Genomic DNA, 72,089 nt, shown 5'->3' on the forward strand with positions numbered 1-72,089 from the left:
TCCATTGTAGCCATTTTTGCTGAAAACCATTAGATAGCGGCAAGTCCCAGTCAGTGGTTTAGTCAATTACATCTCTCATTAAAATTCTATCTTGTAGAATGACAGGGGCGATAAAACCTATAAATGGGTCGAACAAGCTATTTATTAATGATAACATACCTCTACGTGTTATAGGTTTCTCTTCTTTGATAGTTTTTAGCTAAACGAGTCATGTTGCAAGTCCCAACTCATTCTAAGACTGTGTTGAATAGGTAGCTCATCTTCGTTTAGAACTAAGGTTTTGAGCTCTTTAGCCAACTCATCTGGATTGAAGGCGTTCAATACTTTTTCACTGTTAGATGCAATTTTATGAAGAATCAATTTTCCGTTTTCAAGTAACGATTGCCCAGTCCTCTTAATGACACTGATAGCTTCTTCCTCATTTGTAAAATTAGCATAAACATTTCTATTAACGTATTCTTTGACATCGTTTTTTGTTTGTTCATTTTCAACACATTTCCTTAGCCCGTAGGTGGCAATTGCTGGTGACGGTGTGTTCCCAAAAACGTGGACACACATTCTGTATTCTATAAGCTGCTGTCCAGGAATGTTGTTCTTGTACCAAAAGAATCGTAAATAGTTACGGTGTGCACTGTTTACCTTGAATCAGTAAACCTTTGCTTTATGTCGGCGATTACAGCTATTCTTTCTTTTCTGAATCTAAACAATACTCCATTTAAACTTTTTGTAAAAATCCGGTCGAGAGAGTATAACATTATTTAAGGATATGCCATCCTGATTAGCCGAGGAATCGAAAACAACTCTTTATTTTATCGGTTTTCTTAGGATGGTACATTCCAAATAAAGACAGATACCAACATTCTTCGCCTTGTTTCAAAATTGGACCCTCTTCGGCATGACCATTTCGAAACATTTCGTCGATGAATTCTACGAAATGCTGACTCTAACTCGTACTTTTTTGAAGAGACTGATCAAGCATTCTAGTCCTTCTCAATGCTTGAGATCTGTTATCCGGTAAAACGAGGTCTTTGCTGTCGGAACGGTAGAGGAGCACTCCAATTGCCCGTATAACTATTGACAAATTCCTTGTCCATATAAAAATTTACTGTCTCCAAGGAGGTTTCAAAAATCCTTACGTAAAAATTAAATTTAAGCCGCGTTCCAGAGAGGGACATAAAAGGCTTCTCTTTTAGTGAAGAATTTGTTGTTTTGCAGCATTAAAAATAATATCAACTTATAACTATATATTTATTAAAGTATTTCCTTGGAAAATGTTCTATCATAGCAGAATATAACAATAAGGAGACTCCCCCCCCCCTCAAAAAAAAAACCAAAAAAAAAAAACACACTTAGTATGGCTTGTTCTGTCAACTGAATATTCATGGTAGAGTCCTAATTCAAGAAAATTTTCTCATAAAATTTGTTTTGGAGTCTCAATCTACTCAGAATATATCATTTTTTGTAATATTTCACTTAAATAGCAAGAAATTTTAACACATGCAATTACTCACAAGGTCAAGGTTAATGTAAAGCTTCCAATATTAGGTGTAATACCACCATTGAATTCTTTGTTAAATTTGCACTTTTCAAAAAAATGTGCAGAATTTATCTTTGTTTCAAATAAAGAAATATTTGGCATGAGTAAAGTTTTATCTTGTCCAGCACTATAGAAAAAACAATCACATACCATTTCATTGCAAATAAGAAAATAACCATCACTGGAAGTTAACCAATCAAATTTCTCCCCTTATTTAACCTATGTACAATGTTTAATAATCATGTAACCACAAGTTTACAAAATATTCTATAGCAATCCCAAATAAAAAAATAATGGTGCTCTGAAATAACCAAGACATATGTTTGTGACAAAGAAATGTTTTACTGCAATAAAATGTAGAATTAATTAACTACAACTGTCAAATTCAAGTGATATTTTGTTTTGGACCTATTTTCGTATACAACCGGATGTGACGTACCATGATTTGGTGGTATTACACCTATAGGGAACCTCCGAATTCCAAAAATAACACATTTCCTAATAAAAAAAAATGTTTTCGCAATTATTCCAGCCAAATTGTTTATAAACCAGTGAAAATTAAGATATTCATCAATTATATGTTTCAAATTTAGAATGAGTAAATTTACTGAAGTTTTTTACAAAAATTTGAGAAATTTGTGAATTTTTGACCTGACAATTTCAGACTTGGCTCATTAGTTATAGTCATGCTTACATGTTTTTCTCTGTTGTTGTGTCAATCGAGAAAAGAAACCACTTCTTTGCTGGGCAGTTGTAAGAATTCATATTTCTTAAGGTGTATAACCTGATCTCATACGTTCTGCGGCTGTATAAGGGTCTATTTCGGAGCCAAATTGTTCCCCTTGATTAAATACATCTGTCATAAATTCTCTGGAAGCTTGCAACCGTCGTGCCTATTCCTAAACCAAGTAAAGATCACACGGATCCTATTAATTATCGGCCAATTGCTCTTACAAGTTGTGTCTGTAAAACACTAGAACGGATGGTCAATGATCGCCTTGTTTGGTTCCTGGAATCAAATGGGCTTTTAGCCAATATCCAGTGTGGATTCCGACAAGGTCGCAGTACTCTTGACCATCTTGTTCGATTCGAATCATTTGTCCGTAATGATTTTTTCGAAAAATGAACATGTAGTGTCGGTCTTTTTCGATCTTGAAATGGCCTATGATACTGCATGGAAGTATGGTACTTTTTTTTCAGAATCTACAGTTAATGGGAAATAGGTCTCGTCCATATTCCAAATTTTTTCTGGACTATTCATTAGTTAATGCTTTAATAGAGTTTCTTTTAAAGCATTAAAATATGACCCCACATTTTCTTGGTTCATTTGCTTATGGCGGATAGTTTCTGAGAGTTAATGTATCAGGAAACCTCTTTTTTGTGAAGTCTCCACCACCTGTCAGATTGGATCTTGTTTTTAAAAAAGATCCCTCTTTTCTGAGCTAGCTGTCCAGCATATCTAAGGTAGTTTTTTTTTCAAACCCAATACCTAGGGATGCTCGTTTTACAGCGTATTCAAAAAGTTTTCACTCGTCCTCTTTGTCAAACATCGGTTTCTTTCCGTCTTAAGCATGAGTTTATTAGGTTTCTTGCTTCACCACTTTTTTCCGTAATAACTCCAATAGATTCTATTATTTCAAGATATGCACTTTATAAAATTACATTCAGTTTATCAATATGCTTTTCAACACGTGTCTGATAGAATCCTGGAGATTATCTATTGCTGGTTTCAAGGTTTTATTGATATCTGCATTGACATCATTGTTGGTCTTTGGTCCTACGTTTCCATTAAAATGCACGGATAATATTCCAAATTTACTTAAATACCTTCATCAGTGCATAAAACTCGTATACTTTTGATTTGTTACCAATATCCAAGTAAATTTAGCTTGTATTCGATGTTCAAAAATACCTTCATCAAAAAGGTAGAGGCTAGTTCTGTTTGAGGAAATAGTTTTATCAAAGATTGTTCTGTGCATGTAAGTTGTTTTAAAATATAAATCAGAATTATGACATAACGTACAGAGCATCATTTAGAGTGTTTTTGATTGTTATTAATTTCAAATATTGATTGATTGATTGTTGGTTGCTTAACGTCCAGTGCATATTCAGGACGAGAACAAATTAACAATAAATACAATAGGTAGGTTCTGTAAGAAGGGCGTCCGGGATTAAAGTCGGAGAAATTTAGACTGCCACGGGAAATGAGGGTATATTGGATAGGGACAGAAATATTGCCTTGCAACAGGTCACCTACGGACCCCTCAAAGAGTTGTTGCAATGGTTCTTAACGTGCAAAGAACGTGGCACTCTCTTTACACGAGGCATCGGATTTAACGTCCCCATTCTGACCGGACGATTTCAAATATTGAAGTAGAAAAAATTGGTTTTTTTTTATTATTTTACCAAATATTTTCACACAGGTTTGTTTTTTTCTCCAATTGTTACAATTGAACCACTTTTATACTGTTTTTATTTTAGAAAGTAAACAATAGTATCCATTGAAAATAGTCCTTTAAATTAATTTTACAGTAAATAATATAAACAATTTAACTCCGTCATAATGTAACCTTGAATAAACCTTTTATCTGTGTGTTATATTGTTGTTTTTGTTTAGTGGTACATGTTTTTTGTTTATTTTCATGATTAGAAGCCATTTTTTTTTAAGTACATTTTTTAATTAATGAATATAAAACAGTACCTGGGTGTATATATTTTTTTGTGATTAGTTTAGTTAGTATCATATGATATTATGTTTTGTTATGGATGATTCAGTACCCGGTCTACTTTGTGTGTTTTTTTAAATAGGTTGAACTGATGGCAGTAAGCTACCACCAACAATTTGGAAACTGTATAGAAAATGAATGTAATTGGCAAAACAAAGAGGATGAGAATTCAGGTCTCATAGATGAAGTTCAAGTTCAAATCAAAAGATATGTCAGAAAGTACTAATTCAAAATTATTCACAATCAAAATATATTCAAACACTCACAACTCAAGGCAATTATTAAGAGCAGTGGTGTTAAAAGAATAAAGTTGGATGAATGAATTGATGTACCTTCAAATGAACAAGATGAACTGGAAAAACATCAAAAGAATGGGGAAGACCTGAATGATACTACCCTTCTATAATTACCTGTACAATCTAAAACAACTACAAAAAATACAGATAACAGATTGTCAGTATCTAAAACTAGAGGCTCTCAAGAGCCTGTGTCGCTCACCCGACTCAACCTGGGATTTTGAAATAATATTAAAAAATGTAAAAATTGTAACAGATACTTATAATGATGTTTTAGGCCAAATTTGGTTTAATATTGTTATGTTTGGTTTCATTTCATTCAGTAGTTCTTTTAAAGAAGACATTTGTATGTATTTTTCATAGGGTCCCATGTTAAACTAAGTCCCAAGGTGGCGACTATCTTGGATAATGGATCAGCTACAAAGTAACAACACTTGGTCAGCACCTCACAAGGAACATTCATGCTATGTTTAGTTCCATTCCATTCAGTGGTTCATTAGAAAAAGTTGAAAATGTAAAAAGTTTAGGACGACGGACGCCAAGTGATGACATCAAGACACCAGTCTACAGATCGTTTACAAATATATTTTGACACTTTTTTTACCATTTTACGTCAACCATTTATATGAAATTTACTTTTAATATACATCGTAGCTTTTTTTATAACATCTTTATTCAATGGGAAGGTCGTAGAGCTTGGAGTATGGGCAGATCATCTCGCTGCGTGTAAACAATGTGGTCTTCCACTCTCTTTACAAAATTTTGTAAACATAATAACGTGTGGCCTGGCTGCTGTCTTGAAAGTGTAATGTGTCAACCAAAGTTGTAAAAACATCAATTTATAAATTTCGAACAGCGGTATACTACTGTTGCCTTTATTTAGACAGGGATTTCTGTCTTGTAAACAGAAACAGAAAATCGAGTCAATTAGAAAGGGTCAGAACATCAGACAAACGGCTCGCACAGTATTAATAGATCATTCATATTCAACTTCATATACATCATCTTCATTTCAACAACCAGACATGTCAAATTTTATACACGAGGAAGTCAGATGAAAGCAATGTTAATATAACATCAGATGATAGTTGGAGACATGGAAGAAGGGTCGTAGAGCTTGGAGTATGGGCAGATCATCTCGCTGCGTGTAAACAATGTGGACTTCCACTCTTTTTACAAAATTGTTTAAACATAATAACGTGTGGCCTGGCTGCTGTCTTGAAAGTATTATGTGTCAACCAAAGTTGTAAAAACATCAATACTATACCAACAGGAAACAGCACAACAGAATATGGGATGTAAATACAAAGGTAGCAACAGGTTTGTATAATCAGTGCATCCATTCAAAAATGTCTTACTTTATTAATTCTTCATTAGTTGAACAAAATTAAATAAGTCTATAAATTGATAATCAGTCTGAAAGAAAATACATATGTGCGTTTCTTGTTCACCTGTAACTACATGTACAATCCCTATTGTAATCTCTCAAATATGTCTAACATATAATTTTATTATTATTTTCTCAAAATCGTGAGAATTAAAATACCATTTAAGTCTAAAATAACAAAATTGCAATAACGAATGTTCGATTGATTGATTGATTGTTGTTTGCTTTACGCCGCATTAGCACAGAAAGGCTATATCGCGGCGAGAGCTAATTTGAATATTATAACAATTTAAGGTATATTTTTAAAATCAGACAAAAGGTCTTTCAATAAACTAAAATTCTAGACTAAAGCAAATTGATTGTTTACAAATAAAAATCAACAATAAGATAACGTGATAAAAATTAAAATCGTTTTAAATATAACAACATTTTTATATTTTATAATATATTCCAATTTCTTTTAAGAATGAAACAATATTTGTAAATGGAATATTATTAAATAAATCATACATATTATTGACATTGAAATGCTTCTTCCGAATATCAGCAAAGTCAATACAATTGATTAAAACATGTTTAATAGTATACTTGCAGTTACAAGGTATACATTGTGGTTCTACTTCATTTTTTAAAAGATATTCGTGTGTTATTCTAGTATGACCAATACGACATCTAGAAATAACACACTGATCTTTTCTGCACATAAAATTATTGAAAGGTTTACATAAATTAGGTTTAATTTCATGTAATTTATTACCATCTTTTTTACTCCATTCATTTTTCAATATATTAAAAACATATTCTCTAATATTAGATTTAAAATCGGTATATGGTATATCACAGTTAGATAAAGGGTCACCCAGGGCATTCTTTGCCTCAAGGTCTACAGTTGTGTTTCCAAGGATTCCAACATGACTCGGCACCCATAGAAATAATATTTCTTTAAGAAGAATTTTTAAATTCCTCATTACATATAAAATTTTGAGAATTGTTGGGTTTTTAATTTTAGTATTTTGTATAGCTTGTAAGCATGAAAGTGAATCAGAACATATAATAAATTTGGATTACGAATGTTCGAAATAATTTCTGAATTTCCATTAGGTTAAAGTACATTTTACAAAATAAAATGCCTTCAGATACATGTACATACATAAATATGGGGCTTCAGTCTAAGAGAAAATATTACAATTACTAAAATAGGAGGGTCATGCTGATAGGTGATGGGTTTACGCTCAAGTGCGATGGTTTGATATTCTTAAATGAAAAAAGAAGGAAATTGTGTCCAGAGTGTGTAGGAGAATTTGTCGATAGACATTTTAAAACCCATAAAGATTAATATTTCCAAGACAACAAATGGAAGTGTGGGAAGTAAAAAAAATCAAAACGAGAACAAAACAGCTATAGAGACGTGTCACCAGAACACACTATATCTGGAATACACCAAGGGGACGATTGTGAAAAACCAAGCACCTCCAGCATTCAATAACATTTGGCTCATACGCAATCAATGATGGAAGTGAACGCAAGTTCAAAGATCATTTACGAAGCCTCAGTGGAATATATCCAGAATCTGACAATGAGGATGAAGACTTCAAATGTAACTTAAAACGATACTGCTATGGATACTGAAAATGAGAAAACATTCACGAACGCCAAGAGAAAACAGCAGACAGATTTGATGCAGCAAAAACAGTTGCAATAATTATTTTCCATTTGCAGTTTCTTTGCTGTTGGCAATATTTTTATACAATTCCTGATTCAGCCTTACTAAACATTTTGTCGTTTTTATCCACAGCATATCAACACCGTTCTGCTGAAAATATTGTTCTTACGGGTGTTGCATCTATATTTCTCTGCTCAGTTGTAACACTAACAATAACAGTGATGATCAAATAGAAGCAATCGATAATACTTTAAGTACAATAGACAGTTTTCCATCTGATACGCAAACTGCTTCAAAATAAGTGACAGTACTTTTTCTGCTACACAAAATTGGGGGGGGGGGGGGGGGGGGGGGCGTCCAAATGTTAACACAAATATATTGGTTGCTGCTTTCAACACTATGTTACAATGCGTGAATAACCTGCATACATGCATCGATTCCCTGATGACAGAGAAGCTGTAGGATACTTAAAAACCGTATAATCTACATCAAACGGTACAATTCCAGTAATACCGCACCGTCGATACAAAACACATCGGATGCGTTACCTCATGGATTTTATAGAACAGGAGATAGTTATGGTGAACTTCCCAATGTCGACATAGATTCTACATGCGTTCCAGATAACAAATGAAACACGATAAGTAATAAGTAAGATAATAAAACAAAGTGTGGCTTTGTGGCGTGACTTCTTAAACGACATTGAAGGCAAGTTTGTAATGATTTCAAATTAGTGCATTCAATCCGGAACTATCTAGACTGATGCTATAGAACATAATTGACAGTTGACGGATACAGGCTCTCTTGAGCCTCTAATTAGTGTTGCAGACAGTAGTTTTTTTTCGAAAAATATTTTTCCTTAAACCGCATTTAGTCCATACTAATTGGAGGAAAATGGAAATTTCAAACTCTAAAACCATTTGAAAATAACTAACTGCGTCACATAAAAATTGTTGGTAACAGCTACTTTAAGACAGACTTTGCACCACGATCAAGATGGAGAACAGTAGCTGACATGACAGGGCATAGATTCAAGAAAATGTAAAATGTCATTAAATGTACTGGCACAAGTTGTTATGTTAGTCCTTGTGTTTTTCGAGTATACTTTCATGAACGGAGAAACTCTTATACAGCTGTCCAAGTCAAGTTGAAAACAAAACTATCCTTTTTAGTGTATAGCATTATCTCGATTATTTTTGGAACCTCAATTAATAAAAAAAAAACAATTATTTAAAGAAATTAGTAGTTAACATATGTTGTTTAACTGTTATTTTGGAACTCTGTGTTACTAACAAATTGGTGTCCTTAGTTAAATCTCAAATCTAAAAATTGAATTACTATCACTCGAAGAAATACGCCAACTTACAATAAAACCTCCCAATAAAGACTTTAAACATCCCCAAAACTGGATGCCACCAAAGACAGCCTTACAGCAATTGGGGAAATTAGTACAATGTCAACTGGATTACTTTGAAACAATTGGACGTCATGACGCATCTTTACCCAACTTTATTTCCAAAGGATGTTTAAGCAAACTGGACGATGGATCTATTCAGATTGAACTGGGATCGGAAACATTTATCCAAGATCAAAAATCACTTATCACAATAGAAGAAAATACACTCAAGGAGAAACTGAGAGAATGCCAACAGTCGGACAACAAAAAGAGCAGAGCAACAAAACGGAGGTTACTGGACACTCCACAGAAAGGAAAAAGTGGCAAAAGAGTACAGACACAATCTACTCCAAGGTACTTTGATTTCATGTCTGAAATCTTACAATTTGTTTTGTTTTCCTCATTATATTTATTTATTTATTTATTTGGAATTATATTTAATCTAAGTCAATAGTAAGGCATGAAACATTTGTCTTTTGAGTGGCATGGGTTTTTTCAAGGACTTTATTGAAAGCAAAAAATGTTTTATGAAGCAAATAATTATTTTCTAAAACTTCCGAATCAAAACATTTATTAAAAGAATTGCCAACCACATTAGATGAATGGTAGATGCCTAATTAATATTGCTTTCTATCACGGTAAAAATAATGGCAAGATTTTTTTGATTTTTTATATGTACTCCATTTATAGTAAAATCCATCGAAAAGGAACTTTTAAACATTTGAATTTTTTACTCAGGAAATTCATGATGATTAGTCTTTTGCTATATGTACATATAAATGATATATACAAGCTGTCAAATGTGAAAATTTCACTATTTTGGAATCATAAACCAGGGACATTTTCATTCCTTTCTTTAGACTTTAAATAAATTAGTCTAAACTATTGACCATTTGAATGTAATAAGCAAAACCATTCAATGATTAGTTAAATTAGAAATATAACTATTTTGATTTATATCTATAGAGGTTATTTTTTCTTTTCAGAAAATTGAAGACTACAGATTAAAACTGACAAACAAATTAATGATGTGGACATAATCCTTCTTTGTGTATTTATCATAATTTGACTTGTGATTTGCACTTAAAAACTGAAAATGTTATTATTAAAACATCGTCTGCTACTATAAACATATTGTTTGTGTTACATGTGTTATCAGCAACAGAGGTTCAGCTTATCTCAGTATGGGTCACATTCCTAGTGCAATTAAAAATGTCAATCAAGAAGGTTGATCATTTTGATCAACAAGCCAGAGCTTTGTAGCTGGAGTAATACTACACATTTTTCATTTACCTGTGTACATAATATGAATTCTAAGGTAAACGGACAGAGAGTCACAGGATAAAAAGTAACAGGACATAAAGTCACAAATTTGATAGGACAAAGAGTCACAAAACTAAAAATTACAAATATTTTTGGACAATTGTTTAAACATATTTTGAAATCATTTTTATTTATTACATATATTCATGTTTAAGTTAAGGAAATTGCTCATAAACCTTGATCAATGAAAATGTATTAAATTTTAATTATACAAAGGATATATTTATTTGCAAAGTGATTGATTGATTGATTGTTGGTTGCTTAACGTCCAGTGGCAAATATTTCATGCATATTCAGGACGAGAACAAGTTCACAATAAATACAATAGGTAGGTTCTGTAATAGATAAAGGGATTAAGGTCGGAGAAATTTAGACTACCACGGGAAATGAGGGTATATTGGATAGGGACAGAAATTTAGCCTTGCAACAGGTCACCTACGGACCCCTCAAAGAGTTGTTGCAAGGGTTCTCAACGTGCAAAGAGCGTGGCACTCTCTTTACACGAGGCATCGGATTTAACGTCCCCATTCTGACCGGACGTGGCTGCAAATTTGTACATCCCGCACAGCCAAACGGATGCCCCACTTTAGCACGGGTTTTACTGCCGGTCGGAGGAAGACCAATGGTGACCATACTTCTATTCCCCAGTCACCCTTGGGGGTTTGTGATAATAGAGGCCATCGGGATGATGGTCCGGGAAATTTGGACTGCCACAGGAAAATGAGGGTATATTGGATGGGGACAGAAATTTTGCCTTGCAACAAGCCACCTAAGGACCCCTCAAAGAGTTGTTGTAAGGGTTCTTAACGTGCAAAGATCGTGGCACTCTCTTTACACGAGGCATCGGATTTAACGTCCCCATTCTGACCGGACGTGACTGCCAACTTGATACATCCCGTACAGCCAGACTGACGCCCCTCAAAGTCAATGAATTAAGGGGTGAGAAAAGAATTTTTTTTTCAGAAGTCAGCCATATCCTTGGACAAAATGCCACAGTATGTATGATATAACGATGTTAACCTGGGACAAAATGCCGCCTATTAGAATTCGAATGTAGGACATAAAGTCACAGGACAAAAAGTCACAAGGCAAAAAGTCACAATTCAGTTTTGAGATTATTGTTCTTCAAACAAAAAACACTTAATTTGAAAATATTTGTTTTGTATTTTTCTTGGAAGTTATATAAACATGATATATGAAGCAACTTTGTAATTAAAATTTACTCAATAAATATCAATAATGACAAAATAATTATGAAAACAAAATGTCAAAGTGGCCTTGGTACTTAAATGGCTTCACTTTGCCAAACTCACAACCTCTGTTGACTTGCTAGTATTACAGTCAATTCGACTACTTAGAACACTGGGTTATCGAGGCCCCTGAAACATAAATGATCACCACAGAAGGCCAAACTTTATTTTTAAATATTGAAGGTTGGTGCATTTCTTGAAATATATATTTAATTTCAAGACTTTAGCAGCTTTAACCAAATGGTTACTTTTCATGATTTATTTTTCGGGAAAAACGGATAAACCATACTTATATCTGTTTTGAATAAAAAATAAATATTCATCCCATGTCAGATTTGCTCTAAATGCATTGGTTTCAAAGTTTTAAGCCAAAATCTACATTTTAACCCTATGTTCTATTTTTAGCCATGGCGGCCATCTTGGTTGGTTGGCCGGGACACATTTTTTAAACTAGATACCCTAATAATGATTGTGGCAAAGTTTGGTCAAATTTGGCCCAGTAGTTTCAGAGAAGATTTTTGTAAAATTGTACGGACGAGGGACGCCAAGTAATTAGAAAAGCTCACTTGGTCCTTTGGGCCAGGTGAGCTAAACATCAGAAGCAGAATGAAAAAGTCAACTGCTTTTTCGTTGTTAAGAATTAGATTTTATTCTGAATTAACTCATCATTGATACCAGGATGAAGATTCCAGATTGTACAAATCTACTACAACTGAGATGTCAATGTGTACATCTCTGAATGAAATGTTCAATTCTGAAACATCGGACAAAAGTAAAAATTAAATTATAGAGGCAATATATCAAATGTCTAATGACATTAGAATAGTATTTGCAACTACTGCATTAGGAATGGGTATAAATGTGGTGTGATGTCATTCCATCGTATTATACGGCTCCCCATCTGTTAATATTGATAGATGGAAAACATGATGTTGTAAGACCAATTTTGGTCGAGGCAAATACATAGACAAAACAAACAACTCGACAATAATAATATATATGTTAAAACAGTTATTGGTCTCCTTTTCTCGGTTCTAATGAATCTTTAATAAAAGAAACAAATGTTTTTATATCATTTGGTGTTGTAGGATTTAGTATTATCACGAGTTTATAAGTTAAGTTAAGTATATTAAAATTGATATATATTTCTTTTATTTTTATTAACTTTATAAATCTCTTCCGTTTCTTGGTATGTTAGTAAATTGCCCAGTTTCTTTTAAGAGACAACGATGGCTTATTTTAAATTTGGTTAACATTTTTTCTTGTATCTTTATTTGGCTGTGATATGTTGTATTTCATTTTGTCATTTATATAGGATTGTTTGATAATTTATTTTAAAAAAAAAAAATTATATAGATATATTTTATTATTATTTCCATTCAAGTAATTTATTCCCAATGCGGAAGACCACAACGAGAGGTTAGATATACAACTTATTATTCCTAACATGGGATGAAAATAGTTCATACCTGAAACTATAAAAAAACGTAAATCCTTCAATTCAAATAGATTCATATTAAAATCAATAAAATCTTTTTGGTTTATTTTCAAGATAGACACAGATGCAGTTATTTTTGGATACTTCTTTGATATTAAATTTCATGTAGGAAGGCGTTTTTTTTCACAGTTAACCATAAATAGGATACAAACAAGTTTTAATCAAAATAGACAATAAGGAAATTGACTGCTCTTTATTTTATATTTCAAGTAATGTAGAACTAGCAATTAGCTCAATATCATCCCTGCCAAGGTGATAAAAATAAATCCGAAGATGAAAAACAATTTGGAACTACTTAACGATGTAATATTGTGATTTTTCAAGATGGAAAATTGATCAGTGATAATTTAAGACAAAAAGACTGCTTATAAAAAAAAGGACAGCAGCTGAACATATTTCTTGCTTGGTTTTCTTGTGATCTGATGAATAAGATTTAAAACACATAAGAAGTGATTCAGTGTTCACAACTATCAATAAATGAAACAAATCGTTGGGACCACCACAGGATGAGTGTAATTTGAATTGTCATGAACTGAGCCTCTTAATTTATTTGTTTGTGGTGTGTATGTATTTTAAGCTCAAACCCTACTTCTTGCTTTAAGTTATGATTGGTGCTTTTTTTTTTACAGGATTCTGCTCAAAACAGTCTTGAGTTTCTGAGAATTATTGGATAAGGTGATTGGAATGAGTTGTTGGCACTGAGTGCCGAATTGATACCTTTCATGCCAAGTATTCCTACTTCCCTTGCAAAGGAGTGGAATGTGCCAAAATTGATTGAGGTGAACCAAAGGTATTAAATTTACGTTAAAAGACATTTCTTTGTTCTCCCGAGATCCACAACTAATAGTAGCAGATGATTGCAGTTCAACAATGTTAAGTAACTTTTTACAATTAAAACTATGTATGTAGTGCATGTGTAAATAATAACTACTAATAATACTACAACCTGAATCCAGTTACCGCAAAATAAATGATGTTCATTGTTTCTATCCAGCTTTCCAGCAAAAACAATCTAAGCATATTAGTATTTGACACCAATTAATATAGGCATATTGTAGTGAGTTTATAGTATGAGTTTCTCATCAACTTCCTGTATGTCTTAAGACTTTGGTCAAAGTTTCATCCACAATAGGTTGAATATAAACATGATATTCTGTATTTAACTGATAAGCATCACTGCATAATTCTTTTCCTTTTTCAGATATAAAGATTTTATGCCAGCCTCAATTGGAAAACGGATCTGCTTGGCCACCAAAGCAAATGGGAAATGCATTTTCAATGCTTTTTCCATTGCTTTGTATGGGGATGAGGGTAATGCCCATGCTTTGCGGTTACACACCATTGTGACAATAGCTGACAAAGTAATGGAATATTCAAAATATGCAATTTTAATATGAATATTTGTTCTTTAAGTTTTCCAATCTTCAATCTGAATGAAGATGATCCATAACTGGTGTTTAAGCAATATATACTCTCATTTACAAGATCAAGAAGAACTTTATTTCAATTTTATTGTTACCCAAAAAATCCATTAACTATGGATGGTCTTAAAAGGCATTTCTTATATGTTGCAGGTCACAATGTAACTATAAAGAGATGTGGTAAGATTAAGTCAACTATATCCAAGTATTTAACGCCTTATTGATTCAGATGGATCGTCAACCAGTACACTGTTCTTAAGTGGTTTGATCTCGATAGCTTGAACATTGACACTTCCTATCATAGTAATAATGAGATAATGTAGTGAATTAAGGGTCAGTAAAAGGAACTGTTTTACCCTTGAGGTAATAATCAGTGTTTCACTCGGGGGAAACATTTTTTTGCCCTTTCCATTGAGTGACTTGGGGCTTTTCAGTTTTAGTATTATTTAGGCTCAATCCTTGCCTTTTTGCATATTGTATTTGAGGCGAATTGCCTTCACTGTGTTTGTAAACTTTGAAATTAGGTGATTCCCCTTGATGTGGACTTCTTGAGACAATTTTCTTTTGTTATTGGTCATATTTCTTTCGTTCTGAACTTTTAATTTAATTTATGACAGTCGCATCAAATTTCATTATAATTAGAACGAAATGAAAAACAAATTTTGTCGCTGGTGGTGCGGAATGTTAAGCCTTAAATGAGGAGGATTAATGACCAAAGACTAACATTCATGATGTTAGAGTATTCAATTGAATCAAACACTGGGTCAATGTAAATGAAAAACACATTTTTTCCTCAGTTCTATTGTTACCTGCAGGCATACTTTCAACTTTCCTTTTGAAATGTCTGAGCTACCCGTAACTTCCGCTTTTTGATATCAGACGCATGTATTTCAGCTATTTCTTCAGTAACGATATAATATTGCCAGACAAAGATTGTCCTCATATTATACAAATACTTTCGCACCATTTCAGCACATCAGTACGTTTTTACTAGAACTAGGATGACAGCTTGAATGAATAACAATTTTGTTGTTGTTGGTACGACGGAAAGCATATCAGCTCCGAGTCATAGAAATTATTAGTACATATGTACCTAATTGACTTAAATCATGTGTCGTATAAGTAATATCAGAAAATTGTGATGACGAAAGACAACAACCACTCTCATGATTATAAATTTTCACTCCTACTATGAACGACTAAATTGTTTATTTTGTAAAAAAAGATTTCCGTTCTCTTATACTACACAATTTCCATTTACCTGTGTACATAATATGAATTCTAAGGTAAACGGACAGAGAGTCACAGGATAAAAAGTCACAGGACATAAAAGTCACAAATTTGATATGACAAAAAAGTCACAAGACTAAAAATCCTGAACAAATGATATTCAAACTTTTTTATGAATTTATATATCATCTAGAGTAATTGTTTCTAATAATGGCTACTTTAAAATAGTTGCAATATATCATATTTGTTCTTTTCGTTTATTGTTTCGAAAATAATTCAGGCCATATGTTTTCTCGTTTATCAGTTATTGTTTTGAAAATAATTAAGGCCATATGTTTTCTCGTTTGTCACTTATACAGAAGCTATCACGAGTTGGTGGACCGTAATGAGTGTTGTGCTTTTAACTGGATAAAGAAGTTTATCTGCATCAGTTATGGTTATTCCTCTCAAATGTGATACAATTAAAATCTGGACTTCTTCAAAAACGACATCCATAAAGTAAATCCTTCATTTAAATTCTGTGACATTCTGTAAAAGCCCCCCCAAGGGTGACTGGGGAATAGAAGTATGGTCACCATTGGTCTTCCTCCGACCGGCAGTAAAACCCGTGCTAAAGTGGGGCGTCCGTTTGGCTGTGCGGGATGTACAAATTTGCAGCCACGTCCGGTCAGAATGGGGACGTTAAATCCGATGCCTCGTGTAAAGAGAGTGCCACGCTCTTTGCACGTTAAGAACCCTTGCAACAACTCTTTGAGGGGTCCGTAGGTGACCTGTTGCAAAGCTAAATTCTGTCCCTTTCCAATATACCCTCATTTCCCGTGGCAGTCTAAATTTCTCCGACCTTAATCCCTTAATCTATTACAGAACCTACCTATTGTATTTATTGTGAACTTGTTCTCGTCCTGAATATGCATGAAATATTTGCCACTGGACGTTAAGCAACCAACAATCAATCAATCATTCTGTAAAAGATAAAACAAAAATAAACTTTAACATTACATGTTTAATATGTTTCCATTTTCTCTTTTCATAAAACAAAAGTAACTATTAATTAATATGTGACTAAAGTATTTAACATCTAAACATAGATTTATTTAATCACAAACACTGTAAAACAAAACTAATTATGTACGTTTAAATACTACAAGATAAAGCAATATAAGTCTTACTTTTTCTGAGATAACCTATATCGTATGTGTCGTTCCCTCTTATCAGCACTCTGTTTGGTATTCTCAAAAATTCATGGTGTCTTCAATGGTCATCCTCATCGTTTTTAAAAACAAATTTCTTATTAAGTATATTTTCTGTAATCAGATCTCCGTAACATTTATTAAATGTACCAGTTTTCTTATTAAGTATAAATTGTCAAGAACATTATTTGCTTTCTCTTCCAAGTTTCTGCTACCATAAATAACACCTTTTCTAAAATACTCGCATTAACGGAAGACAAGCTTAAAATGCTACACAAAAAAAAAAAAAGACGAAACCGTCATGACTAAATCTTAAGAGCTGGTTAATGGTTACTAAACATCATACAATCATTTGATCTCTACATGAGTTTCCTTTTAACAATCTTAATCATGCATGAAACGTCATCAGAGTCGGAACTGTTTCACTCTCTTCTGATGACATAAAGTTCTTGTTCTCTAAAACATAGAAGAACTTTACTTTGTAACCATCTGATATTGTTGTGCTGTTATTCAGGATTGCACGTCGCCTTACTCATGACTGTAATATATAAATAAAAATAGTGTTATAATTGACGGTTATGCATGATGGTAAATTTTCATTCATTGGAATGAAATAAAAGGGACCAACAAAAAATATCAAAATAAATGTAAAAAGTGATGAATGTGGTCGAATTCATTGTTTTTTTGGGTAACAAATAATGCAGAATTTGTTTTTAGATACATTTGTAGAAAGAACAAATATTTCAATATCATTAATTTTAATACACTTTATCAACAATTAATCGAATGAAACATGTGTATATGTCTACTTAAAATTGAATTAACATTCGAGTCTTTGAAGACAAAGGACATTACTCCTGACTACGGTTTTTTCGGATATCTGTAGAAGTCTGTTCTCTCGTAGGAGCACTTCTGTTTGCAATAGAAGCTGCTGTGAAGATAAGAAATAGCCAGACAGTGACAGAGACTAAGGCATACTGGATGCTCCCCTCTGCTGTCAACAAGGTGGAATACAAAAGTGTACAGGGCATAGACTTTACTTCAGCAAAAAAAAAAGAAGAGAAAACTAGACCAGGCTGAAGACTCACCAGTAACATCCGGTCCTAAACAGCGAAAGCTTCCAACAGTAAAAGAGCCATCGACACAAGATTTTGAACAATTTCTTCTAAAGTTTAAGTCGCACAGGAACCAGGCCAGTTATTTTGTCACTTGTGCCTCAATTTGCTCACATGTACAGACCAAAGGTCCTTGACCGCAAATACCCTACTGTGTTGTCAGAACTTTATACTGAGGATTGTGGATCCCTTCAAAGTAATGAGCTCCTTAAGCAGTGTGAGGAGGTATTTCATACAATCAAAGTGACTGAGGAAGAAGCAAAGAACTGTGAACTTGCAACTCGTGACCAAGCGAAAGCAAAACAGTGGTTCAACTTTAGAATTGGCAGAATAACTGCTTCTCGTGTCAAGAGGGTGTGTAGGACTGCACTTGATAAACCATCAAAAAGTTTAATAAAAGACATTTGCTACCCAATTTCAAAGACATTTACCTCGAAGGCAACTACATGGGGGTGTGACCATCAGAAAGATGCGAATGTTGACTATATTAACACCATGTCCAAGAATCACATTAACTTTCAGTGGCATGACAGTGGACTACTGATTAATCCAAAATATCCTTTCATGGGAGCTAGCCCAGATGGAAGAGTTTCATGTGACTGTTGTGATGATATTCTGGTGGAAATAAAGTGTCCCTATTGTCAGAGAACAGCAGAAATAAGTGATGAGGTAGACTGTCTTAAGATTACAGATGGAAGTTTACACTTGGACAAAGGACATGCTTATTTCTACCAGATTCAATGTCAGCTTATGGTAGCCGAAGTGCAGTCTTGTGACTTTGTAGTGTGGACAGAGGCAGACTTTTACAAAGAAAGAATCACTATAGACAATATTTTCTGCATAGAAATGGTTGAAAGGCGTTCACTTTTCTTTCAGAAGACTATTCTGCCAGAGTTGATTGGAAAGCAAAGGTCACCTCTTCAAGGGACATCCAACCAGCAAAGTTTGAGTAGCACAACAAGTGATGACGGTTTGATTATATGTACTTGCCAAACACCATATAATGAAGAAGTTGACGACGTAATTGGATGTGACAATGAGAACTGTCCCTTTGTCTGGTTTCACTTTAAATGTGCAAAGATTAAACGCACCCCAAAAGGCAAGTGGTTCTGTAAGGAGTGCCGGAAAAAGTGACATTTTTAGACTTTAAATATGTACAAAGATATATTTGTAGGACTCTAAAGTGCGATGGGGACGCTAAAACGCGATGGTCACGCTAAAGTGCGATGGCCTACGCTAAAGTGCGATGGTTTGATACGCTAAAGTGCGATGGTCTGCGCTATTTAATGGAACACGCTAAAGTCCGATGCCGCGATACGCTAAAGTGCGTTTTTCCGCGAAAGTGCGTTTGTTCGCAAAAGTATGGACGTTTGCAACGTTAAATAGCATTATGACGATACAAGCCGTTTGTACAAACAAAAATGGAATTGCCGCAGATGAAGGTTTTTTACTAGACAAGAAAAGAAAAACAAATGATCCCAACCCGGAACATTTTTGGTTGGTGCTAGAAGAGTTTGTATGCGGAGGAGTTATTTCCCAAAATATCATCGACAGTAACAAAAATGCAAACCTATGATCCCGTCTGTGTGCTATTCATTTGGGATGTACAAGTACGCAGCCACGTTCGCTGTGTCGGTGGGGAAAAACGTGTTTTTGTCAGGAAACTGGTAAAAAAAATACTTCTCATAAACATAGAAACTGACGATAGTAAGGGGGAGGTGTATACCATAAAAGAGAGCGAAAACGGCAAAATACACGAAGTGTCAAAGTGTTAAATTCGTCCAAATTTAATTTAGAAACTCCTTCTATGTTTTAATCCCACATATTGTCATTTATTTACGTGAAATAAAAGCTACTTTTTACTTTCTAATTGAAGTATTTTATAAAATATTTTTTTAACAATATGGTTCGTCATGTCTGTGAAAGAGATGGATACTCGTCAACAAGACAGTAACATAACGACCAGAGGTGTAGTATCATAATATGATTGCCAACGAGACAAGTCTCTATCCAAGGCTAAATGTCATTAATGTAATTAATTATAGGTTACCGTATGGCTAGTCCCGCAGATCGTATTCTATAACGATTATATACAAAACAATAAGCAAAAAAACAAATAAGAAGATGTGGTGTAATTATCAACGAAACAACTATCCACCAAAGACCAAATGTCGTTGATGTATGCACCTAATAACATTATGACCTTGAACGTGGAGCCTTGCCTCACGTCGCATAGCAAGCTATATAGGACAACACATTGACTAGTGTAAAACAATCTAAAAGAGAAGGACAACGGCATGATTTATAGACAATACTATAGACGAAAAACTAATATGAACACAGCAAAAAACAAAAGCCATTGCCTGAACCCCATTCCCGTTTTACACCATCGCACTTTAGCGTGTTAAACCAACGCACTTTAGCGTGTCGTATACCATCACATTTTAGCGTGTCATACCATCGCACTTTAGCGTGTCATCTAATCGCACTTAAAAATACAAACAACCATCGCACTTTAGCGTCTGACACCATTGCACTTTAGCGTAGACCATCGCACTTTAGCGTGACCATCGCACTTTAGAGTACCATCGCACTTTAGAGTCCTACATATTTATTGTGAAAAATTACTTAGACAGTGAAAAAATGAAAAAAGAAAGAAAAAATGAACAAAAAATTGAGTTCATGTAGCTATATATATAGTAGCTCATTAAAAAAAAAAATAAGTACAAAATATTGTTGTATTTCTTAAAATGAAATGACAATATAAATGATTAAACAACATATTTTCCACTGTTTTTTGTTGGTAGTTTTGTTATCAACCCATGCCCATTATCTGTACAATTTTCACCTAGACAAAATAATAAGTGCACCTGCAAACATGTTTAACCCCTCCACATTCTATATGTGCCTGTCCTAAGTCAGGAGTCTAGTTCATAGGTTGTTGTTGGTTCATGTCTGTCATACATGTATGTGTTTCTCAAAAATTGTTTTGTTTTAAATTTTGTCATTAGTTTCTTTTAATTTAAATGTTTCATATTTTTCATGTCAGAGCCCTTTATAGCCAACTATATGGTATGGGTTTTTCTCATTGTTGAAGACTTACAGTTGCCTATAATTGCTCACATCCACTTCATTTGAACTTTGGTGGATAATTGTCTCATTGGCAATCACGCCACATCTCCTTATGTTTTTCATATCACCATAGAAACATAAAATGATGAATAATTTATTTGAAGGCATAGACATTATTTTATTGTACCAAGCATGTGCCCTCTTCAGGCAAGATACATAAACATCATAACACAATGATTACTATAAAACATGCATATTATGCACTAATGAAGATGCGGGGAAAAGAACTTTATTTTTATCGGCATTTCATGAATAAAAAAACCCAACATATTTGTAAAGAATATTTTAATACATAATAAAAACCGTTTCGCCCTATAAGGGCTCATCAGGTTGCCTTGCAGACAACGACGGTTTTTTTTTATATTATTCAGTTTTGTTATCAGTTATTTACAGGTAAATATACATTTTTCAGTTCTGAAAACACAATTCAGTCAAACGGCACAACAAAGTCGCACAGATTTGTAAGGGCACAACATACAGTAGTTATTTTATCCATTGTTGGTACATTTTCAGACTGGCAATGCAAATAGTCAATTGGAATTGTACTCTGCAAAATAGTGTACTTGTTACGTACAAGACCTATTACCCTTTCTACATGAATTCTGGTGTGCGCAATTTTTCTTGTTGCTTCCAACTCTAATGGTGACAGTTGCTTCTTCCCTTTAGTGAAAGATGGGATTTTCACTTCAGCACACGATCAGCTAAAAATATATCACCAGGCAAAAGTTTCTGTAGCATGCCACAGTCTTCAGTCAAATGTTTGTCAGAAACTCGACCGCCGTATCCATTGGAAAGATAAGATACTGCTCCTTGTGGAGTTATCCCTATCAGATATTTCACGGTATTGTGATGTTTATAATTACTCCAGGTTTCAGTTCGTGCTAAAAGGTTAGATGGTCTGTCGATAAATACCTCAAAGCAGTCAATAATTATTGAAACTTTTACCCCAAAGTATTTACGGAACTCCATAGGAATTGACGTCTGCAACTCTTCTCTTTCTGGCCACAAAATTAAGCATTTCATGCGTATGTACATCACATGTATCATGTCCAAAAACACTTTTGATACACAACTAGGGGTTACTTTAAACCTATACCCTAAGTCCTGAATTCCAAGGTTAAGTCTCAGTTTCATTAATACCAACACCAGCTTCTGAAATCTTGAGAGAGAACTTTTTGATGTCTGGCTTATATGTGGCTCAAGAAAAGTGAATAAGGACATACGTACAATGTATCGTAGTCCAGTGTAATGTTTAGCCTTTTCATCATTAGTAAATGTTTCAGGAGTTATATCACCTGTACCGGCATTCAGTTTCTCTTTCAATGACAGGTTTTCCTGCTTCAGTCTCTCAATTTCAAGTTCCTCTTCGGTTTTCACATTTTTTTCGATCGTTGCCATATAGCTGAAGGTACATTTTCTTTTGCTAGAAATTGATACTTCAACACTACTATCTCCTTCAATATTTGGTTCATCAAGTTGTGTGGATTCTTGCAGAGGTAGGGCTTTTGCTGTCTGGGATTTATCTGCTTTTCATTTCTGGCTTGCTGTCTTACATACCGTTTCTTTGACGATTCGGATGATGATTCTGATGAATGTCCAAGACTAATTGAGGGAGCCCAGTCTGGATTTGTCTTATCGAACAGATCTGCCTTCAAGCCTGCAATAATACGATAACATATAAAACATGTTTACATCCTAATGTCATGCATGTGTACATAGTATACATTTAATATAAATTGATGATCTACATGTATTTGCTAGCATGTCTCACCTTCTCATATTAATATTAATGTACCGGTTATTAAGGAAATCAATTTGAACACATGCTTACAACATAATATTCGAAAAGATGGATGTGAATATTTACCAAATTGCTATCCACCTTATGTCCACATAAAAATAAGTACTCTTGTATGACAGTCAATTCAATGTTGCATATATTTGCAGTCTGAAAAGCAGTTAATGCATTCCATCATTGAGAATCAAATGTGTAGATTTAGTATCACCAAGTTGCTTAAATGGATTTGATAATTAACCTGATTAAGAGTTTTGACAAGTTCAGGTGCTGATAAATGTATGCACTGTCATCAGGTCATTGTATGTATTCACCTGTTTCAACTTTCACCTGGTTTGATCACATGACATTGTGCACTGTTGTGTACTATTTCCAACAACAAAAAAATCAATACATGCAACTTCATGTTACACACTATTTTATCAGCTGTTAAATCATAATTACAACAAAAATTAATGGAAAGGTATAATATTAAATATTATTTACCTGTAATGAAATGATCAGAACACACTTTGAAGTGACGTTTTGTTGGATCTGGGTCAAAGTTTGCTCTGTTGATGCGAGCTAGCCACACTCTTCTGCGTTCTATTGAAAGCTCTTCTGTCTGAATTTAATTAGTTTAGGAATGTCAAAAAACTTTAAATCAGTATCTCCAGGCTTTGATCGATTTGAACAACCGTAAACAACACAAGTATTAACCATAGCTAACGGCAAAATGTAAATATTTAATCCGATTATGTGTTACACCTTGATTCGCTCTGATTGCCCTACAAGATGGAGACGGGCGCTATGAATTGTGGGTAAAATCATCGATGGAAAACCATCTATACTTGTTGACGTCTTTGTTGATCTCGTGAAGTGTGTAAAAAGTCGTTAAGAATAGAAAGGGATCACAGAAACACAAAGTCACGCATTTATTTTGTCCAGCATCAAAGTCAAATTAAACCATTTATCTTGATAAGCATGTAGTCACGTTTAAAAACAACAATACGATGTGACCTAAAGTGTAACGTCTGATGCAAGTATTTTCGAAACAACTCTAGCTATATCCATGAATACGAGCAAAGGCCCGTCAACTGTTACAAAAACTTTTTGCAAATATGCTTTTTGTATAAACATCGCCTTGTCTGTTAAGTTGTCTATCAACACACAGTGAGAGGTCATCCGGAGATGAAATGGCAGCAGTTTGAACCGTCCTGTATAACAGATAAAAGTGCAGAAGACTTCGTTATCAAACCAAGCAGAAGAAGAAGGGTTGGGATGGTATTGCACCAATTACATAGCACCGGGAAAACACGATGCGGCACACAATAGATCTATCACAGACAACTCTCAAGACAACGGATATGTGAACTTTTTCTGCAAAATATATTTGCGATTCTAAAATATATTTATAACTATTTGACAGATTTCTTATTATATATAAACCCATATTGTAACTTTTTCCTGAACTGTGGATTACAACTGTTATATTCCTAACTTGGTACAAATATTTTCTTATGTAGAAAATCGTGGATTGAACCTGGTTTTATAAACATCTCGTCCATAGACGTTTTATTCTGCGACTTTCTGTCCGTCATTATACATTTAACACAGTGGCTGTATTAGAAACGACAAAATTATTTACCTGTATGACTTCGTGAAACGTGCAATGGAACATTTTACCGTGCAAGGACTGTACAGCCAGTCAAGGTAAAACTCCCGTCATCACCGGTAACGTGTACACCCGTATCAATTTCGGTCTATACTTAAAGATTTATATGCAAGTGGTTTATTTACAATAAGAGGTCGCTGAAACTACGCCTGAGTGCAATGGCAAAAAATATTGTCGATGAATGTATGAAGAGTTGAACAGGCACCTAGGAAAAATCAAAACATAAAGTCCCTACATGCCAATCTAAACAACAAATACTACCAACGACAAATTTATTGTACTTTTATTGTATACAACACAACACACTATTTACAATTAAGGACGCCCAACAGTAAGAGGGCAGTATAATTACAATCAATTTTGATTTTCAAGCTTTTCCCCATACCTTATAGTGGTAAATAGTGAAAAAAATGATCTGCCTCAGACTTAAAACCATACCCCAACTTTGAACTTAAATTTTGTAAAAGTTGTTCTTACTGATGTAGTGTACCTTATATGCGGACATAAGCCTTCAACAGTTGACATACAGTCACTCGTACTAACCAATTCACGATGCACATATAGTTTCAGATTGCGTTTTGTTTGTAGCTTGCTGATGTTACGTGCAAGATAGTTATTAATCATCTTTTTTCCAAGTTCAGTGTTCAATACTGCTGACTTTGATAATTTTTTAGATCACATTATTTCATCTTCTTTTTTTAAATAGGAAATTGAGAATGGCATAGACTTCCGTCGCTTTTGTCTCGTGACTGCCTTGAAATCATCTGGAGTGAAGCTGTACTTTTCCTCACAGATAACAATATGCTTCAAATTTTGGAAGTTTGTTAAAGAAAGGCTACTAATAACAACCTTAGCGATGTTTTCCATGTATTTATTTCCCGTTGAAGCTTTAAGTTTGAATTCTACTCACCCTTCTCTTATTGCTTATTTATCCATAGTAAATGCAAAATATAATTTCATATTCCATAGGGGTTCTATGTAAACTTTGATGACCTAGTTGGTGGCTATTTTGAATTTCCAATTGACTTCTTAAGTTCAACATTGATAGCTCTACTGTAGCTCCCCCCAAGGGTGACTGGGGAATAGAAGTATGGTCACCATTGGTCTTCCTCCGACCGGCAGTAAAACCCGTGCTAAAGTGGGGCGTCCGTTTGGCTGTGCGGGATGTACAAATTTGCATCCACGTCCGGTCAGAATGGGGACGTTAAATCCGATGCCTCGTGTAAAGAGAGTGCCAAGCTCTTTGCACGTTAAGAACCCTTGCAACAACTCTTTGAGGGGTCCGTAGGTGACCTGTTGCAAGCACTTTATTATGTAAATCTATATAGCCACATAGTGAATGAGTTATTTTTTCATGTAAGGATGGATTGTATAATACAAATGATAGCAATATTGGAACATAATGACTAAAAAATTTTGTTCGCATCAATTTAGAGTGCCACCATGTCCTATTTTTATTCAAAATATTTAATCTTAAACAAATTTCAGTTATTTTAATACCTTTAACAATTTTTTTTGTCCGCATCAACCAAAACTGACCATATTAGCACTTTATTATGTAAATCTAGATAGCCGCATAGTAAATGAGTTATTTTTTCATGTAAGGATGGATTGTATAATACAAATGATAGCAATTTTGGAATATAATGACTAAAAAAATTTGTTCGCATCAATTTAGAATGCCAGCATGTCCTCTTTTTATTCAAAATAGTAAATCATAAACAAATTTCATGAGTTTACATACCTCAAACTGACTCGTTTAACAAAATTATTTGTCCACATCAACCAAAACTGACCATATTAGCACTTACCCTACTGAAAATGTACTTGGGATTCCAGTGGGATACCATTGGGAAAAAAATCCAGTGGAATCCCACTGGAATGTTTTGGAGTGTCAGTGGAATCCCAATGGGAAGTTTATCCCGATGGGATCTCAGTGGCATTTCCACTGGTTTATTTCTATATTTCCAGTGGAATTTTGTACTTTGTCATTCTAAATTATCCCACTGGAATTTGGACATGTGTATTTTATAGATATATAATTCCAGCGGGATATTGGACTTCTAGAATTTTCATTATACAAAATTTAGCTGATAATTAAATGATGATGGACCTTAAATATATACATATATACATTCCAGCAGTTATTTAGTGGAGTTATTCAAGGCAGTTTATAAATTGTTTGAAAACCCTCAATATTTTAGAATATGTTAAATTTGTAATTTAAGGACTGCAAAAATTGGAAATGTCTAATTATTATGTGTCAACATTTATATATTCATATATCATGTTACATCATGTACATGTATTTACAAAATATAGAGTATTCAGAAAATAAATAATTAGTATTGAAGAAAAAGTTAATTTTTCCTTTAAAATTAAAGAGCACATTAATTTTGTAATTAGTTATGTTCTGATGTATTTGGAGGAATACTAATAAATGATTCACTGTTGTAAATCTCCAGCAGAACACACTTTTTAAGACTTTTTTTGCTGAAATAACAATGTTTTCACCAAATCCTTCTAATTTTTCAATGTGTCTGCTAATAGTTTTATCCAAATAAGCTTTCAATGTACAGTAGTTGTTTATTTGTCTTCTGATATCTTCCCCAAGATTGAATGGGACTGAGAAGCATTCTTGAATTATCACATTAATTTGGTTCTCATACTCCAAAAATAGTAAAATAATTCCTTTCTTGGTAACATTGTTGTGACTGAAGCAGCCAGCACTATCATTTCTTGTCTTTGCATCCTGGTAACCTTTTGAGTAGAATACAGTTCCACGGAACTGCAACCTACTAAATACTTTCACACCATTGTCCCTCATTTCTCTTGACAATAACAAGTAATGAGGACTTTGTGTAGGAAGGTTTGTTTTCTTTCCTAAACTTAAAATTTCCTTTGCTGTTTTGTCATCTCTACAAAAGAAAAAAATAAATATATATTAAGTTTGCTGCATGAATTAAATACATTCTATGATCATGCATTCAGTATGTGTGCATATAAATGTTACATGACGTCCTATTACACTTTAATACATGCATAAACATGATAAATATATATTAATAAATTTTCTTTAAGAAGTATATATTTTAATGACACTATTGAAACTCCCTATTTTGACATACTTGTATTCGTACCAATTCTTTAAGTAAGAAAAATTTAACATCAAACCTTATTGTCTATTTTTGTGAATCCTTATTGAATTTGAATAACAGTGAAAAAATAAATTTATCATTGTCAGAATATCATCGAAAAACAGCTTCATACTTAGAACAGTCATTAACAAAACGCAGACAACACTTGTATTTAAATAATTAACATGTATATAAAATTCCTGATGACTATCTGAATTAATACTATAGTATCTATTTGAAGTGACTTATAGGTCCATTGGGCCGGGTGTAATTTAATTGAAATATTTCAATATTGTACGCTCCCCAAGGGTGACTGAGGAATAGAAATACGGTCACTACAGGTCTTCTTCCGACCGGCAGTAGAACCCTTGCCAAAGTGGGGCGTCCGTTTGGCTGTGCGGGATGTACAAGTACGCAACCACGTCCGGTCAGAATGGGGACGTTAAATCCGATGCCTCGTGTAAAGAGAGTGCCACGCTCTTTGCACGTTAAGAACAATTGCAACAACTCTTTGAGGGGTCCGTAGGTGACCTGTTGCAAAGCTAAATTTCTGTCCCTATCCAATATACCCTCATTTATGAGTATTGATATTAGTGCCAATGAGACAACTCTCCATCCAAGTCACAATTTATAAAAGTAAACCATTATAGGTCAAAGTACGGTCTTCAACACGAAGCCTTGGCTCACACCGAACAGTAAACTATAAAGGACTCCAAAAATTACTAGTGTAAAACCATTCAAACGGGAAAACCAACGGTCTAATCTATATAAGAAACGAGAAACACTTTTGAACCACATCAACAAACGACAACTACTGAACATCAGATTCCTGACTAAGGACAGGTGCAAACAGTTGCAGCGGGTTTAAACGTTTGAATGGTACCAAACATTCACCCTTATCTGAAACAATAGTGTAACATTGTATTCATAATACCCATTTCAAACAATTTAGCTGAAAATGCAACCCCGGTTGTCGGAACATACCCGGTATCATATATATAGCGAGTATCCCCCGGGTAGATGTAGAATGGCCATTGGGGAAGTGTCACACAAAACAACCATTTCATGTATAGATTTACTTACCGCTTTGGTTGTTTAAAAAAGGTGTCCAAGTCACCCATCGGATGGGGGAATCAGTATAAAAAGAAATCAGAGTATGTGTTTAATTAATTAAAATGATAAATTGCAATATTCAATACAATATAAGCAGATAACGCTATTTTTTTTTTTTTTTTCTGAAAAGGGGGGTGTACGCCCATTACGCCCTTACCTGGACCCGCCCCTGCGAAATGATATATTTATTGGCAAAATGAAGCCATTTAAGTACCAAGCCACTTTGACATTTTGTTTTCATAACAAATATTTGATCTTATTGATATTTATTGTATAAATTTTAATTATAAGGTTGCTTCATATATAAAACTTCCAAGAAAAATAAAAAAAATATATTTTCAAATAAGTGTTTTCTTGTTCAAATAAAATAATCGCAAAACTGAATTGTGACTTTTTGTCTGACTTTTTGTCCTACATTCGATTTAACCTGGTTTTCAAATAAACCTCTCACTTGTATGACAGTTGCTAAACATGCCATTATATTGACAACAATGTCTGAACAAAACACACAGTCATATTAGGTATAAATGTCAAAACAAGGCCACATTGTGTTACAATAAAAAGGTGATTTTCATTTTTAATTTGTTTGCATTTCAAGATAAAATAAATATGGTTCTGACCAGTTTCAATTTGTTTGAAACATTTATGTTCAAATAGTACCGTTTCTTATTGTCTTTTGTTAGAGAAATGATTTAGTTTCAGATTGGTTCACCCACTATTTCTTTTATATGGACATTTGTGAGACTTGAATGAAGTCTTGATTCGTCTTGCCCTTTTATTTGCAGGAATTGATAGATGATTTGTATTGTCCCTGCTTTATTGAAAATCCTGAATCATAACTGACAACGCAGCACTTGAATTATCAACAGAAATTAGATGTTATGAAACTTTTCTAGGTCCTCGAATTCAGCATTTTTGTTTTTGTTTGATCTAATACCTTTGCTATTATTCCAGTAGTTAGTCCTTTATGTGTTTTGTTTTGTGATAGAGCAGCACATTTGGTGTTATACGACTTATTCGTAGGTTCTAAATGGTCTTCCTCACTTCATCTGATACGTCTACTGCTTTGGACATGAAAATCTGTGTAATCTTGTTGATTACTTTTTGTCTGCAATTATAAGAGAAGTATTGATATATAAATATATAATTTTGTTATTTTGACATTTGACATTATTTAGTAATGCTGTAAATTCAGAAATTATTGTTTGTATTTATAATTGTGTATTTATAAATGTATTACTTTTGGATATCATAAGGCATATTTTGTTAATAGTGAAAAACAAAAAGGTAAAACATGCTACACAGAAGAACAAGTGATCAGTATGCTGGAGTTTCTTATCGACAACATATTTGTGGAGTTTTGATTGATTGTTAGTTGCTAAACGTCCAGTGGCAAATATTTCATGCATGTTCAGGACGAGAAAAAGTTCACAATGAATACAATAGGTAGGTCTTGAGTTTTGAGGTAGACTTTTTCAACAAATTGTCGGCATTCCTATGGGAACAAACTGTGCGCCTCTCCTTGCCAACCTCTTCTTATTTTCATATGAAATGGAGTTCCTTCAGACACTTGTCAAAAACAAGAGGATCAAAGAAGCCAGATTATTTAATTTCACTTTGAGATTTATTGATGATGTTCTTTCCATAAACAATCAGAACGTTTCTGAATGGGTTCCATTATAATATCCCCCAGAACTAGAAATTAAAGAAATAACAGACACGGCTTCCTCCGCCTCATTTTTAGACTTATATCTCAAATTTGACTTACATATTCATCTCAGTACCAGAATCTATGATAAACGAGACGATTTTAATTTTGAAATTATAAATTTCCCCCACCTTAGTAGCAATATACCAACTTCACCTACATATGGGCTGTACATTTCCCCAACTTATTCGATATTCAAGAGCTTGCAGCTCCTACTCAGACTTAGTAAAACGTCATCAGTGTCTGAGCAGAAAGTTGATGAACCAGGGGTATGTCAAAGAACGTCTCGTCCTTTTTCTAAAAAAAAAGTTCATCGGAAGGTACCAAGACCTTGTTGATAAATATTCCGTATCAACTTCTCAAATAATACATGATGGTCTTGATGTATATATTCTGCGTACTGACGTTGGTTATCATCTTAACAACATGTTATATTGTTCTTTCATTTGTCTTTGTTCTATTATTAATATAACTTTTACTGTTGGATTGTTTTCTGTGATATCCATTTAACGTGGCTCGGTACTTATACATCCCGTCAATATGTTTGTATTTTCTTTCATTTTTCCTGGTGTGTTTTATATATGCGACTTTTTGTGTTTCTTTGGTTCTTATAACGTGACTCTGTACTTTTAAAAGATCCTGTCAGTATGTCATTGTTCTATAATATGTCATTATGTTATATTTTTTATTATAAATTAGAAAATACGTTGAACCACAAACGTCAAAATTATGTAATCGCGTAGTGTAATGAACCATTTGTGGATTCTTATAAATTCTATAGAACGTTTGGACTATTTTAAACCTCGGTCTATTTCTGAAATTAATTCTTTCATAATTTTTGATTTTTAACCCTGTATGCTCACACTGCCCATGTGAAATTTTTAAATTGTTTGTATAAACATTGAACGACAAAAATATGTGAAGCCATGTCCGGTCAGAATGAGGACGTTAAATCCGATGCCTCGTGAAAAGAGAGTGCCACGATGTTTGTATGTTAAGAACCCTTGCAACAACACTTTTGAGGGGTCCGTAGGTAGCATAGGTAGCCTGTTGCTAGGCAAAATTTCTGTCCCTATCCACTATACTCTCATTTTCCAGTGGCAGTTAAAATTTCCCCGACCATCCACTATACTCTCATTTTCCAGTGGCAGTTAAAATTTCCCCGACCATCCACTATACTCTCATTTTCCAGTGGCAGTTAAAATTTCCCCGACCATCCACTATACTCTCATTTTCCAGTGGCAGTTAAAATTTCCCCGACCATCATCCCGGACGACCTCTACTACTAGACCTACCTATTGTATTTATTGTTTACTTGTTCTCGTCCTGAACATGCTTGAAATATTTTTACTGGACGTTAAGCAACCAACAATCAATCAATCACTGTTTTAACGTTTAACGTTTGAACCTTGCATCATCTTCTATCAGCTCCTGAATAGCTTGACATGTGTCATTCCCACCTATTGTCTCAGTTGTATATCTCCCTGGCTTTCTGAGTTTTCTTTCCTCAATCTGTTTCCGGCTGATACCTTTGATATATAAAAGGGAGTTGATTCACAAATGAATTCCGCTACAATAGACATGTTTGTAGTTATGTCATCAGCTTGATGACTTTTCTTATATGATAATTTCTTAGAAATACTCTGAGCATCTGTTCAATCTCTGTTGATAGTGATGTTCTAGCCACCTTTTCAATCTCTGGTGATGGTGATGCTCTGGTCACCTTTTCAATCTCTGGTGATGGTGATGCTCTGGTCACCTTTTCCTTCTTTGGTGATGGTGATAGCAATGCTTTTGTCAATTTTTCGTTATCGGTAATATGCGGATTTTGTGAATGCAGTAGATAAAATGACATATAATATTTTAATGTGTATTTACTGGTTTTGATAGTGAATTAGATATGTTTGTGAATCTTTGGATTTTGAACTCAGAGGGTTTAGAGATGTGAAAATTTCATGAAATAAATAAATAGACAGTCTTAAAGTTTTAGTTTGAGAGTAAATTTGTTAATTAAACAACAGTTATCCATTTATCTACAGAACATGATGTTAGCTACTGACTGATATTTCTGAAATGACTAACTTTAGAGATTAGAAATGTGAAAAAAATGTACTTGTTTGGCTTTATAACTATTTTGATCTGAACGTCACTGATTAGTCTTATGTTGACGAAACGCGCGTCTGGCGTATTAAATTATAAGTCTGGTACCTTTGCTAACTATTTACACCACTTGGTCGGTGTCACTGCTGACGTTTCGTCCTCGAAGGTATTATCGTTGTCTGTCGTCCGTTAACTTTTACAAAACCTTCTCTTAAACTAATAATCCAAATTTAACCAAACTTAGCCACACTCATCACTAGGGTATATAGATAAAAAAAAAAATGTGTCCAATGCCCTGCCCGCCAACCAAAATGGCCAACATGGTCGAAATTTTATTGCATAATTATGAGTTTCAAATTTCCGTTAATTTTCTATGGGGCGATTGCTGATAATTTTTAACAATTGTTGACTTTTACAGGTAAATTTGACATGTTTATGATATTTAGTGTTTTGAGATCACATCCTTCCACAGTATTTTAACCACAACTTTCTCATCACAGATTTTTTAATTCCATAACTTACATAACTCGATTTCTTTTTCCTGTGGTATGTGTCAATCAAATGTAGAACATACAGGTTTCAAATTTACCTAACATAAAGACCATGGATGCACCGTTATTTTCGTGCAATATATAGACTTTGTTAGGAGGTAACAGTGAGTCCCTGTTATATAAAGTTTCTGTTTGTAGATACCTTGTTTTCAGCTATATTTCCAATTGTTGTTTCATTCCTCTCAGATCTTTTAAAAATTGCAGATTTCTCGGGTCTTAGTCTTTATGGTCTATTTATAAATAAGAAATAAAACTGTTAACAGCGTGGTTATTGTCTTTTTGAGGTTATATTTCATTAAGTACGAAGTTTTTATTATTTAATAATCACGGGAAAATTGATCAGCACATATTTGACACAAGAGTTGACATACTGAAATGTCTCGCATGTTCTAGTGATGATAATTGAATTTATGTTAAATAGTAAATGTAAAAGTTTATACCACAAGCATTACATTAAATCAACATTTCCCCCAAGGGTGACTGGGGAATAGAAGTATGGTCACCATTGGTCTTCCTCCGACCGGCGGTAAAACCCTCGCTAAAGTGGGGCGTCCGTTTGGCTGTGCGGGATGTACAAATTTGCAGCCACGTCCGGTCAGAATGGGGACGTTAAATCCGATGCCTCGTGTAAAGAGAGTGCCACGCTCTTTGCACGTTAATAACCCTTCCAACAACTCTTTGAGGGGTCCGTAGGTGACCTGTTGCAAGGCTAAATTTCTGTCCCTATCCAATATACCCTCATTTCCCCGTGGCAGTCTAAATTTCTCCGACCCCAATCCAAGACGTCTCTATTAAAGAACCTACCTATTGTATTTATTGTTAATTTGTTTTCGTCCTGAATATGCATGCAATATTTGCCACTGGACGTTAAGCAACCAACAATCAATCAATTAAATCAACATTTAAGTTGATCAATGTGCATGACACGAGTTCAAGGTGAGATAACCACTTTCAGACAGACATGTAAGCCCTACAATCATTCCATTAACCTAATTTAGTTAACCTATTGCTAAAAGTATCTCAGAAACCAACCTCATAATTTGTTTTTCTTAACTTTGACCAACACAATGAACCATGGAAAGCAGGTCAAAGTCAACTGACACCTGCCAAACAGACACCATACACACTTTACAATTATTCCATACACCAAATATAGTTCTACTATCTTTACAGTATCTGAAATAAGAGGCTCTCAATGGCCTGGATCGCTCACCTGTTCACAGTGGCTATATTTTTTGACATACAAGGAAATAAAATACAAAATTTATACTAGAGATGAAATGTATGCAGAGGGTGCCTGGTATATTTTAGAGCATCTTTTTACATGTCTTTAGTATACCACGTCTGATTTCAACTTTTAACTGTTATTTTTTTTTATATATCACGTGATATTTTGTGCAAGTTTTGTTGACATATAATGTTTAAAATACATTAAATGTGTTTGCCTTCATTACACACCGTGCAAAAGTTTATTTTTTATTTACATTAATGATTGTTGTGATAGTGTTGTTTGTTTCTTGTGTACAATTTGGAGTTTAGTATGGCGTTCATTATCACTGAACTAGTATATATATTTGTTTAGGGGCCAGCTGAAGGACGCCTCCGGGTGCGGGAATTTCTCGCTGCATTGAAGACCTGTTGGTGACCTTCTGCTCTTGTCTGTTCTATGGTCGGGTTGTTGTCTCTTTGACACATTCCCCATTTCCATTCTCAATTTTATTTGTGTCTGTGTGTATAAAATGTACTTAACAGTTAAGAACTGTGTTTTATTAGTGCTTGTGGCCAAGTATCAAATAAAAAGTCTTATTGACGGATTGAAATGTCAAAATTACCCTCGTCTTTTTAAAATACCCATTTCTCAGAAAGACAGCTGTTCCACAGGGGAAGTAACTTTTGTAAATAACTAAAGAGATGTGTGGTAAAATTCACTTTAAATTGGAGGAAATCAGTTAATTTCTCTCTCTCACTATTATTAAAAACTGCACAAGTAATAAAACATTAAGTAAATTGGTATATTGTTTGATTATTGTTTGAAAAAGAAATACTTTTTATTGTCAACAACTTGCATTATTTACTTTACTTAGTGTTCTGTCTGTGCAAAAAACAGTATTGTTACTTTGGAACTTGATTGTGTGTTCAATTAAAGTCAAGTGGCAATTATTTCGTGCATGCCTTTGAAATTTGAAAAAGTTTTAAAGCAGTGATCAAAACCAAGAAAAACAGAAACTCCTTGAACATAACTAGAATTGCTCACAATAACTTTACAAGATACATTGATACCTTGTTATCTAATTCAAATTTGTCATTCAGTGGTTGCTGTCTTCATATTTTTATCTTGTTTTGTTTCTTATTGCTGACTCAATTGTTATGTATTAGTTTAACTATTTTTTGGAGGCTGTGCAGCAGGCCATAATATTGGCTATGGTTCGCAAATTCATACCCAGAGACAAGACTGACACATTAGATTGATTGATTGATTGTTGGTTGCTTAACGTCCAGTGGCAAATATTTCATGCATATTCAGGACGAGAACAAGTTCACAATAAATACAATAGGTAGGTTCTGTAATAGATTAAGGGATTAAGGTCGGAGAAATTTAGACTGCCACGGGAAATGAGGGTATATTGGATAGGGACAGAAATTTAGCCTTGCAACAGGTCACCTACGGACCCCTCAAAGAGTTGTTGCAAGGGTTCTTCACGTGCAAAGAACGTGGCACTTTCTTTACACGAGGCATCGGATTTACCGTCCCCATTCTGACCGGACGTGGCTGCAAATTTGTACATCCCGCACAGCCAAACGGACGCCCCACTTTAGCACGGGTTTTACTGCCGGTCGGAGGAAGACCAATGGTGACCATACTTCTATTCCCCAGTCACCCTTGGGGGGCTGACACATTAGAAACAAGCTATACAAAATGACAAAAAGACAGAATGAAATCAGGTATATATATGAACCTGTTAAAACCACGACACATGCCTTATGTACATGTACCTGTAACTTGTACCAAGTCAGGAGCCTGAAAATTCACTTCAGTTTGGTTTGTTGTTGTTTACCATATTTGTTTTTGTAAATCATGGACATAATGTAATGATAAATAAGTAAATTAGTTTTCTTGTTTGGATGGTTTTACGTATGCCTATGAAGTCTTTGCTCATTGTGGAAGGCCTAACAGTTGCTTATTACTTTAATGTCATATGTTCTCTGATGATACCAGGAAAAGAGTAGTCTAATTGGCAATCATACCACATTGTATTTGTAAATAAGCATACAAAAAAAAAAAGAAACTGCACTGCACAAGTCAAAGCTTGTCTACTTTGAATTGGAGGAATTGTAAAAAATGCTAAAACAAATATTGGTAGATCAAAAACATTTGCCTACATATTTGATGACAATTGATGAACATTGAAGAGATTATGAAATAAATTATTTACAATGCAAAGCTTTTACAAACTGTGCTATACAAAATTTAAATGATAATTGTTATTGTTATAAAACTTAACCTCTTGCAATTACCAAATTGTCAACCTCTGCAATTAGTTCTAGAATATCTCCCGCCAGGTAATAATCTTAAAGTCCAACAGACACGATCGTCTTCACTAAAAATGAAGTCTGCATTTTCTACAACTGTTTCTATCATAGATCTATTAAAAGAATATGACGTCCTTCTCGTTCTTCTACAAGGAACTCTTAGAAATCAAGTAAGTTTTTCCTCACTGCTTCATTAAGAAAACCACAAAATTGTGCAAGCAAGAAGTCGTCGTCTCTACAGAGTTAGTCATTGGAACTGTTTTCATCATGAAATTTGAAGCAGTTTCCACATACACAATTGACTTCACAGTTACTGCAGCAGCGACACAATGATGTTGGTTGAATTGATCTGGTCCCTGATGATGGTGATGCAATGTCGTCTAATTGAAAATGTGAAGTAAGCTGCATACCTAAGCATTTTGTTGTTGTACAGAAGTCCCGTACTGATTCCTTGCAGCGATTTTAAGCTATGTCATAACCGGAATAATACATACAAGATACTGATTCTTTACCAGCTCTCCCACTTTCCTGAGAATATTTTTCCAGACCTCGAGGTGCACCCTAGTGTATAACACGTTCAATATGGGATTGTCCACACCCATACCAGATGCAATCGTAGCGAATATAACTCGCAAATTAGTGTCTAAACTAGGGAATGTGACAATATATGGGTTTTTGTTTGTGTCTGCAATGTTTCAAATATGCATGTATAAGTTTTGTCTTTAAAAAAAAAGTTTATAAACTAACTCAAAATAGTATTGCATGCACTGGTTTCCAAAAAGCACCATTTCCCTTTTTGTCCAGTTAAACTGTACTTGAACATTAGTCCATTTGACTGGGGAATAGAAGTATGGTCACCATTGGTCTTCCTCCGACAGGCGGTAAAACCCTCGTCAAAGTGGGGCGTCCGTTTGGCTTTTGGGTATCCATACTTTCGTTAGGGTTAAATCCATCAGTTCACAAAGCTAAAGGAACTGTCGAAGGCTCATCCATCTTTTCAAAGACACCCCTTCATACCATGATTATCCCCAAGGGTGACTTGGGAATAGAAGTATGGTCACCATTGGTCTTCCTCCGGCAGTAAAACCCTTGCTAAAGTGGGGCGTCCGTTTGGTTGTGCGGGATGTACAAATTTGCAGCCACGTCCGGTCAGAATGGGGACGTTAAATCCGATGCCTCGTGTAAAAAGAGTGCCACGCTCTTTGCACGTTAAGAACCCTTGCAACAACTCTTTTAGGGGTCCGTAGGTGACCTGTTGCAAGGCTAAATTTCTGTCCCTATCCAATATACCCTCATTTCCCGTGGCAGTCTAAATTTCTCCGACCTCAATCCCAGACGCCTCTATTACAGAACCTACCTATTGTATTTATTGTTAATTTGTTCTCGTCCTGAATATGCATGAAATATTTGCCACTGGACGTTAAGCAAACAACAATCAATCAATCATAAGCAGTCCAACTGTTTGAAGTTCTAAAACCTAAAATCAAACATTCATTTCCTGAATTTGTGCTATATATTGAAACAATAGGATTCTTTTTTCTACTTTTTTTTCTCTTTTATTATAAACTCAACCAAACTTTGATTAAAAACATACATTTGTAACACCATTGAACCCTTTTATGCGCAGTATTGTTTACCATTCGATTTTTCCACAACGAAAGAACCTACTTCCGGCACATGATGGACCTTCTTTCGTCAAGCAACAATATTTGCGAGACATTTAAAGCAGTTAGTTGACATGGCAAATCATCTTATTCATCTTTTGATCATTCATTCATTAAGTCTCTTGATGACTGTATTCATTCCCTCAGCAACGTTGTTTCTTTTTCTTCACTCCGGAGTATTGATCGTAAACATTCACGGACTTTTAAACCCAAAGTGAACTTCATGCGAGTGATTCATCTTTGAGGTCAGCATTTAAGTACTCTTTTCTCCATTTTTTGTGAAAGTGTTACGTATATACTTTCAGACTTAACTAACTAGATCTTCTGTTTGCATTAAAGATTTCACATCAGCAAAATTCGCAACGGATGGGGTTCTAGCTATGCAAACGTTTGGCTTGAGGCATGTGTGTCTTAATTATCAGTAACAATTACAACCGTGTCTCTCTTTGTTTTAGTTACCAGTCCAAAACCGATCATGTTTATCACTTCATTTCCAATCTTGTGTAAGGAAGGTTGCTTGCACGGTTACTCCACCTTGAAAGGGAACATGTTTAACCAAAACGGACAGTCGAAAATCTCCAATATTAAAAGTTGTATCATAAGTTACCAATGCAGGATTGTCTGACTTCACACATAACACCTTTTTGAATTTGGTTACTATGTTAGGATGTGCTACTATACAGAACAAGTCTGGAAATATAGTGATGGCGTGGACACCGTCTAAATGATAAGCAAGTTCCAACGTACTATAAGTTTGGCCAGGTGTCAGACGCTTCTGTTGAGAAAATAGAAAATAAAAGACCATTTCCTTTTTGTTATACAGCAGTTTTATCTCATGTTCATGATTTACCTTCTGTAAATGTTTGATAAAATGTTTACGAACAGAGACAATGACACATGGTTCTTGAAGAAATCTAGATTTAATGAATGCGTCCATGCTACTTATTCAATTGTCGTGAAATCAGAATTAGACCTCTATTATTGTGGATATAGCAATCAAACACTTTACTATCCAGTATTGTATCTTCTTCAGATTTAGATTTTGATAACAAATTTCCTATAGTATCTTGCTAGTTGATTACATTTACATCAAAGTCAAGTTCCAGTAACAAAGCCTGATTAGTTCTTTAAATACGAGGAAATGTGACAAATTGTGTAAGTAATTTCATATAAACAGTGTTTAATCTAAAAGATTCTGGCAAACTACTAACGATATGAATTCCTCCATTTTGTGTTTTGTATCTATAAAATTATCAATTCCAGTAGACTTCTCTACCTGAATGATTGGAAAAAGACATGAAGATATTGTATCACACATTTGGATTTAAAATATCTCCACTACATTTTCGTACGAGGTTTCCTCGGTACGAGTTCTTTTCTGACAATGTTTGAAAAGACAAGAACCACCCTTAACTCGTATAATAGAGGTCTCCTGATTTGCTACCGTACCAACCGCATTACGAACTAGGAGCCGTCATTTAACTTATGGAAATTATTGATGTATACACTTAAAATCAACGTATGCTTTATGAATCATATGCAGAACTATTTTGAGAATCCAACTCTGATACTGAGATGTGAAAATTGCTGTATTTTGGAATTGATTTAAATATTTGAATAAAAGGACATGCTTGAACTGTTTATTTGTGCAGAAAAAAGCAATATACTATGATAAGTTTTCAATTGATCCAAGAGGTGTAATATCATTAACTGTAATCGTCAATATGTCCATTGAAAATGACCAGTTTGATGTACCTTTTAACATTGAATTTATCTACAACAACTCCAACAGTTAAGTGCCCGTCAACAATTAAACCGTCAACTTGTTGAATTTCAGTCTTGTAACTCACCGTAACTGTTGCAACTATAATATGTAAGTAGTAAGTCAGTTGGATGGGAGTATTGTTTTAATATTTCAAACATAGTGAAAACTCAAATTATCCTAGCATTTGCAATAAGGTGATAATAAATAGATCACAATGATAAAAACAGACTTGCAGAGCTCAGGTAACATTTGATTTTTTTTTTGGAAAAGGAGGGGGGGGGGGGGGTGCAAGATATATTTGTGTGACATGGTATGATCCGGTGGCAAAAGTGGTGCCCCACACGCGAAATCAAACTCAGACATGGGCATTGCTAGGGTCATTCTCTGTAGACATCTGGAAAAGAGCTTGGAAATGATTGAGTGCAGCACGATCTACATAAATCCATTACTTGCACCCACTCCAGGAATACCTCGGGATTAAGGCCATTTACGCATACAAAAGCTGCCACCAGAATTCTCTCCCAATGCTGTAAATGTAATCTGGTTTTTTATGAAGAGTTGTCTCATTGGCAATTATACAATACCTTCTTTTCTATATTTATATAACTTAAGAATTCATCTGTAAATAGTCATTTCATATTTGGTAATTTGTTTAGTGCACTTGAATCGCACCAAAATGAAAACATTTTATTTACTTTGTTTTTTAATTATTATTTAATCAACCACTTTAAATTATCCCCCACATCTGGGGTCTCTTTATTGTTCATGTCCCCTATGACTCTGGTCTGCAAAAGTCTTCTGCTTTTGGTGGAGCATACATCTAAATATGCCACTTCCAATTTGGCTTTATACTCTTTAAAATTGGGCGACTGCCAAGAGGGTTGATGGGTTATAAAACCCTCTTGGCCTTCTACGTATGAGGACATGTACATTTGCTTTAAAGCCTCTGTAATTTTTGCCTTTTTTACTGCGCTTATATCATGATTTTCAAGTGCTACTAGTCTTCTTTTTGCTTTCTGAAAACAAAAGATTGAACATATAGAATTGTAACCTTTAAAAGATTCGTTTAGTAAATACAATTTTCTGTAAGCATTAAAAATAATGTGATGTTTGGTTACATACAGTACTGAAACAAAAAATCGGGTTTGTATGTTGATAATTTTAATACATTGGTCATTATCATCATCAGTAGTCATTATCCTTAAAAAGACATTTTTTTTCATCATGTGATCAAAACAAGCTGAGTGAAATTTACCACATCAAAGGATAAATCGTTTTATAGCACATCCCACGTACAATGCTTTAAACGCAATTTTGGATGAACACTCATATTGCGAAACCAGTGATCATACTGCCCAAAGTTGGCATGAGTAAAAACGGTTTGCTCTCGGTTTTCTCTGAGGGACCTTTGTCAGCAGATTTCCTTCAAGACCTTGTTTGTACCTGGACGTGCAAGGGAAAAACAGCTTGCAATAAAAACTGTGTATGCAACCAACAAGATTTGGCGTGAACCAATATTTGTGCATGTGAAGTGTCTGATTGTTGCAGAAATTATCTACCACACCGAGCAATATTGGAAGAAGACGATGAAAACGATGACTAATGTCAGGTTTTCGAAAGTTGGCATGCCCTTTGTTTCTTAAAATACCCCTACAACCACTCTTTCTGAGGGGTCAATATGTGCTTTTGTAAGGAATCTCATAAAACCTTAAAAGTTCATATAGCTAGACTATACACTGAACTTTTAGTCCTTCATGATACTCTGTTGATTTAATTGCTTTGTGAAATATTTGTAACTGGCAATAAATATAGTTCAAAGCAAAAAAAAAAAGTCAGAATCATCTAATACAATTATCAAAAAAGTGGTAAAATTTACCGAAAAATGTAGTAAAATTGTCAATAAAACAGTTGTTGATTTGCTGTTATATTTAATACAATTATCTATGAAATATTGTCGATTTAAGGTATCATCTAATACAATCATCAAATAAGTGGTATAATTTACTGAAAAATGTAAAAATAGTTATCAAAGGTACAAGGATTATAATTTAGTACACCAGACGTACGTTTCGTCTACATAAGACTTTCCAATCAAGTACTGTAGATTTGATGTTACATTTAATACAATTATCTATAAAATATGATCGATTTAATATAATACCTAATACATTATCTTAAAAAGTGGCGAAATCTTGTAAGATCTAAATCGAATGAAGGTATCGTAAAAAAGTGACCGATTTAGATAACATCAATTACATTTATCAAAAATTGGTAAAATTTACTGAAAATGTAGAAAAATTGTCAAAAATGCAGTTGTAGGTTTCCTGTTACGTTTAATACAATTATCTATAAAATATGGTCGATTTTAGGTATCATCTAATACAATTATCATAAAGTGGTAAAATGAACTGAAAAATATAGTAAACTTGTTAATTAGGCAGTTCAAGGTTTGCTGTTATATTTAATACAATTATCTATAAAATATGGTCGATTAAAGGTATCATCTAATACAATTATCAAAAAAGTAGTAAAATTTACCTAAAAATATAGTAAAATTGTCAATAAAACAGTTGTTGATTTGCTGTTACATTTAATACAATTTATCTATGAAATATGGTCGATTTAAGGTATCATCTAATACAATTATCAAAAAAGTGGTAAAATTTACTGAAAAATGTAGTAAAATTGTCAATAAAGCAGTTGCAGATTTGCTGTTATATTTAATACGTTATCTTTCTATCTAACATAATATCTAATACATTATCTTCAAAAGTGGCGAAATCTTGTAAAATCTTAATCTTATGCAGGTATCGTAAAAAAGTGACCAATTTAAGGTAACATCAAATACAATAAAAAAAAATGGTATCATTTACTAGAAAATGTAGTAAAATTGTCAATAAAAAATGCAGTTGTAGTTTTGCTGTTACATTTAGTACAATTATCTTTAAAATATGGTCGATTTAAGGTATCATACAATACCATTATCTTTAAAAAGTGAACGATTTAAGGTATCATCGAATACAATTATCAAAAAGTGCTAGAATTTACTAAAAAATGTAGTAAAATTGTCAATAAAACAGTTGTTGATTTGCTGTTATATTTAATACAATTATCTATGAAATATGGTCGATTTAAGGTATCATCTAATACAATCATCAAAAAAGTGGTATAATTTACTGAAAAATGTAAAAATAGTTATCAAAGGTACAAGGATTATAATTTAGTACACCAGACGTGCGTTTCGTCTACATAAGACTTGCCAATTAAGTATTGTAGATTTGCTGTTACATTTAATACAATTATCTATAAAATATGATCGATTTAATATAATACCTAATACATTATCTTAAAAAGTGGCGAAATCTTGTAAGATCTAAATCTAATAAAGGTATCATAAAAAAGTGACCGATTTAGATAACATCAATTACTATTATCCAGAAATTGGTAAAATTTACTGAAAATGTAGAAAAATTGTCAAAAATGCAGTTGTAGGTTTTTGTTACATTTAATACAATTATCTATAAAATATGGTCGATTTAAGGTATCATCTAATACAATTATCATAAAGTGGTAAAATGAACTGAAAAATATAGTAAACTTGTTAATTAGGCAGTTCAAGGTTTGCTGTTATATTTAATACAATTATCTCTAAAATATGGTCGATTAAAGGCATCATCTTATACAATTATCAAAAAAGTGGTAAAATTTACCTAAAAATGTAGTAAAATTGTCAATAAAACAGTTGTTGATTTGCTGTTACATTTAATACAATTTATCTATGAAATATAGTCGATTTAAGGTATCATGTAATACAATTATAAAAAAAGTGGTAAAATTTACTGAAAATGTAGAAAAATTGTCAAAAATGCAGTTGTAGGTTTTTGTAACATTTAATACAATTATCTATAAAATATGGTCGATTTAAGGTATCATCTAATACAATTATCATAAAGTGGTAAAATGAACTGAAAAATATAGTAAACTTGTTAATTAGGCAGTTCAAGGTTTGCTGTTATATTTAATACAATTATCTATAAAATATGGTCGATTAAAGGCATCATCTAATACAATTATAAAAAAAGTAGTAAAATTTACCTAAAAATGTAGTAAAATTGTCAATAAAACAGTTGTTGATTTGCTGTTACATTTAATACAATTTATCTATGAAATATGGTCGATTTAAGGTATCATCTAATACAATTATAAAAAAAGTGGTAAAATTTACTGAAAAATGTAGTAAAATTGTCATAAAGCAGTTGCAGATTTGCTGTTATATTTAATACGATTATCTATCTATCTAACATAATATCTAATACATTATCTTCAAAAGTGGCGAAATCTTGTAAAATCTTAATCTTATGCAGGTATCGTAAAAAAGTGACCAATTTAAGGTAACATGAAATACAATAAAAAAAATGGTATCATTTGCTAGAAAATGTAGTAAAATTGTCAATAATGCAGTTGTATTTTGCTGTTACATTTAATACAATTATCTTTAAAATATGGTCGATTTAAGGTATCATCTAATACAATTATCATAAAGTGGTAAAAAACTGAAAAATAAAGTAAACTTGTTAATTAGGCAGTTCAAGGTTTGCTGTTATATTTAATACAATTATCTATAAAATATGGTCGATTAAAGGCATCATCTAATACAATTATCAAAAAAGTGGTAAAATTTACCTAAAAATCTAGTAAAATTGTCAATAAAACAGTTGTTGATTTGCTGTTACATTTAATACAATTTATCTATGAAATATGGTCGATTTAAGGTATCATCTAATACAATTATAAAAAAAGTGGTAAAATTTACTGAAAAATGTAGTAAAATTGTCAATAAAGCAGTTGCAGATTTGCTGTTATATTTAATACGATTATCTATCTATCTAACATAATATCTAATACATTATCTTCAAAAGTGGCGAAATCTTGTAAAATCTTAATCTTATGCAGGTATCGTAAAAAAGTGACCAATTTAAGGTAACATCGAATACAATAAAAAAAAAATGGTATCATTTGCTAGAAAATGTAGTAAAATTGTCAATAATGCAGTTGTAGTTTTGCTGTTACATTTAATACAATTATCTTTAAAATATGGTAGATTTAAGGTATCATACAATACCATTATCTTGAAAAAGTGAACGATTTAAGGTAACATCAAATACAATTATCAAAAAAGTGCCCCCCGGTGGATCGCTATCCTTGCCGTGGTCGGGGGGCTTGCGTGTCTCAGTGACCCCAAGAGCTATGCCAGTTGGAGCTTCGTCTCCTGGTAGGGTTACCCATGCTGGACAGGTCGAAGGGTAGAGACCAGACTAAAGTGATCCGAACATCGTATGAGTTGCCCGATGTTTTAAATAAAATAGGCTCTCCAACCCGTTGGCCGTGGGTTGCTACCCGTGTCGGTGGTTGACGAGATCCTTGCGGATGAGGGCTGTAGCCAGACTTCTTACGGTCAGAAAAATACCCGGACGGACGAGACTATAGTTCAATAAGCTGCTTTGGCTCCAATATCATCTAAACGGGAGGTCGGATGGACCCGGTTCGATCAATCGGCTGGTCATGTCGAGCCCTTCAGTTAATCCTCAACAATAAGCTTTCTTGTAACAATTTTCATTATATACACATGTGTTTTAAATTAAGCTATTTATATTTCGGATAACTGAAGAAGGCGATGGCTCATGGGTCAATCAAGTGGTACGCTTTCTATTTCGCTTGATGGATACGCTCTGCTTGAGTATACTATTCTTGGAACATCTGGTGCTTTCCGCAGTGGATCTTGGGTGCTAATTTTGGGGACCAGCTACGTTATACATGTTATACTTGGAGCTCGTTTTCAGCATTAGCACTTGACCCCGGCTCGCCACGGAAACACAGCATCGCCCTTGTAGGCACTCCGAGGTGGGTGGATGACAAGAATGGTGAATCTTTCTCATTTCCTATGGCACAACAAAACCAACCCTCTAAATCAGCTTTAATACATAAAAAAAGAAAATGTGATGATTCAGTGCCCTGTCAGGAAGATGACAGTTGGCCCAGATTTATTGTAATAAAAGGAACAGATGAAAAACCAATTTCCAAAATATCTCCCTTTGTGATTCACAAACAAATTCAAAGCGTTGCTGGTACTGTTAAAAAAGTTTCAAAAATGAGATCAGGCAATTTGTTGGTTGAATGTTCCAACAAAAGTCAGTCAACAAATTTGCTTACACTGACAACAATTACAAACTTTCCTGTTTCTGCCTCTCCTCACAACAGTTTGAACAGCTGTAAGGGGATCATTCGAGACAGAAGTCAATACCTTGGTGACCTTACCGTGGAAGAAATCTGTGAGGAACTTTCAAGCCAAGGTGTAACTGATGTTGTTAGATTTCAAATAAAAAAGAATGGAAATATAATCAAATTAAATACATATCTTTTGACATTTAGAACTCCAACTCCTCCTCCATCTATTACTTTAGGTTGCTTCGGAATCAGAGTTGACAGGTTTATCCCTAACCCAATTCGATGCTTCACTTGTCAAAAGTTTGGTCATGGAAGCAAACAATGTCGTGGTACGCAGAGATGCTTCAAGTGTTCTGACGAAGGACACGAGGGAACAACCTGTAGCTCTGAATCTTCTAAATGCGTAAACTGTGGTGAATCCCATTTTTCATCATCTAGGGACTGCCCTGTTTACCTTAAAGAAAAAAATATTATCAAAATTAAAACAGAAAGAAACATCAGTTACCCAGAAGCTAAACAGATAGCTTCTGTTTCGAATGATCTCCTTGTTTCGAACAGACCATCGTACGCCAGCAAAGTTGTCCGCTCATTCAGTCACGAGCATACACAAACTCGCATGACCTGGCCAATTGATGCTGAGACATTTACAATGCTGCCTGTTGAAACAGAACCTAACGATAAAATATTAGTTCCAAGAAAACCAACACCTTCTAAAACCAGTACTCAGTCAACTCAATCTTCCTTACAGAGCTCAATGTCATCATCTAAAAATAATGAAAAAAAGAAATCAAATAAAAAAGATACAGTTAAATCAGACAGTTGGGGCGGTGAATCTGTCTGGGATCTTCCCAGTGACATAGATGATTCTTCCATCTCCAATAGTCCTCCTTCATCTGCATCTAATAAAACTAGTTTATCTTTTGCATCTAGTACAAAGTCTTCTAAAGCCCCGTCTCCTCTTCGTTCTCCAGAACAGAAGGATGTCCCAAAGAAGCCAGCAAATACATCCTCTCAGAAGTCTTCTGATTCGAGGTCGCGGGGTAGGGGTCGAGGCGGAGTAAAACCAGCTGCGCATGGTCCTGGAGATCGACGACTCTCCTCACACAACAGATTTTCAACACTTAACGACGAATCAGAAATGGAAATCGAAAGTGTTCCGCCACCCGAAAGTTTACAATCTCAGGGTGAGCGAAATAAGAATGCTGGCAAACTCGATAGCATTCGCCCGTCTATTAACAAATCATGACTAATATCATCCAATGGAATTGCCGAGGTCTTAAAATAAATCTTCTCGAGTTAACGCTTCTAGTTCAGTCATTTTTACCTACTGCATTTTGTCTTCAAGAAACTCATTTAAAAGAAAGTGACAATGTATCTTTAAAAGGATACAACATGTATAGCACATTTTCTAAGGTAGATGAACGTGCTGCAGGCGGATCATCCATTTTTGTGAAGGACAACGTCATTCATAGCACAGTCCAACTCACCACGGATCTGCAGGCAGTTGCAATTCGTTTATCATTAGATAAAACAATTACATTATGTTCTATATATATTCCACCCAATTCAATTATAGATAAAGCTAAACTCAAAAACCTCACCGATCAATTACCCTCACCATTTATACTTATGGGCGACTTCAATGCACACAACCCCTTGTGGGGAAGCAAGTCTCATAATATCAAAGGTAAGATCATTGAGGACTTTGTCTCTCAAGAAGGATTATGCATTTTTAATAATGGATCTAATACTTATCTTCATCCTGGAAACGGGTCTTATTCTGCTATTGATATCACTATTTGCGATCCCTCTCTTCTTCTGGATTATTCATGGCGTGTTCATGATGATCTATGTGGAAGTGATCACTTTCCAATAGTACTTGGACATCTTTTTACTTCTGCCCAACAGAGAGTACCACGTTTGAAACTTGACAAGGCGGATTGGTCCTTGTTTGAGAATCTCTGTCAAGCGGAACTTCAGTCAAAGATGTTTGAGACTGTACAAGATCCAATTTTAACTTTTAATACAGTTTTAACGTCAATTGCTGACAGAACTATTCCTAAGACCTCGGCAAATCCGAAACATCCCAGCAAACCATGGTTTGATGATGCTTGTGATCAAGCAATAGGTGACCGTAAAAAATCTGAAAGACGGTTCAACCAACAACCAACGACAGAAAACTTGAGTAATTTCCGTGTTTTTCGCGCTAAGGCACGGCGGACTTGCAGGCAAGCACGACGAACGTCTTGGAAGAAATTTGTCTCGGAGATAACATCTCGCACTCCGATGACAAAAGTATGGAACATGATACAAAAGATAAAAGGTAAAAATTCTAAAGCCACAGTTAAACATTTAAAAAATGGCAATGATTTATTAACATCTGAAAAGGATATTGCCAACAAGCTTGGTGAAACTTTTGCGAAATCTTCTTCTTCTAACAACTACAGGGAAGATTTTAAAAAAGTTAAAAAACAAAAAGAAAAAATTAAATTAAACTTTAAATCAAAAAATGGTGAAAATTATAATAAACTCTTTTCTCTTGAAGAACTTAAAACATCTCTATCAAAAGCCCATGATACAGCTTGTGGGCCTGATAATATTCACTACCAACTGTTAAAACACTTGCCAGATTCCTCGCTGGAAGCTCTTTTGCAGCTTATGAATAACATCTGGGAATCTGGTGATTTACCATCAATCTGGAAGCTTGCAACCGTCGTGCCTATTCCAAAACCAAGTAAAGATCACACGGATCCTATTAATTATCGGCCAATTGCTCTTACCAGTTGTGTCTGTAAAACACTAGAACGGATGGTTAATGATCGCCTTGTTTGGTTCCTGGAATCCAATGGGCTTTTAGCCAATATCCAGTGTGGATTCCGCCAAGGTCGCAGTACTCTTGACCATCTTGTTCGATTCGAATCATTTGTCCGTAATGGTTTTGCGAAAAATGAACATGTAGTGTCGGTCTTTTTCGATCTAGAAAAAGCCTATGATACTACATGGAAGTATGGTATTTTAAAAGATCTGTTTGATATGGGGTTGAAAGGCAATATGCCAAATTTTATTTCGAATTTTTTATCTAACAGACAATTTAATGTTAGAGTAAATTCAACCATGTCTGATCTGTATGATCAAGAGATGGGTGTCCCTCAGGGCAGTATTTTATCTGTTACATTATTTAGTCTTAAAATCAACAGCCTTGTTGAAGTTTTAAAAAGTAATATTGAAGGTTCATTGTATGTTGATGACTTTTTAATATGTTATAGAGGCAAAAATATGAATAACATAGAAAGACAATTACAGTTATGTCTTGGAAGAATTGAAAAATGGGCCTCGGAAAATGGGTTTAAATTTTCCACTTCAAAAACGGTCGGGATGCATTTTTGTAACAAAAGGAAATTGCATCTTGATCCAGAACTCACTTTGTACGGCAACCCAATTAAAATGGTTGATGAAACCAAATTTCTTGGGTTAATTTTCGATAAAAAGTTAACCTTTCTACCCCATATCAAAATGTTAAAATCGAAATGTTTAAAAGCATTAGATATTTTAAAAGTTGTCGGCAGCACCGACTGGGGTGCTGATCGCAACATTTTACTTAATTTATATAGATCTCTAGTTAGATCTAAACTAGATTATGGCTCTATAGTGTATGGCTCTGCAAGGAAGTCCTACATACAGATTCTCGATGCTGTGCATCATCAGGGTTTGCGTCTCTGTCTTGGCGCATTTAAAACCTCACCAGTTGAGAGTCTGTATGTAGAGGCTGATGAGCACTCACTCTCTAACAGACGTTTGAAGCTTGGACTTCAATATGCTGTCAAACTAAAAGCCTACTCAGATAATCCTGCCTACAGCTGTGTTTTTAATCCAATTTATGAAGATATTTTTGCAAAACATGAAAATAAAATTCCCCCGTTAGGTATACGTTTAAAACCACATTTAGCTTCTTTTGATTTAAAATCTGTTGCTCAAGTTGAAACTTGCAAATGTCCTCCATGGGAACTTCCCAAACCAAAAATGATATTTGATCTCCGTGAACACAATAAAAATAAAACAAATCCTCTTTTAATTCAGCAACACTATGCTGAAATCAAAGCCAATTATTCAGATTTTTCAACTGTCTATACTGATGGATCAAAAGATGGTGACAGAGTTGCATCTGCTGCTGTCTTCAGGGACAGAGCTGCAACTCTCCGTTTGCCATCTGATGCATCGATCTTTACTGCTGAAGCAGAAGCAATAATTTTGGCTTTGAAATTTATTGCTTCTTCAGATAAATCCAAATTTATTATATGTTCTGATTTACTTTCATGCTTACAAGCTATACAAAATACTAAAATTAAAAACCCAACAATTCTCAAAATTTTATATGTAATGAGGAATTTAAAAATTCTTCTTAAAGAAATATTATTTCTATGGGTGCCGAGTCATGTTGGAATCCTTGGAAACACAGCTGTAGACCTTGAGGCAAAGAATGCCCTGGGTGACCCTTTATCTAACTGTGATATACCATATACCGATTTTAAATCTAATATTAGAGAATATGTTTTTAATATATTGAAAAATGAATGGAGTAAAAAAGATGGTAATAAATTACATGAAATTAAACCTAATTTATGTAAACCTTTCAATAATTTTATGTGCAGAAAAGATCAGTGTGTTATTTCTAGATGTCGTATTGGTCATACTAGAATAACACACGAATATCTTTTAAAAAATGAAGTAGAACCACAATGTATACCTTGCAACTGCAAGTATACTATTAAACATGTTTTAATCAATTGTATTGACTTTGCTGATATTCGTAAGAAGCATTTCAATGTCAATAATATGTATGATTTATTTAATAATGTTTCATTTACAAATATTGTTTCATTTTTAAAAGAAGTTGGAATATATTCTAAAATATAAAAATGTTATTATATTTAAAACGATTTAAAATTTTTATCACGTTATCTTAATGTTCATTTTTATTTGTAAATAATCAATTTGCTTTAATCTAGAATTTTAGTTTATTGAAGGACCTTTTGTCTGATTTTAAGAATATGCTTTAAATTGTAAAAAATATTCGAATTAGCTCTCGCCGCGATATAGCCTTGTTGTGCTAATGCGGCGTAAAGCAACCAACAATCAATCAATCAATCAAAAAAGTGATAGAATTTACTAAAAAATGTAGTAAAATTGTCAATAAAACAGTTGTTGATTTGCTGTTATATTTAATACAATTATCTATGAAATATTGTCGATTTAAGGTATCATCTAATACAATCATCAAATAAGTGGTATAATTTACTGAAAAATGTAAAAATAGTTATCAAAGGTACAAGGATTATAATTTAGTACACCAGACGTACGTTTCGTCTACATAAGACTTTCCAATCAAGTACTGTAGATTTGATGTTACATTTAATACAATTATCTATAAAATATGATCGATTTAATATAATACCTAATACATTATCTTAAAAAGTGGCGAAATCTTGTAAGATCTAAATCGAATGAAGGTATCGTAAAAAAGTGACCGATTTAGATAACATCAATTACATTTATCAAAAATTGGTAAAATTTACTGAAAATGTAGAAAAATTGTCAAAAATGCAGTTGTAGATTTCCTGTTACGTTTAATACAATTATCTATAAAATATGGTCGATTTTAGGTATCATCTAATACAATTATCATAAAGTGGTAAAATGAACTGAAAAATATAGTAAACTTGTTAATTAGGCAGTTCAAGGTTTGCTGTTATATTTAATACAATTATCTATAAAATATGGTCGATTAAAGGTATCATCTAATACAATTATAAAAAAAGTAGTAAAATTTACCTAAAAATGTAGTAAAATTGTCAATAAAACAGTTGTTGATTTGCTGTTACATTTAATACAATTTATCTATGAAATATGGTCGATTTAAGGTATCATCTAATACAATTATCAAAAAAGAGGTAAAATTTACTGAAAAATGTAGTAAAATTGTCAATAAAGCAGTTGCAGATTTGCTGTTATATTTAATACGTTATCTATCTATCTAACATAATATCTAATACATTATCTTCAAAAGTGGCGAAATCTTGTAAAATCTTAATCTTATGCAGGTATCGTAAAAAAGTGACCAATTTAAGGTAACATCAAATACAATAAAAAAAAATGGTATCATTTACTAGGAAATGTAGTAAAATTGTCAATAAAAAATGCAGTTGTAGTTTTGCTGTTACATTTAGTACAATTATCTTTAAAATATGGTCGATTTAAGGTATCATATAATACCATTATCTTTAAAAAGTGAACGATTTAAGGTATCATCGAATACAATTATCAAAAAATGCTAGAATTTACTAAGAAATGTAGTAAAATTGTCAATAAAACAGTTGTTGATTTGCTGTTATATTTAATACAATTATCTATGAAATATGGTCGATTTAAGGTATCATCTAATACAATCATCAAAAAAGTGGTATAATTTACTGAAAAATGTAAAAATAGTTATCAAAGGTACAAGGATTATAATTTAGTACACCAGACGTGCGTTTCGTCTACATAAGACTTGCCAATTAAGTATTGTAGATTTGCTGTTACATTTAATACAATTATCTATAAAATATGATCGATTTAATATAATACCTAATACATTATCTTAAAAAGTGGCGAAATCTTGTAAGATCTAAATCTAATAAAGGTATCATAAAAAAGTGACCGATTTAGATAACATCAATTACTATTATCCAAAAATTGGTAAAATTTACTGAAAATGTAGAAAAATTGTCAAAAATGCAGTTGTAGGTTTTTGTTACATTTAATACAATTATCTATAAAATATGGTCGATTTAAGGTATCATCTAATACAATTATCATAAAGTGGTAAAATGAACTGAAAAATATAGTAAACTTGTTAATTAGGCAGTTCAAGGTTTGCTGTTATATTTAATACAATTATCTCTAAAATATGGTCGATTAAAGGCATCATCTTATACAATTATCAAAAAAGTGGTAAAATTTACCTAAAAATGTAGTAAAATTGTTAATAAAACAGTTGTTGATTTGCTGTTACATTTAATACAATTTATCTATGAAATATAGTCGATTTAAGGTATCATGTAATACAATTATAAAAAAAGTGGTAAAATTTACTGAAAATGTAGAAAAATTGTCAAAAATGCAGTTGTAGGTTTTTGTAACATTTAATACAATTATCTATAAAATATGGTCGATTTAAGGTATCATCTAATACAATTATCATAAAGTGGTAAAATGAACTGAAAAATATAGTAAACTTGTTAATTAGGTAGTTCAAGGTTTGCTGTTATATTTAATACAATTATCTATAAAATATGGTCGATTAAAGGCATCATCTAATACAATTATAAAAAAAGTAGTAAAATTTACCTAAAAATGTAGTAAAATTGTCAATAAAACAGTTGTTGATTTGCTGTTACATTTAATACAATTTATCTATGAAATATGGTCGATTTAAGGTATCATCTAATACAATTATAAAAAAAGTGGTAAAATTTACTGAAAAATGTAGTAAAATTGTCATAAAGCAGTTGCAGATTTGCTGTTATATTTAATACGATTATCTATCTATCTAACATAATATCTAATACATTATCTTCAAAAGTGGCGAAATCTTGTAAAATCTTAATCTTATGCAGGTATCGTAAAAAAGTGACCATTTTAAGGTAACATGAAATACAATAAAAAAAATGGTATCATTTGCTAGAAAATGTAGTAAAATTGTCAATAATGCAGTTGTAGTTTTGCTGTTACATTTAATACAATTATCTTTAAAATATGGTCGATTTAAGGTATCATCTAATACAATTATCATAAAGTGGTAAAAAACTGAAAAATAAAGTAAACTTGTTAATTAGGCAGTTCAAGGTTTGCTGTTATATTTAATACAATTATCTATAAAATATGGTCGATTAAAGGCATCATCTAATACAATTATCAAAAAAGTGGTAAAATTTACCTAAAAATCTAGTAAAATTGTCAATAAAACAGTTGTTGATTTGCTGTTACATTTAATACAATTTATCTATGAAATATGGTCGATTTAAGGTATCATCTAATACAATTATAAAAAAAGTGGTAAAATTTACTGAAAAATGTAGTAAAATTGTCAATAAAGCAGTTGCAGATTTGCTGTTATATTTAATACGATTATCTATCTATCTAACATAATATCTAATACATTATCTTCAAAAGTGGCGAAATCTTGTAAAATCTTAATCTTATGCAGGTATCGTAAAAAAGTGACCAATTTAAGGTAACATCGAATACAATAAAAAAAAATGGTATCATTTGCTAGAAAATGTAGTAAAATTGTCAATAATGCAGTTGTAGTTTTGCTGTTACATTTAATACAATTATCTTTAAAATATGGTAGATTTAAGGTATCATACAATACCATTATCTTGAAAAAGTGAACGATTTAAGGTAACATCAAATACAATTATCAAAAAAGTGATAGAATTTACTAAAAAATGTAGTAAAATTGTCAATAAAACAGTTGTTGATTTGCTGTTATATTTAATACAATTATCTATGAAATATGGTCGATTTAAGGTATCATCTAATACAATCATCAAAAAAGTGGTATAATTTACTGAAAAATGTAAAAATAGTTATCAAAGGTACAAGGATTATAATTTAGTACACCAGACGTGCGTTTTGTCTACATAAGACTTGCCAATCAAGTACTGTAGATTTGCTGTTACATTTAATACAATTATCTATAAAATATGATCGATTTAATATAATACCTAAAACATTATCTTAAAAAGAGGCGAAATCTTGTAAGATCTAAATCTAATGAAGGTATCGTAAATAAGTGACCGATTTAGATAACATCAATTACAATTATCCAAAAATTGGTAAAATTTACTGAAAATGTAGAAAATTTGTCAAAAATGCAGTTGTAGGTTTCCTGTTACATTTAATACAATTATCTATAAAATATGGTCGATTTAAGGTATCATCTAAAACAATTATCATAAAGTGGTAAAATGAACTGAAAAATATAGTAAACTTGTTGATTAGGCAGTTCAAGGTTTGCTGTTATATTTAATACAATTATCTATAAAATATGGTCGATTAAAGGTATCATCTAATACAATTATCAAAAAAGAAGTAAAATTTACCTAAAAATGTAGTAAAATTGTCAATAAAACAGTTGTTGATTTGCTGTTACATTTAATACAGTTATCTATGAAATATGGTCGATTTAAGGTATCATATAATACAATTATCAAAAAAGTGGTAAAATTTACCTTAAAATGTAGTAAAATTGTCAATAAAACAGTTGTTGATTTGCTGTTACATTTAATACAATTATCTATGAAATATGGTCGATTTAAGGTATCATCTAATACAATTATCAAAAAAGTGGTAAAATTTACTGAAAAATGTAGTAAAATTGTCAATAAAGCAGTTGTAGATTTGCTGTTATATTTAATACGATTATCTATCTATCTAACATAATATCTATTACATTATCTTCAAAAGTGGCGAAATCTTGGAAAATCTTAATCTTATGCAGATATCGTAAAAAAGTGACCAATTTAAGGTAACATCAAATACAATTAAAAAAAAATGGTATCATTTACTAAACTAGAGGCTCTAAAGAGCCTGTGTCGCTCACCTTGGTCTATGTGCATATTAAACAAAGGACACAGATGGATTCATGACAAAATTGTGTTTTGGTGATGGTGATGTGTTTGTAGATCTTACTTTACTGAACATTCTTGCTCCTTACTATTATCTCTATCTATAATGAACTTGGCCCGGTAGTTACAGTGGAAAATACTTTGTAAAAATTTACAAAAATTTACAAAATTTATGAAAATTGTAAAAAATTGACTATAAAGGGCAATAACTCCTTAAGGGGTCAATTGACAATTTTGGTCATGTTGCCTTATTTGTAGATCTAACTTTGCTGTACATTTTTGCTGTTAACAGTTTATCTCTATCTATAACAATATTCAAGATAATAACCAAAAGCTGCAAAATTTTCTTAAAATTACCAATTCAGGGGCAGCAACCCAACAACGGGTTGCCTGATTGGTCTGAAAATTTCAGGGCAGATAGATCTTGACCTAATGAACAATTTTATCCTCATCAGATTTGCTCTTAATGATTTGGTTTCAGAGATATGAGCCAAAAACTGCATTTTACCCTATGTACTATTTTTTAGCCATGTCGGCCATCTTGGTTCGCGGGCGGGGTCATCGGACAAATTTTTTAAAGTAGATACCCTAATGATGATTGTGGACAAGTTTGGTTAAATTTGTCTTAGTAGTTTCAGAGGAGAAGATTTTTGTAAAAAATTACAAAAAATTACGAAAAATGGTTAAAAATTGACTATAAAGGGCAATAACTCCTTAAGGGGTCAACTGACCATTTTGGTCAAGTTGACTTATTTGTAGATCTTACTTTGCTGAACATTATTGCTGTTTACAGTTTATCTCTATCTATAATAATGTTCAAGATAATAACCAAAAACTGCAAAATTTCCTTAAAATTACCAATTTAGGGGCAGCAACCCAACAACGGGTTGCCTGATTGGTCTGAAAATTTCAGGGCAGATAGATCTTGACCTAATGAACAATTTTATACTCATCAGATTTGCTCGTTATGCTTTGGTTTCAGAGATATGAGCCAAAAACTGTATTTTACCCTATGTACTATTTTTTAGCCATGTCGGCCATCTTGGTTCGCGGGCGGGGTCATCGGACACATTTTTTAAACAAGATACCCTAATGATGATTGTGGACAAGTTTGGTTAAATTTGTCTTAGTAGTTTCAGAGAAGATTTTTGTAAAAGATTACAAAAATTTCGAAAAATGGTTAAAAATTGACTATAAAGGGCAATAACTCCTTAAGGCGTCAAATGACCATTTTTGTCAAGTTGACTTATTTGTAGATCTTACTTTGCTGAACATTATTGCTGTCTACAGTTTATCTCTATCTATAATAATGTTCAAGATAATAACCAAAAACGGCAAAATTTCCTTAAAATTACCAATTCAGGGGCAGCAACCCAACAACGGGTTGTCCGATTCATCTGCAAATTTCAGGGCCGATAGATCTTGACCTGATAAACAATTTTACCCCATGTCAGATTTGCTCTAAATGCTTTGTTTTCAGAGATATAAGCCAAAATCTACATTTTACCCCTATGTTCTATTTTTAGCCATGGCGGCCATCTTGATTGGTTGGCCGGGTCACCGGACACATTTTTTAAACTAGATACCCCAATGATGATTGTGGCCAAGTTTAATCAAATTTGGCCTAGTAGTTTCAGAGGAGAAGATTTTTGTAAAAGTTTATGGACGACGGACGCAAGTGATGAGAAAAGCTCACTTGACCTTTCAGGTCAGGTGAGCTAAAAATGTAGTAAAATTGTCAATAATGCAGTTGTAGTTTTGTTGTTACATTTAATACAGTTATCTTTAAAATATGGTCGTTTTAAGGTATCATATAATACCATTATCGTGAAAAAGTGAACGATTTAAGGTAACATCAAATAATATCTCATAAAAAATAATGCAAATCTGAATGCAAGTTTAACAGATTTAGCCAAAAAAGCTAGGAAAGCTCTTTTTTCAATAAAAACACATGCAGCCTTTTGGGGAAATTTCCCTGTTAATGTATCCTGTAATCTTTTTGATTCTCTTATGAAACCAATTTTAACATATAATGCTGAAATATTATACATGGATACATATCAATCTTATTATAAAGCAAAAGGCAGATTAAAATCCCAAAACAAAGATTTAGATAATTTCCAATTTTTGGATAAGACCTCCTTCGAAAAGGTTCATGTTAATTTCTGTAAATATTCTAGGTACTAAAAAAACATCTGCTAATTTAGGTGTTAAAGCCGAACTTAGACCACCAATAGAAAATATATAAAAATACAAGCAATTCTTTATTGGGCTAGATTGAATACTGAAAACATAAACCCATTACTAAAAGAAAGTTATACATTAAGTAAACACCTTGATTCACAAGGAATTTATACTTGGTCCACTTTTATCAAAGATTTAACACAAGAAATGAATATTGATATACAAAAAATAATGTCCTGTCAAAAAACTAAAGACTTGGATTAAGAATATGACAAGCAACTTTTATTCAGAATTACTGGAAAATAAAATAAACAGTTTGAACGAAAATAACAAACTTTTTCTTCACAAAAATATTAAAGTCAAACAAGACAAAAATTTTATCTAAGATATCCAAATTTTGAAACAAGACGTTTATTTACAAAAATTAGAAATAGTGACCATAATTTGCTCATTGAGAAGGGCAGATATCTAACAATACCTCGAGACAATAGAACATGTCCAACTTGTAAAACCTTAGGAGATGAAAATCACTTTCTCCTCTACTGTCAAATTAATAATGTTTTACGTATAAAACTTTTTAATGACATGGCAATAGATAATCCTATGTTTCCAAATCTATCTGATACTGAAAAACTAGTAGTCCTACTAAATCCTTCAAATATAAACCAAGTGAAAAAAACAGGTTCCTTTATATAACAGTCTATAGAACTGAGGACAGGGGACTCTTAGTTCGTTTTACCTGTATATATATAGATATGTGTGTGTGTGTTCAACTCAGTTATTTTATTGTTGTTGTTACTTTTGTTTATGTCACAAGTATAATGTTACTTATATGACAAATAAAGATTATTATTATTATTAACTGTAGTGAGGAAGATGGGACAGAACTCGACACTGATATTTCCAAACAATGATTAGTAATGTAAAATTAATGATCTTGAAACAAGATGGACAATAGAATCCGAAACCGATCGGTAATACATCAACTGTTGTACATCAATGACTTAATCTACCATTACCAACATAAGGAAATGCTTGTACAAAATCAGGAATATGACAGTAGTTTTCCATTCGCTTGATGTGTTTGATCTTTAATTTTCCCATCTGATAAATTACTTTCCGTTTTGAATTGTCCCTGGAGTTCTGTGTTTTTGTTATTTCAATTTGATAATTATAATATATTCAGGATTTTTACTACCTTGTGTAGCTTATCAAGGATAAAGCTGCAGTTGTTCAACTTGTATCCGTATCATTTACCATCAAAGGGGGATATCCAAGATATATAATAAGACCTACTAGAAGATGGCCTTATACAATTAGATGCTTGTTTTGGACCAGGAATATTATGCATTTCGAACGAATTTTAATTACAGCCTTTGTGTGGGTTAATGGATTGAACCCAGTGATTCTATTGGGGTGGTGCGATGTAATGGGCCTGTTGAGAAACATCAGTCATGAGTCATATGTTTGCGCCTTTTACGTTATTTGAACATGTCAATTACATTTTTTATGCTTACAATGTTACCACATGCCGATTTGAGTATTTGGATGGTAGAATAAGGCATTATACTCACTACACCAAAAACCACTAGGTATGATACATTGCTAAATAGAAAAAAAATCGGTTACTGATAATGGTTTTATTGAGTTGTAATGTAAATGATAGTAAACTTATAATATATAATACTTCATTTTATTTTTAAAACCAGAACAGAAAACAAGAAGGTGGAGAAGAAAAATGAAAAGTTGGACTGATAGTTCCAGCAAAAAAGCGAGAACTGAATATGGTCCAGAATCCATGGAAGTCATTAAAGATGTAGAAAAGTCATAGAGCGTCAAACAAAAACACAATCTAATTGTCAAGTATTGAAAACCGAGAGAACAAAAAAAAACCAAACTCACAGCTTCTTACTTTGGAAAAATACACATTTCCTTAACCAAACATCATTCTTAGATTAATTTGACATCTTCTGCAATGCCCACGCCTATTCATCTACCTCAAATGCCATTTTATGTAAAATAAGGTGAATAGAAAGAGACTGAAATTCACACAATAGTGGATAATAACCAGATTCTACTCATATTTCCAGTTTGCTTGCAGAGTGTAAACATACATATTTTATTATTTACATGCATAGGTAATTCGTTTTTACACTTAATTTTTACACTCAAACGACGGACAAATGTTGCACTAGTAAAGGATGTCACATACATCTATCCTCCTAAATATAGTATTACCAGAATCTTAAAAATCGACAATCTAAATGTGTTTCTCACTTCGGCACTTGTAAATTGAAACTTTAGTCAAGTTTATAAACTTCTGTCAAGCATATTATACTAGTCTAGTCAATTTCACTGTGCATTATTCAATTATGTCTGAAATTCAGACTAAGCGTTATCCTACTTTTTCTTATTTATTTTGCTTTTGTTTTGTTTTGTCATCTACATTTTACATCACAATTACTACCACACATGTTTGTAACTATAAAACAAAGATTTATTGCATGAACACAGACCTTGCTCATTTTTTTCAAAAGTATTTAAGTATCACAAGATAAGTGATGATTGATATTGTTAACATCTATTATTTATCAATGTTTTCCTTTTGTATATATGTTATGTACATGTATGTATTGTTTTGGTGCAGAAAATGTAACCGTTAAGATTCAAAACGTCCAAAAACTTAACGAAAAAAAAAATAAACTGAATTAATAAAACATTCACCTTTGATTTATTTGGTTTTCTTTAAACGGGAGACAATTATGCAATATGTCAATACAGAAATGGAGAACCTCGGATTCCATGGTTAAGTTGAAAGACGAAAGAAATGGTTAGGCTGTGGCAGTACGTTTCTCCATGGCATGTAACATGCAGGGTCAAACCTCACCGAGCAGAAAAATATTTTTGCATCTTCAATTTATGCTTACGTCTTCAATTTATGTAAAATAAGGTGAAATTAATCTATTTAAAGCCATAAACTATTTCTTTTGAACATTTCATTGTGTCATGTTTGACTAAGCCCCATTCTATTTTAGTTTTAGGAAACATTTTTCTTTATTATTTCAATATGTCTAATGTATAAATATTACTTTGAACCCTCATTTGTGTATGAGTTGATGGTGTAATGGTTAGGCTGTTGCGCTTCGTTACTCCATGGAATATAACATACAGGTTCAAACCTCACCGAGCAGAAAAATATTTTTGCATCTTCCATCAATGCTCAATACATGCTTACGTCTTCAATTTATGTAAAATAAAGTGAAATTAATCTATTTCAAGTCATATAAACTATTTCTTTTTAGCATTTCATTGTGTCAGGTTTGTCTAAGCCCCATTCTATTTTAGTTTTAGGAAACATTTTTTATTCATTTCAATATGTCTAATGTATAAATATTACTTTTAACTTGAAGGTGTGAATGAGTTAATGGTGTAATGGTTAGACTGTTGCGCTTCGTTCCTCCATGGCATATAACATGCAAGTTCAAACCTCACCGAACAGAAAAATATTTTTGCATCTTCAATCTATGTTTGACTAATCCCTATTCACATTCTATTTAGGTTTTAGGAAACATTTTTTTTTTATTTCGATTAGCCTAATGTATAAATATTACTTTTAAACGAAATCGATGAGTGAGATGATGGTGTAATGATTAGGCTGTTGCGCTTCGGCTGAAGACTAACGTTCAAACCTCAATCTAGCGGTAGTTATTTTGCATCTTCAATCCAGGCTATTCGTCTTCAATTAATGTTAAATCATGTGAGAAGCCATAAACTTTTTAACATTTCGTTGTTTCATGGATGACTAAGCTCAATAAATCGACATTCGCTCAAATTAACTTAATACTAAATTGGACTTTTTTTTTAATTGTTTTTCTTTATTTCAGAATATCAAAGCATATATACTAGAAGACCTTGTGTCATTTCCCATCAGAAGCAAATTAGCGACTGACGGGAAATCCCTCAAATACACAGTATGGGCCATCATTAATGGCACGGTGTGTCAAATCTCTACATTCAAAGAATAAAAGGCTGAACAGTTTAACAAGGATGACCAAATAAAATTCATCAAACTATACTATGATTCCAATTACGGATAGCAAATAAAGCATGACACAATTGTAAGTTGTATAAAAAATTATTTAAAATTTATGTCGGGAATGGCATGACGGGGAAAGTAAAAATTGAAAAATTTCGAAAGAAACAAAACCTATTCATTGCATAAAGGGGAAATTAAATATTCTGTCTATAATTTTGCAAATTTCATTAATATTTTGCAATCCCAACATTTTAATGCTTAGTTACTGAATTTCGTCTTTGATATTTTCTTTTGATATGTACTGTATATATATATTCATTTTATGGAAAGTTAGGTCTACCCTTGTATGCAATCAATGAAATAATTTTTAAAGTCGTACAGACTTTGAAGCAAAATAAGCAGATGATACTTATAATATATATTTTTATTACAAAGTCTATATATAAACTATAGGAATACATCTGAATTACATCAACATCAATAAACAAAAATAAATTAATTACATGCATAAACACAAACTATGTGACAGCATAGCAGAAGGTGTTACTTGAGCATTTCGGTGTTAAGCTTAAAAGATCTAAATATAAATTAATCTTAATTACACATCTCTTTGGCATTGTTTGTACTTATATCGCAATAGTCGTAATATAAACCAACCCATTATTTCAGAGTAATATCCACAGAAAATAACATATCTTAATCATATATGTATGTTAGCCAAATATGTTATAATACGAATAACATAGTAACCAACATGCATGTACATATTGTTCAATCCATAGAAATGAGATTTTTGGGGTCTTTAATTTTATATTCTCTCACTTTTACAATAGTTTTCTTATACACAACATATCTATTGTTTGAAACGCCTTCTGTGCAAAATATTTGAACCACAGCTTTAATATTTCGTATTTCTCTCTCTCTCTCGATAATTTCCCTTTGTTTTTAGTGGGTATATGACAATGTTTGCTAATGTTTACAAAATTCAATCTTTCAAATTTTCGCTGTGATTATAAAGTGATAACGACCCTTTTAGTTTCAATGTTATACATTTTTCAAAATTATAAAAACTGTAATAAGTATATACATTTTTTCATCTGATACTATAATAACCTTTAACAATTGAATGGAGATGGATAGTTTATTCCAACTAAGTAAACTTTAATATTCCTGAATTGTAGATCGGGGAAATCCAGATAGTTAATGGCTTAAAGAAGACAGAAATTCAGCTCAAATATGGTGGCCGAACAGCTAAGGTAACGGCGTGGAATGGAGTGGCAGAGATTAGTGACTGTCATATCCACGCTGGAAAGATGTATGCAATTAAGATTGTTGCGCCAGCAAATGATTTTGTGGGATGCAGGTGTTATAACGCCCGTCCCTCAACCACATTTGAGGTATTTCGTATACTTATTCGTTTTCATCTATTTTTCATTAAGTTTTATCCTTTGATCAAATGAGTAATGACAATGGACGTTTTACTAAACTCTAAAACATATATAAATCTACTAAAATTAAAAAAAAATAAATAAAAAAACATTCAAGACTTAGAAAGGCTCCTGACTTAGGACAGGCGCAATAATAACATGTTTTATGATATGATAGACGATTTTAACGACCTTGCTTGGCTATACAGCCCTCGCACGATCTCCATCCTCCCCATATTCCTCTGGCCAATGTAGAATAATCAAAACAGAATACACGCAGTAAAACTCAGTTTAAAAGAAGTCGGGAGTCCGATACCAGAGACTACTTTCTTTTTCAACATTTCATATACTTGTTATGTATAAACATGTGCAAGACCGTACTTCGACCAATAATCATTATGGTTTACATTTACAATTAGTGAAATTGGACGGAGAGTTTCTGCGACACTCATTAGACGAATCATATGTAAATGTAAACAAGAAAAATCAAACCATATATATATATATGATGTATTCAAAGCTTGATTGATTCAAGGAATTAGGAAATGATTTTTTTTAATATGATTAAGTATTTAGTAAAGCAGAAATTAATTGGTATTATTACTGCAGTTATTGGACGACATAGAGGAGGAAACTGGATTGCTCGAGGGAGAAAGGTACTTTTTCACTGTCGGCACGTCATTTCATTTTAGGGCTATCGTGAAGAGAGATTTTGTTTTTGAACATAGAAAACACAAGTTTGAGCTTTCTAAAAAGCTATGGAGTGCTTCGCTCTACCCTAATTTAAGGTAATATATGTGCATGTGGTTGTTAATTAGTATTGGAAATGTGGTATTTTTAGATATTGATTGATATAAAATGAATGTACTTTAAGAGTGTGTGTTATACACCCATGCTTTAAAAAAAATTAAATTTCTTGTTGAAAATTAAAACAATTATAAATAGACACGACTCTTGTGGGGTGCCTTGCTGGAGGTGAGCCTAGATTGTCAGAACTTATAAACTACAGATAATGCATTTTTGTTAACATTGTATAGGAACATTGTTTAGCAAAGCAAATCTTGCAAATTGCAGATAACAAAGCAAATAAACATGTATTAATAATTGATATTTCAATATTGAATTTATCTGTGAAATGTATGCATAATAAAACGAACATGAATTAATGACAGTTGATCGGAAGCGAAATACACATAGTTAATTTTCCGGCATTTGATGTCTTATCCTGAACGAGAAAAGTCTGTAACTCTTTATCTCATTTAAGCCAATAGCTATTGCTCTATCTCAGCCGCGTCCAATCAGAATCTATACGTGATAAGTAATTTATTCAAGATGGCGTGTATTTCGACCGAAACTAATAGCTCCGCACCGTGATGCGAAGCAAAAACATCTTAAGCTCGATTTAATATCTTAATTTATTATCTTAACGTATTGCACGACACTAGTGTTAACCCTTTACGAATTTTTGAATTGCTTGAACGTTCGATAGATTTTAATTAAAGTCATATGAAACGAGTGACTGGTGAAAAATAATGTTTATCCAATTCTTGAACAAATGCATGTATATAACATAAACTTAGTCTTCTGTACATGAGTTTTTCAATTTTTATGCAAAAATATCGTATAATCGTCATATTTTTCTCTGTGTCTGTTATGAAATGAAAATATGGCCGCTCATAAATTGTCGTGTTTTAATGCCGTGGTTTACCGATTGACACCTTATAGGAAACAATCAACAAATAAGCATGGATATTGAGCACGTATATAACATGTACAATCAGATAATAGTTTTTTAAATGACAGATCCATGCGTATTGCGATCACCGGATTTTTTACGAGGGGTCACGCTAAGGTCACTTTGAATACGGAAAATATAACGGCGAATTTCTTACTGGAAGCAAGCAATTAAAAAAAAGTTAACTTCTTCTAAATGTGGACAAATTAAAGAATTTTCTTCAGAAAAAAGTATATGTACATAACTTTAATAATGACTCCATTTTTTTTTTATAAAAAAACATATTAATATTTTTTTTTAATTTGCGGTTTCATATGACTTTAAATATGTAGCTAAATTTCTTTGATAGTTTGAGTTTTTAAAGCTTACACTTAATACGAAACGATTGTACTTACAATTTAATAATTTATCTATCAAAATTTAATTTTCTTCACGGGAATATTTCAAGTGTCCAAACTGAATTTCCTCTGGGACACTTCATTTCATCATATTCTTTTCAAAATATCTATGCAAAATATGAATGGACACGACCATGTAAACCAATACTGCAGTATATCACGTCATAGAACGTTCACGCAATATTTTGAAGAGTTGTGAATATATCGCGAATTTTTCGAGTTTTAATATAAAAAAGAATAAGATGTGGTATGATTTTAGTTTGTTACATGGAACGACGCAGAGTAAACGTTTTTTTTAGCTCACCTGGCCTAAGAATTATAGTGAACACTTAGATAACCAGCTATGAGGATAATTTGGTTTGAACCACATTTTTGATGCTATTTCTTTATAGATAGAAAAAAAACTAAACTGATTCCTTAACGAAACCTTCAAATAATGATCTTAAAATCTCTAATTTTTTAATGTGAGACAATCACGAAAAACGATATATAAAGGTAATTTTAAAGTAAAATAATGATACATTCTTTAGACTTTTGCTAACAGGGCTATTCATGTTATTTATATTATTATATATTGCTTGAAATACTGTGTGCCAAACCTTTGCTTTACTTATAATTTATTTCGTTTCATTCTAATATTTCCAGTTTATTTCAAGAATCTTTTCTGAAGAGGATGGCAGGTTTATATTCCAAGAGGATATGTTTGTATGTTATTTTACAATAAGTAATATAAAATTATTTTCAAATAAAAATGTTTACCTGATCTTATTGAAATTATATGAAACTTCTTTAAACCATCATGATGTACGGTGACAACTATACATACATAATTAATAATATTTCAGAAAAGCTGCAAAATATAAATACTTTGGAACAGCTAGGTAATATTTGTTTGATTTGTACTTTAATAGCAACATTGAATGTATTGATATAGTTTTAAACAGTTGCGTCCCTTGGAAATATCAATTATAAAGAAAATAGAATCATTAGCCCTCCTCTCTATGTACAAATCTTGACCAACATTAATCAAACTTCATAGTTTTATATTAGCAATGTCACGGACAAATCAATGCCTAACTTACGTTGAAAAAACAATAACTTTTACAATTGAAATATGTGCAAAGTGGGGGATATTATGAAGTTCTGATTTTTATGAACAATGGAATTATTATTATTTAAGCCTAAGAGTCAGGAAGAAGAAGCTACTAGAAATATTCACATAAATGTTCCAAGTACTGGCAGTGTGGAACTAAGAGGAATATGTATGTATACTAATTTTAAGTAGTAACAGGTATGCACTGGAGATGTACTTTGACAGATGGTTTAGTAAATATCAAAGTTGAACAGGAGATATAAAATATGAAATGTCAGATCATTAACCACTTGACCCTTCATAATATTTTTAATATCATTTAATGCAGAATTTGTCATTATGTGAACAAATTTATTTTATGAAAACCTTTTATTGCTGCCCGCCCAGCAGAGTCGGATCCAGGGTTGGTCACCCGGCGGCGGCGGTGGCAAAAATGATGCACCATGTACCAAAAAATGATGCACCTTAAACATTTTGAAAAATAAATTCTTTGATTAAATCAATTTGTCTATCGTAATCACCGGTTAAAAAGTTGTCATTACTTAACTTCAGGCGAAATACACGTACGTTGGCATGTATGATAATATAATTAACATGTAATCAACGATCGCTGATTACTTGGTAGATTTCTTTGATGTTAAGGTGTAAAAATAAAGAGACAGTCCCCAATATAAGTTGTTTTAGCAGGTTATTCATACTTTTATTTACATTACGTTTATCTACATTTTTCAAGTTTGAATGATAACTTTTCTCGACCAATAATGTTTTTTTTTTACTGTGATGGCAAAATTCAAATATAATTTTAAAGTTTTATAGTCCCATACACATTCATTATAATACCCTCGTTCTAACATCTATTTGTTTGAAAGTACCGATCCATCCAATTGTTTAGTAACTTGTACCCTCTTTCCGTCAGGAAAGGCCACAAATCAGCCCCATCTGAAGTACAAACGACAGTCATACTTCATTTTTCTTGACGACATTTAGCAAAGGACTACTGACATTCAAACATTTATTGATAAATCAATGAATGAACGTATAAAAGCAAACAGAACTGTTTAAAATCTATGTAAGTGTGTTTTGCTTTGTTGCAAACAGAATCTTCCTATAAGAGCCATATGGATTATGCAGTCTCAATATCGGGATTATGCAGTCTCAATATCGGGATTTCTCAAGCACCGATTGATTTCCGTGTAGTCTGGGAACTTTGAGATTATCTGGATAATGCCCCAAAGAACTGTACATAAAGGGAAAAAAAACAATACAGCATGAAATTATAGCTGTTATTAAAGGTTTTATCGTCGAAATGCTTGTTAGTCAAGTGAAGAGTTCACAGTTTTACTCGATTTCTACAAATGAGAAGGCTGACCATACACACCAGGAACAACAGAGTCCGTGTTTAAGATTCGTTGTTATGTATCGTAACAATCATTTTGAAAACATTTTATGTCTAAATATTTCGAATATCTATGTTTTTACTTTCAACCCCTCTTTTTGTTATCAGTTCCAGTCAAGAGAACTATTTTAGAACAGAGAAGTCTTTTAAAGAGAAGAATTCTATCACTTTTTTAGATGATTGTATCAAATGTTAACTTACATCGGTCACTTTCCTTAATGCTAATTCTACCATTTTTTACATGCATAGAATAAAAATAATTGTTTCCAAACTTCTGTTGGCACCTTAAAAATTAATTATCATTTACGTTTATGTCTTTCAATGTTTCAGGACCTTGATGTATTAAGAATACATGCCCTCTTAGATGAGAAGAATCGGGGCCATTACAAAGTTAAATATGTGATCACAGACGCAGGGAGAATTATCGAATTGCAGTTTGATAATAAGTTTAACATCAATAGTTGGGATTTTAAACTCATTAAGATTGATTGATTGATTGATTGTTGGTTGCTTAACACCAGTGGCAAATTTTTCATGCATGTTCAGGACGAGAACAAATTAACAATACATACAATAGGTAGGTCCTGTAATAGAGGCCGTTCGGAATGAAGGTCGGGGTAAATTTAGACTGCCTATGTAACATAAGGGTATAATTGATGGGGGGCAGAAATTCAGCCTTGCAACAGGCCACCTACGGACCCCTCAAAGAGTTGTTGCAAGGGTTCTTAACGTGCAGAGAGCATGGCACTCTTTCTACACGAGGCATCGGATTTAACGTCCCCATTCTGACCGGACGTGGCTGCGTACTTGATACATCCCGCACAGCCAAACGGACGCCCCACTTTGGCAAGGGTTTTACTGCCGGTCGGAATAAGACCTGTAGTGACCATATTTCTATTCCCCAGTCACCCTTGGGGAAAACTCATTAAGAAGTTCAGCCTTTATGATGAGAAACTGTCACGTCCGTTTCATTGTCTGGTTAGTATATGACTTAAATATTAAGACTGCCATTCATTTACTTTTATGGCGAAAAAAAAAACATGAAATATGTCATTTAAATATTAAATAACAGACCTTCATAAAGACATAAAATAAAGCATAAAATGTTATTTAAACATTTAAAGAGGAAATCTTTTTATTTCATGTTAATACTTTTGTTGCATGAAATTAACTATTAGAATAGAAATAATTCATGAAAGCTGTTAATTTGTTATAAATTCACACATGGCTTGGCTTGAATTTTTTTTTTTTTAATTCTTCCCTAATGCTTATGACGTAATTCGAACATCATGCCAGGCAATGTTTAAACTATCAACAAACCTTAGTTTCCATGAGTTTTTTTCTAAAATGAACAATGGAAGTGGTGCCAAAGAGCAACTATTTTTTGTAGCTACACTTTAATTGGTTACAATTGAATACTAACTTGCACTCATCCTTTACATATTTTTTTTTTATATTTGAATTTTTTCTGATAAATTATTATATAAATCATACAAGATAAACATGCATATTAAACTTACATTGTTTGTTTATCATAAAATAGATTCCATAAGAGCTTGAGCCGTCCAACGAGGCAGAAAACACCTAAAAGGAACTGCGCCTCACAAATACACCCCCAGACAACGCTCTGTGAAAGTAAAACTTTGGCGTGGCCGACAAGGGGGTCATCAAAAATCTGAAATATGCTGAATATAGGGGTCCAATCTTTTTAAGCTCGGATGAGCTAGATTTTGTTTCAAGATCTTCATTCCCATGAAATGTGAAAAAAAAGAAGAAAAAAAAAACACAAACCATCTTTTTATTAATAACCGTAAATCTCACTACTCAATTATTTCTATTCTAAAAAAACTGATGTTTAAAATGATATATAAATATGTAAAAAAAAGTACAGCTTTGAATTTTTAAACATGTCGTACAATCCGATCTTTTAATACACATACTGGTACTAAAACACATTTTAAGCTAAATTTTAGTAGCCTTTTGACCACTTATATACAATGTATATGGGATTACTGTTTGTAATTATAAAGTGAACTATTAAACTAAACCAAACACTGAAGAAAAAGAAAGAAAAAAATGTTTTCGATTCAACTTGCAATAATATGAAAGTTTGTTTATCTGTTGAATTATATAAACCACATACCATTGTTATTGGTCAATCCAACTTAAATTCAATTATATTGCAGAATGACACAGAGTTTGAAGAGAATATCGAGAGGCTCATCATATGCGCTTCTTTCTTAGTGTAATTAATACATTTGGCATTAAGCCAAACCCTTTCATGTGTTTAAAGACTGAAACAGAAAATAGAGTTGGTAAAATGTATTTGAAAGCAAATATTTTAAAATGAACTGGACATCTAGGCAGTAAAGCTATGAAATCTATTTTACCTTAGAAGGTTTCCTTCTTTAACTTTTATAACAAATACAATGTAGATTAATGACGTATCCACCAACATACATCCATCTCCAGAAAAGTTTATAAATGCCTTACTGGATAGTGGTAAGGAAAAAGACTAACCAAACAAGTACAAAGTTGAAGAGCATTGAGGACCAAGAATTCCAAGAAGATGAGCCAAATACGGCGAAGGTAATATATGCCTGAAATAAAAAAATAACGTAGTTTTTTTTCCAAAAATTCAAAGTTATGTAAGCTGGAGATTTACAAAAATGACCATAAAATTGATACTTTGTCAATATTAAAGTGCTGACTACTGAGCTGGTGATACCCTCGGGGACAAAACGTCCACCAGCAGTGGCATCTAAGTCTTTTCATGTAATTTAGTATTTTAAATTTCTTATCATGGAATTGAATTCAAAAATGGTTGACCATAATGTCTTTCATATTTAGATTGCACTATCCATTCCAACGTGCAGAGAGCGTTTACACGAGGCATCGGATTTAATGTCCTATTTCTGACGGACGTGGCTGCAAACTTGTACCTCCCGCGCAGCCAAACGGACGCCCTACTTTGGCAAGTGTTTAACTGCCAGTTGGAATAAGAATAAGTGACCATACTTCGATTCCCCAGTCACTCTTGTGTATTTAAGATTAAGGAAATCAACATGCCAGTTTATGTTCATCAGTCACCTATCAATATAATAAACAGGCTAACCATGTGAAAAAACTAAATGAATATAAAGAGTGGTTACGCAACATGTATAGAAAGAATTTTCAGATGAATCAACTTGCTCCCTTTTCAAGTTCATGTGAAAAATGGTAAAATTTCATCAAAGTACTCATTGACGTGGTCGAATTCAAAGAACCGGTTTAAGGATTCGGAATCTTGAATGGCATACAATTAAAAGTGGACAGTCGGAGTTTCTGCTCCAGAATAATAAATAATGAAACGTTCTGTTCTACTGTTACTCACAATGTAACACTCTTCTCATATCCAATTCCTGTAGTGGTTGACACACACTTTCAATTTATTCACTGAAATAAATTCTTACCACCATAAATACGGGAAAATCAAGCCAGTGAGAAATATGATGTATTGTTTTTCTGATTTCATTTATTTGAGATATTATGATTAAGATATATTTTAATGAATTACATTCCATTCTTTATATTACATCAACGTTCCGAACGTTCTTGGTGATTATCTTGAATATTATTAATGATAAAGATAAACAGTAAACAGCAAAATTGTTCAACAAATTAAGAATTACGAGTAAGATTAATATGACCACAATTGTCAATTGTCCCCGTAAATAGTTATTGCCCGTTAAAAAAAATTCAC

The 72,089-nt window shown here is 32.9% G+C and overlaps 1 protein-coding gene across 1 annotated transcript; it reads left to right on the forward strand.

The window, feature by feature from the left end:
• Positions 1–18,330: 18,330 nt before the first annotated feature.
• Positions 18,331–24,602, forward strand: LOC127713851 (uncharacterized). The gene is made up of 2 exons (XM_052219823.1): positions 18,331–18,933; positions 24,481–24,602. The coding sequence occupies exons 1-2, from the start codon at positions 18,528–18,530 to the stop codon at positions 24,600–24,602; spliced, it is 528 nt and encodes a 175-aa protein (XP_052075783.1). The 5' UTR covers positions 18,331–18,527.
• Positions 24,603–72,089: the final 47,487 nt, after the last annotated feature.

Source organism: Mytilus californianus, unplaced genomic scaffold, assembly GCF_021869535.1.
Source record: "Mytilus californianus isolate M0D057914Y unplaced genomic scaffold, xbMytCali1.0.p SCAF_80, whole genome shotgun sequence".
In the NCBI taxonomy this organism is placed as follows: Eukaryota; Metazoa; Mollusca; class Bivalvia; order Mytilida; family Mytilidae; genus Mytilus; species Mytilus californianus.

Excerpts from the sequence above, each read along its gene's own strand:
- LOC127713851 (XM_052219823.1), top strand. The coding sequence starts at position 18,528 with ATGTCCAAGAATCACATTAACTTTCAGTGGCATGACAGTGGACTACTG. Across the intron at positions 18,934-24,480 it reads TATTCTGCCAGAGTTGATTG|CCTGGTTTTATAAACATCTC; the intron begins GAAAGCAAAGGT and ends TCGTGGATTGAA.